Here is a 65,697-nt window from a genome sequence, read left to right as displayed (position 1 = left end):
CCTCCAGATATTTACAGGCTTCCAATTTTCTAATGGCTCATTATACATTCCCCACATAGTGTGTTTGCCATGGGATGGCTAAGAAGTAAGACATAGCATTACATCAGCCACTTAGAAAATCCTGTTACGATTCCATGCCAGTAAGGATATTCCTAAATCCCCAGTAAGAATATCACTATTTGCTCCCTGAGTTTCAGCACTCACCTCTCAAGGTGCTGTGTGCCTTCATCCTGCTTGAGTGGGAGATATGTGGTCCACTAGGGTAAAATTTAGACACATCACTGCACTGAAGGGAAACCTTGTAAAGTTAGGTCTGCACATTGAACTGACATTGTTCAATGGAAGGTGTCCTAAACCCACAAATGTTAATCCTATTATTCCATCAATATTACACAGGATCTCTTCAGCTGAAGTCTAAAACCCTTTTACCAAATAGGATTCTATGACCTATTTAAAAATTCCTAGATTTAAAAATCTAGGAAATATTTTCCATGTTTACCTAATTCAGATCTTTTTGTAAATGTCTACTGGTCACTTCTCACTTTACAATGGCAGAATCCAGAAGTGTTAAAAGAAATGGAGCTACTGAGTCATTCTGGATATTCAAAATGTAATTTGCATGCTTTCCCCCACTGATTTGAAGAAAAATTTCTGAAGAAATACTCAAGGTATGTATCTCTGGCATCACAAAGCAACAAGTAATGGGTGCTTATGAAGCCCCAGGTGATGGGATGCATAGCCCAGTGGCCACTGCATCTGGAGCTGACAATGCAGTACATTTGTCTCTGATCTTTAAACCATTTAGCACTTGCTTCCCTGGAGTGATTACTTCAGAACTGAAGATGATTCAGTGTTCCTTTTGATAAATGGTTCTTGAAAGCTCAAGACAGGCTCTGTCTGGAAGAATTCACAGCCATCTGCTGGGAAGTTAATGTATTCATCTCACACATACAAATGGCTTTGTAGATGATGTTTCACTGCTTTGCACTAATATGACTTTATTGGCATTGAAAACAACATGCACCACTGCAAAAATGGATTTATAATCTGACCCATGGATTCCATTTAATGACACAAACCCCTCAACTGCAGCAGCAGGAAAATGTGGAAAGAAGGAATTGTCATGTCTTCTTTTCCTTCTAATTTCTCCTTTACTAAAATGTGCATTTGTCTCACATTGAAGAAGAAACCTAAAACACTATGTTTCACTCTTTTTTTGGCTTCTGCCCTCTTCTCTCCCCCCTCCCCCCCAATTTAATCCAAATCCTTTGGTTATTCCTAACTTCATACATCATGTTGTAACTGAATATGAATAGTTTTGAAATAGGTTAGGAAATCCCTCATATATTTTCATACTGGCATTGGGATAAATGTTTCTGAGGGATATGTATTACTTTTGATTTGCATGATGGTGATGAATATAGTTTTCTTCAAGCTACAGAGATTGTACTATTTCACCAGTGTCATCTGTCAATGAGACTTGCCTTCTATGCTCAAGAAAACGTATGGAGAAAGCTGAGGCTCACACCTGCAAGACATTCTGCTGGGTATTTCCACCTTGAGAAAAATCTCATGTGATGGATTTCTTCCTGTAAATTAACCTTTTTTAAGTCACAGGAAAGAGCCTATTGACCTCAAAGGGTGCAACTTTGGATTTAAAACTGACTTAGAATTCAAATCTGTTACTTCCAGCCTTCACTTAGTAATAGTCATATGAATTATAAAGTCAACATTTTCAAAGCCAGTAAAGCAGAAATTATGCACTCCTATTCTGATGCCTCATCATATCAGAGCCTTGGTTTACAGCCACAGCAATTCCACTGAACTCGGGGAACACACCTTGGCTCTGGGATGACACAGGTGTAACTGGAAATAACTCTAAGTGAGACAATGCCTTTAACAATTGTAAACCAATTAACTTACAGCACAGCCAGGGACATATGTTTGGGCTTGTGAATCCATAAACATCAATGGGCAAAATAACTCTTTTTGCTTCAAGGAAATTAATTTAGACTCAGAGTCAATGGAGAATTTGGCGCCTCTCTTTGGAAATCCAATAACTATTCCATAATGTCTTTGCAGTTTAGGTAAATACAGCTTAATATCTAATTGGTGTTGTTTACACATCTTTTTGTGGTTCTCATAAATCTTAGTACCATTTTAATCATCAGTATTTCTGGATAATTTTCCAATTAATTCCCAGTAAGCAGGACTGAACAATTAATCCAATAGCCTTTAGCCACTCTCTAAATTTCTTATTATAATCAGGTGTTCTGTAAAGAGCTAGGTCCTGTTTTCCATAGATGTCCTTCTAACAGCTTTACTCATATATCAATAAAATGTGTTTCCAGGCATAATATTCTCTTGGCATAATCATCTGTTCATTCAGAATTACCATCTGTGCCTTGCTGGAGACCTCATTCTTTTATGAAACTGGCAGTGATGGCAAAGTTCATTTGAATTCCCAGGACATGCACCATCAAACAGTTTGAAATTCTCTTTTCCAAGCCAGTTTTCTACACTGGTAGAACTTTTAACAACAGAGAATTTTTATTTTTTTTTTGTTATTGCTGTTGTTGTTCCATGTTTCACAGAACGCTGTCCACCATCCTTCCCCTCCTCCCACCATTATTTTCTCTACCAACTTCTTCGCTAAGGCTTGATGGATGAGACTCCCTGTGAAGACCATCAACACTTGTATTTTAATCAGCAGTAAAGATTGCTGTTGACTTAAATGAAGCATGTTTCCCACCCAGGGACTGAGCACATTGCCTTCAAGCAGATCATATTTAAAAATAATCCTACAAAAAGATCCTGTATCATATAAGGCATGAGAAATAAAAAGAAAAAAACCCAGGAGCAAACATATTTTAAATACAAAGTTGCATATATTTTCCTTATCATATTTATGAGAGGGAAAGGTTTCTTTTTTATTCCTTCTTATGCTTTACAAGCCCTGAATTCATTGCTGGAGTCCTGTAGCTTTTGAACCTAGTGGTTAGAAGACCAAAAAAGATCATCTTTTCTTGCTGTTGATAGTTTCCATTAGATATTTTCAAAATTTCCACGTTTCAGTCACAGAATTCTGTAGCAATGACATGGTAGTTTACTTTTTTGCTTGTTTTTTTTTACAAGGAAGATAAATGTATGGCCTTGGTTCTTGGTACCGTGCAGGTCTTTCAGTCACAAATGGAAGAATTAAAATCCCTGAAAGCTCACTAGGAAATATAATGAAGATCCCTAGATCCTTGAGTTATGTCTGAGTCACATCCCCTTTTTGCAGAGCTTTTGGTAACTAATTTCTACAAGGTGATCATATACTATTCCCTGCACATTCTGTTGGCAACCTAGAAACCTGACTTGGAATGTGAATATTGAGATTTTGAAGTGCCCAAGGGGTCCTTCTCAGTGTGGAATTCTTTAGGCCAGCAGAGATAGTTATAGAGGAGCCTAGAATCTGGAACTGGCTTCAATCGCCCTCTGAAGGAGTCCATACCTCTACAGTGATTATATTTCCTAATGTTTTGCACAGAAGGACCTGAATTCCAGGTCACCACAATGGAGTGGAGCACTGTGATGTAGGTAACACGACTTGTAAAAGGCTCTCTGGCCTGAAGAAATAGTAAAAAATGTGGGACAAGTTCACACTGTGAAGCTGAACTAGAAGTTCAGTTTCACTGTCTGTAATGGGTGCATGCCAGGCTGGTTTGCTGTTGTTATTCAATAGAAATTTCTTTCCATCCTGTTTCCCTTTGGTTGTGTGAAACATCCTCAGAAAGCTATTTCTTGATGATCCAATTCAAATTCCAGAAAACAACTGCATGAGCAGACATGATGTGGGCATTTTCATTTGGCTCATATATAAAATAATTTTCTAGAAATACCTAGAATAAAACTGAATCACAAGCTGGTGTGCAGTGGGCAATGCATGATGTCAGGCAGAGATGAGCCACCCCCTGCTTCTCCAGTGCCACAAAGCAGAGTCCTGTGCAGTGGACTTCTCTCTGAAGTGGCATTATTAACTACTATCTCAAGGAACAGTCTTTTCACTATCTGATCTTAGACATTTTTTTCTAGAAAAATCAAGGTGTTTCAAACTGGTAATAATTAAATTATTAAAATACTTTAAGTATAAATTGAACTGTAAGATTTTCAAGATGTGCTCCAGAAAGTTAAAGGAGCTCCTGCCTTCCATTATCTTCCATGGAGGCTTTCTATAGCACTGTCACCTTCTTCAGATCCGAGGAGGCAGCCAGTACCACCAGGGTGCTGCAAGGGCTGGCTGCTGCTCCAGGAAAGCCAGGAGGGAGTGCAGACAGGCAGCAGGGCTGGCAGGCACCCAGACCTCAGCCAGGAGGGGCCAGGGTGCTGAGCAGCACGCTAGGGCTGGACTGGCTCTGGAGACACTGAGCAGCCCAGCGAGTCTGCAGGGCTCAGGGGGCACCAAGGCCAAGCCAGAAAGCCCTGGCTGGACCAGAGTAGGAACAAGAAGCTGCTCCAAGCTCCTGCTGCCTTGGGCTCATGACCCACACCTTCACCCTCCAGCTGCATCCCTGGGAGGGCAATGCCCTCAGGGCACTGGCAAGGTCTGGGGTAAATAGAAGCTGCAAGTTTTAAGTAAAAATGTTCATAATAACAAGCCAAAATAGGTGAAGTGTATTTAGAAAGAAATTTGTTAAGGAAGGCAGTACTACAAGTTTTTATTGATTCGCTCTCAGCTTCTAAATGCCAATGATTAATTTACACCCTGAATGTGACTTTTACCACAGCCATTAGTGGGAACATGGAAGATGTTGAACTCTCAGCAAAGTGATATAGGTTATATCACTATATAACCTGTCCTGTTTGGCATTACTATGAGGGGGTAAAAAAGTAGGAATAGTTGTAAAATGTCTAGTTTAATGACTTCTGTGATATCGCAGAAATTCCATAGTTTTTCTAACATTAACAGGGAGCTTTTATTTTTTATCCCTAAAACCTCATTTCCCTACTATGCTGTACAGATAAGTTTAGTCATATCCTAGCTATTAATTATCATTCAGCTGTGGGTTTAGGGGAATAATAAATATGCATTTCCAAGATCTACTAAAGCAAAGAGAGGGTTATTGTTCTGTATGCTAGATTTCTTGAATCACCAAAAACTGACACAAAAGCTCCCAGGCTTGATTAGGCCACTGGTTTATCTAATGCATTATCTTGTTCAAAGCTCACAGAACTCAAATAACAGCATGTTTCTGAATTTGAAACCTATGCATCATAGTGTTCTGCAAATTCACTTTATATGGCATAAATAATCCAAAGTGATCTCAATAGCTTGGAAAATCTGATTCATTTTGTAATCTTGCATAGCTTTGACTATTTACTGAGGCACTTGCCAATTGACAACAAAAAATGCTGAAAAGCACTTCAGAATTTTACTGCATTTTTCACCTGTAGCTTTGTGCTAAAGCCAGTGAAGTTTGGAACATTTCTGGATCCATGCCCACAGCTTACAGCGGTTAGTCAAAGATTTTTTAAGGCCTTCTGACTTGACTTTACAGAATACACTGCAAAAGCAGATCAAGATTGCTCAGTAATGCAGACAGAACTGCATTGTCATCTGAGGAAAACAGCCAGAGTCCAACTCTTAGTATGAGGAGAGAAAGGGCAGCAGGTAGAGCCAATGCTCTGCTGGAAGGAATGTATGACTTGAATGCCCCAGGTTAAGAACCGTTCCTCAGTAGATACACTAACTTTGGAAGTTAATACCTCACCATCTACCCTGAACAGAGGAAAATTAAGGTCTAAGCTTCAAAACTAGCAGAGGATTTTCAAAAATTGTTTGAAAATGACCAAAAGTGGTTCTGGCCAAAAGGCTCCATGAGAAACATTATTTAAAAACATAGAGGTGGCAGTCCAAAAATAATTTCTCAAAAACATCTAAGGAAAGGATCAGGTAGAACAATTGCTAACTTGCCTTGCAGCTTTCTTACAGATAAAATTATGCTTTGAAGATCTAGTGTAAGGCTCTTAAACTTTTTTTTTTTTTTTTTTTTTTGGTAGCAGTAGTAGTAGTAGTGAAGAAGCTTTGCAGGTAATGAGCCCATGGTGCTTTCACTAATATAATTGGTCTGTTTAGGTTTATACTTTATGCTGCTGGTAAGCTTTAATCCAGATCTGTGGCATTATAGAGACTGAGATGAATTAGGTCTTCCATCATAGACTGCTCCCCTTCAAAATAAGTTGCATCAGACTCTACAAAAGCCAGAATTACTTGTTTTGCTCAGGAAAATTTGTGCAAACATTTGTCAACTAAATAGACCTTATCACAATAAATTCACAGTATATGGAACTGGTGGTATAGCTATCCCTTCTTTTAGTATAGGAATTATCTCAGCCAAGACTGTCCATAGAAGATACTCCTTTGATACATAACACTTGATGATGTTCTTAAAAAAAAAAGGAAAAAAAGAAAGTAGCAATAACATCTTTCTAGCAGATTCCTTGTGGTATACAAGAACACACAGAGGTTACAAAATCTGCAGTCACACAGTGACTGTGTTACCTTTTTTTATTGCTGACAGTGAGTTTGAAGTTGGTGATGACAGACCCAACATATTAGAAACTTGCTTGGCATTTTATACCACATAGAGGTGGTGAGGGAAATACCCACAATGTCACCTTGACATGTCACTTGTGAAGTTTCATGAAAGCTGAAAAAGGCAGGAACTTGCTTTTCATGTACTGACCTAGTAATTTTAGAGGCCTTTTTTGTTTAGAAATGCAGTAGCAAACCAGTATGTTAAACACAATATTAAGTTAAAATGAAATCAAGATTTTTTTTGTGCTTAGAGAGGACACATGGTCCTGATTGTCATTGCTGTGCTCTGAGCACTACACAGCCAAGAGCAGACAAAGTAGTCACATTAGAGAAAGAATGTGAGCATAACCAACTGCTTGTTTGTTTCTGCTTGCACAAATCTGCCAGCAATGTTGGAGCCAATGCATTGTACCAGATTATTCACACTTAATTCCTTTATTTCACAGGTCTTTGTTTTGTGAAATGTTCTTTTAGTTTGGAAGAAGAGGGAATGCCTTACACTTCCTCATCCATACAACAAGTTATATATATTTATATGCATACTGCACACACACATATGCATATATAAACACAGAAACAAATGAAGAGCTTTGTCCTCTTTCTTCATCACTTTAAACATTCGGAAGGGTGACATTGCCTAAATTATTTTTATTCACAAGTAACATAATTATCTGATGCCACAGTTACCAGCTACTAGATGGATTGTGCATTGTTGATACCTGTGTGTTCCTATACATATTATTTTTGACAGCTTAAAGGAAACTTATATTTGAAATTTTTAAGGAAACATAATTCAGACAAAAATCAGTGACAAAGAAAAAATGTATTTGAAGAAGTGTGGGTTCACTTCTTTGTTGTAGAAATGGCTGATTTCCTTTTCTGCATAAAAATATTTTGTGATAATCACTATGAATGGAAAATGCATCTAGATTGACTTTAAAGTTTCTTATCCCAGATGCTAAAATGCTATTACTAATTTTGGTCATAAAATTGCTGTGAGTACACTGGTGAAGGTTGTGGCTTTACTTTTCATATGAATTGCCAATGGTGTCATGTCAAAGATGTGGTAACTGGGTAAAATAATACTGAGGTTTGCATAAAAATTCTTTCTTGTGAAACATTTGCCATCCATTCTAACGTTGTCAGTCATCTTCAGCAGAAATTAATGAATTCTAAGCTTTAAATCAAAAACTAGTGATAGCAGAGGAGTTCTCCTTTCAACTTAGCAGGAATAGACTTTAAGTGTATATTGGGTGCACCAGGTCTGATAATAGCTCATTTCCCTTTGTGAGAAGAGGATAAGAAGTCTCAATATATTGTTGCACCTGAAGCATGAAATTACTTACTTTTAAGACCCAAATTATAAACTTCTAAAACAAATAAACGGAAAATTTTCCTGGAAGAATAATTGTTATGACTGAAAATCTGTACCAGCAAAGTAGCTGACACCCTACACTCAAAAAATAAAGCAAATACAAAAGTTCATGTTTCTCTTTCATTATTGATGAACATGGTATAATTTCAGCAAGATCTTAAATTAATGAATTCTAATGGAGACAGCTGAATGGGAAATATTCCATGTGCATGTTGAATAATATGTATATTTTCTCTTTGTGTATATGCATTGCAAATCTGATTCCACATACTTGCAGCCATATGTTACAGCGCTTCACAAAATAATATCATATTTTACATTGTGATTTTACAAGCTTGCTAATTATTTAACCATCCTTAAGATTAAAATTACTTCCAATTATTTAACTGCAAGAACAAGCTAACTAGAGGATTTCTTTTACCAGGCTGCTGAACACCACCTTACACTGCCACTGCTTTTCATCCAACCACATCTATGATTCTATGATTGGTATAATTTCTCTGTCCTTAGCTAACTCAATTTTTAATTCTCAAAGCAATTCTTTCACTGTGAGGATGGATACAGTAATTTTTAAGAGAGTAAAAAATCCATTTTATATATATATATATATATATACAAGGAATAACACCACACACATTTCATTTTGATCCTTGCTTAACTCCCCAACAGCCTGGGGAAAGGAGGACAAGACATTTGGTGCAGGTGAATGACAGAGCTCAGGGAGGGCAGGGGCATGGATGTGCTTCCTCTCTCCTCCTGAGTTTCTGAGCCACATCTCAAAGACATGGAGTGCCCATTGACTACATGGAAATCAATACCATACAAGAGGACACTTGATTAGTTTCTAAATTAAGATGAATTAGTATTTTCTGTCTGTTTTGAGGGAACAGTCCCAGCTGCCAAGGCATGGCTTGTGATGAGTCTTGTTGGAGGAGCCTGCAGGGAGTGTGGGGAGATGCTCAAGCTTCCATGGATAAAATTTAAGTTTTCCCACTCCATCAATGTAACTCATGCACAGAAGATGAAAAAAGAAATAGTATATTAGTAGCTGATAATTAACTTTGAGGAGCATTCATAGGCTCAGTTAGTTACAGGTAGTTTAGAATAAATTATGCCTAACATTTCTTGCAGGTGAGAATTTCTGCCTCTGACCCCATGTATGAGTTCAAGTTCACCCAGGTAGGATCTTTGAATAATTTGTAGGGTTTTAAGTCATAGGCAGGATGTCCCTTCCATAGTTACAAGTGCGCTTGTCTACAGAATTAATTCATGACTGGGTCTGTGGAAACCTAACTTTTGTTAATAAGCACTTAGGACACTTCACACTTGACACCTTTGTACTAGTATGCCAGAGGTAATTAAAATTTATTATAATGCATATATTTGTTGTATTTTTTCATGTATTAATGGTAAAATGCTGAGAGAGAATACACATATTAACAGCAATATTTAGACAGTGTAAATTTTTCTTTGCTCTCCTCTACAACTAAATTTTATTCTTATCAATATAGCCTTCAACTTCTTTTGCATGACACAGCATCTTTCTGAAGCTGCAGTTTAGAAAAAGTTCTGTTTGAAATTTTGCTGGCATATGCAAACCTGCCATCTATGGAGAAATTGGAGGCATTTCAAGTGACTGATACACAATAACAGTGGCAGATTTGCAGCGATCTGAGCAAACTAACATTAAGTATGAGTCTTAAACTACATCAGGAAAAAGAAGAAATCAGAGGGATTTCTTCCAGAGTTTCTAGGAGTTAGACTCTCATGTATCTTACCTGCTAAATCATAAAACCAGGAGGACTTTTTAGAATGGATTTTCCAAAAGGTCTTTTTCTTTGCATTCAGTATAAAGTGACACAAAATTTCATTATGGGTCCTACAGGACATTAGGGAAGTGTGTTGTGATTACCAGTCCTCTGCAACATCCTGGCAGTATGAGAAACCAGGACTGTCACAGATCAGGATTACGAAGTTTTCCTCAAATTCAGAGCTGCATCCCAGGTACTTGCCAAGTCAGTATAGGTAGCAGTAAAGGAGCTGCAGCATAAAATCAAATGTTCTCATGTCACCGTAGAGGCAGTTCCCTGAATCTCCAGATGTGCATCACAAGTGAGCACATTGTAAGAATTCTGCCTGAGATTGTGTGGGTTTGCCATGATGTGTCGAAATTTGTCTTTATAGTTATGCAAGCTTAATTATTTCTTACTTGGTATGAGAAGGAGAATCTGATCTTGTAACAGCCCATAAAACTGCTGTGAGAACAAATGGGGAAAAAAAGTCAGTCACGTGGGCAGCTCAGGCTACTACTGAATTCTTTGCAGTAGTCTACACACAGTGCAATACACTCTGAAATAAATATGGTATCAGCTAAAGCTGCACAGTGTCCCTCGAGTGTAACTTTTGAGGGTATGTAGTATCCGGTTCCTATTTACTGTACTGTGTTTGTGTGGGAAAGTTTTGGTAGCTGGGGATTACAGGGTTGGCTTCCTAGAGAAGCTACTAGAAACTTCCCCCATGTCCAACAGATCCAAAACAGTTGTTCCACTGGCCAAGGCTAAGTCCATCTTCAATGGTGGTAGTGTCTCTGGAGCAATGTATTTAAAAAGGTAAAAAAACCACCTGCGCATCCAACTGCAATGAGAGAGGAGTGAGACTATGTGAGAGAAACAGCTCTGAGGCACTGAGGTCACTGAGGAAGTGGGAGGAAGAGGTATTCCCGATGCCGGAGCTGAGATTCCCTGTACCGTGTGGTGAAGACAGTGGTGAGGCAGGCTGTCCTGTGTCCATGCAGCCCGTGGAGGTCGGTGGTGGAGTAGATGGATGCCCAAAGGTTGTCACCCCATCAGAAGCTCAAACTGCAGCAGGCTTCTGGCCAGGTCTGTGGAGCTCACACTGGAGGTTTGCTGGAAGGACTTGTGATCCTGTGAGGGACCCACACTGCAGCTGCAGCAGAACTGTAGCCTGTGGGAAGGACTCACACTGGAGAAGTTTATGAGAACTGTCTCCTGTGAGAGGAACCCCACTCTGGAGCAGTTGAGAAGACCTCCCCCTGAAGGAAAAAGTAGCCCCCACCCCCATTGCCCTGCACCACTGGGGAGGAGAAGGTAGAAGAGAAAATCAGGAATAAAGTTAGGCTGAGGAAGAAAGTGGGAAAGGAGGTAAGATATTTTTAAGATTTGTGGAGTTTAATTATCCTACCTTTTTTTTTTTTCCTAAGTCTGTTTTGCTCATGATAACTGCTGAATGAACTCTTGCTGTCCTTACCTCAACTCACAAGCCTCTTTGCACACTTGTCTTCTATCAAGCTGAGGAGTGGTAGGATGGATTAGTGGGCATCTGGCATCCCATTAGGGTCAACCCATCACATGCAGCAAATTCTACTGAGCTTACTACACTGATAGAAATACTGATTATACACCAGCTGGTTTTATCTATTTTGTATTTGAATTTATGTACATGGTATTCTCTTCACAATTGTGCGAATATTTACAAACTTAGTAGTGCAAAAATCCTTCATAACTTTTCAAATAAGATGAGTCTGTCTTTAAAACTGGAGATGAAATGATGAGCTACACAAGTCTGTGACCCATCATTGCTATCTATTGTTATTGTCACCTCCACAGCTAGACCAATACCTTTTGAAAGCTGCTTATTTTTAAGGACTTACATAAGTGAAATGACCAGGGGTTTACAGCATGCTTTATCTCTCTTGGAAGAATTTTCCTGTTCTAGCACTGTAAACTTGTGATCTCCCCTCTGCCTATCTTTTTTCTTCTGGCTATGTAGTGCATCATATGTATTATTTGATATTTCTTTTAGATTTTTGATATCTAAATTTTATGTCATGTCCATTTGATTTGGTTCTCTACTTACTTCCTTCTCCTTCCTACAGATAGTGAGAACAGAGTTTCATTTTGTTTTGACAGACTACCTCTTCAGTGATAGAATAACAATGCTGGAGAAATTGTTAGGTTTGGGTTTTTTAATTTGTGCTAAAGAGACTGATGTGCAGAACAACTGTGAATGCATTCTAAATAGATCCTACTTCCATTTTGTTTCTCCCTTAATCGCTATCAACTTCTTTACTGAGTAGAAGTTCAGCATCAGTTTTGCAAGACTACATTTTCACTGCTTGCCTTCCATTTCTTTGATATATCTTGGTCCCCACGCTGTGTTTGAGGCCACAGATCCTGGATTCTCTCAATTATCTGATATTTTAATTTGCTCAGGACCTTATTTTGACAGCCTAATTTAAAATGAGCAGTCCTTTACTCCATTATTACTCACTCACATTGAAATCAATTGGCATCTTATAGGTCATCTTCAGCGCAAAGATTGCAAAAATTTGTTTTCCCATATCTGCAGAAAAGTAATAGTTTCTACTGGTTTTTATTAAATTATGAATTTCTGGTTACCTATTTGCCTGTATATTGTAACCATTGGACTGTATCCATGCATTGTACCCATTAAATGGCTATCCACTCCACAGTTCTCAACAGCAATCACTAGTACCATTTTCTCTGAAACAGGTTTATTACCAGATGGTGACATCTGTTTTCTTTTCAAAAATGTATTTCTTCTCTCTTTTTGTGTGTTTTTTCTTCATACTCATTTGCTTGCTCTTGATTTCCTCCTTGGTTTAATTTAATTTATTCTTTACTGTATTCAGCTAGTTGTGCAAGTTAACTTGTGAGAGTGAAACCTTGATTTATCTCACTGAATTTTAAAAATCTGAGGTTCCAAATTTAGGAATTTATGATAAATTAAGAAACACCTTCAGTGATTCAGGCTTTCTAAAATTTCAGTAGTGCCTTGCACATGATTATTCCTCTGTACTTACTATAAAAGTCCTGAAATAGGTACTTCAGTTATTGAGGTTGTAGGTGGAATGAATCTAAATGTTATTTCAAGCTTTCATGCATCAGATGAATGACTGTGTTTCTGGAGAAGTTATGTCAATTGATAATCATGTTTCTAATCTGGGTTTACTTGACTTTAACTCCCAGCAACTGCATCTTGCTGCTCCTTCGATAAAACGGAATGGGATTGTTAAGCAAATTATCCAGTCTCCAAATAAACTTCCTATCTGTCTCGAAAACCTCTTTTATTTTCCTACTGTTCATTCTGCAGTGCTGACAGTTTAGCCTTCCAACAGTGCCATGTGCTGCAGGAATGCACAAAGGTACTGTCCATGCCTCAGCTGTTTCATCTCCACATGTCCAACAGTTGCATTGGGTCTCTCAGGCACTGGGGGCATAGATCCTTCTGAGCTCCTGAATCTTTTTGTGTCAAATACCGCATTTTCTCATGCAATATAATGCCCAGTTGCTGCTCATGAACGCTTGATTCGTGCTTGGCTGTTTTCACCTGGGTGCTGTTGGCATGGGTGCCCCTGGGCAATGGGGCCACAGAGCTCTGCAGAGCTCTCCCCCCTCTGTAGAATTCTCTCAGATTATGACTCTAACACTTCTGTTCTGTTCCATTTTAAGAAAACAAAATATTTCAGTCCCAAACTATGCTTGATTCTGTTTGGGCAAATTATTTCTATGGAAGTGAGCCTTAAGAAATAAACCCTCAATGGCAGTCAATGCCTCACCTACAGAAAGCCATTCTCCAGAAATTCTAGGTGAGTTTAGTAGCAATGGAAGAGCTGATACAAAGAACAGTGTACATTATGTGAGAAAAACATTCTGTAGCAATAGCAATCCTAATATCAGAATCTCTTCCTGTGCACAATATTGTATTCCAGGACAAACTAATGTACATTTCTGGTTTCAGTATTGCTCCATATCCCTGTTTACAGAACCAGAAAATCTGTCTAATGTTCAAGTAATTTTTTTTTCTTTATAAATTATGCTGATCCAAATGTTACTTTCTAGCTACAGGGCTCTGATGCAGCTGGTGCTGTCTCACTTACACCAGTAAGTCTTTTTCCGGGACATTTCTGTCATCTGAAAACCATATGTACTTTTTAAACAATATATTTATACCCTCTAAGTGATTCATTGAACCAGCATGCTTTCCCCCCCTGTTTTTTCTGGTAAATTCAAATTAACTTGTGCTGCAGTGAAGAAATGAAAAACAAATGCATCATGTAATCCATTGTTTATACATAGAATCAATACATCTAATAGAAATGTAAGCTCTTACTGCATGTGAACTTTCTGTCTACCTTGTTCACTATTACAGAATATTAGAATTGAAGACACCAGCTTCTAACAGGCTAACTGTTTTCATGGGATTCATATAACATTTTCATTTCTGCAGGCAGACATCGATCATATCATAGTTTACCGCAGTGGGTAGATTTTAGTTTTCTCTACAGGTGAAGCATGGTAGATGTACCAAAGGTACCCACCCAGTCACCTCCAGAAATCCTATCTCTATTACACAGTGCACAGGTAAATATGCAGTATTTGTGTTAATAGTTGTCAGCAGTGTAAGTTCCCCGTAGCTGTTATCTCACATCAGCACCAGAAAAAATGTGGGTACTGACCAAAGCCTGGGTGCTCCCCTTTGCAGATGACAACCCAGGGTTCAGCTACCCAGGAGCAAGACTCACTTTGGTGAAGCTCAGTTCTTTAAACTTTAAACCAGTGTTTCAGAAGAAGAAAATATCCTTGAGCTGAAAATTAATTTCAGAGGCTAAAGACATGTGACAGAAAGAAATAAAAATACGTAGGTGCTTATTGAGATAGTATTAGTAAGCCAGAAACCTGGGAAAAAGCAGAGTGAAGAAAAGGTATAAAATCACGAAGAGGAGAAAAAAGCAGTGTTGGAGGTTTAGCTCAGGTTTTCAATATGAGCAATTTCCAATGAGTGATGGAATCCAACACTTCCCTGCTAACCTCTCTGCCATCAGTCACCAACAATCATTCCCCAAATGCCTCTGTTTGGGTCTTGAAGAAATTGATCCTTGGCCTTATATCATTTTAGTCTTGCCTTTCTACTGTGTAAATAAGTCTATAATAGTTAGTTATAAGTCTATAAGTCATTAATAGTTCATGAACTTGCTTTCAGAAGGTCTGTATGTAGAAGACGCTCAAACCAAATTGTTCAGGTATTATGCCTGTTTTAAAGGTAGGAAACAGCATATGTCAGCCCTATCTCTGTTGTGTTCCACAGACACTGGTCTTTACAGATTACAAATTGTTCAGGTATTATGCCTGTTTTAAAGGTAGGAAACAGCATATGTCAGCTCTATCTCTGTTGTGTTGCATAGAGATATATACAGACACTGGTCTTTACAGATTGTTTCTCATTAGTAATTCAGCAATGTGAATTATTTTACACTGATAGAAATAAGATGAGGTGATGAAAAGCAGTGATTCAGATGTCATTTAGATGCACCAGTTCCAGCAAATTAATTTCATACCTGTTTTCTCTAACATCCTTGAATGGGTTTCAATAATACCAGGTTCTGGGAAGATTTTTTTTAAAAAAAAAACCTCTTGTTATAGAGGAAAGAATTCCTTGAACATAGCTTTTCCAGTGGGATATTTTGCTAGTTTTATTGATAAACTCCAAATAATTGTTATTGTCATATCTACTGCTAACAAATGTAGAATTCATGTCTGTGTATCTGTGCATGTCTGTGAGTGTGTGCATGTAGAAAGGTAAAGGTAGCTGTGCTAGAAATTCTCACATTACTTCAGTCATTTGTCACCCACAGAATATATATTCCTATGCACACTGAAACATATTACAATTTCCAGTGGGAAAAGGGAGTCTTTCAAATGAACACTAACAGCCAAATGCTAGGATTATCTCTTGTCTTCTCTTTGTAATCGTAATGTAATTGACATCCTACATTATATTTCCATTTCAAAGAAACAAGGAGCCCTATTCAGCAGCTGTGCAATCACTCTCCAGTTACCACTCCCATTTAGTCTACACAGATACTCCTTGTGGCCTAGGTTTTGGATTTCACTTCTGTATTATAATAAAACAAATTCATTTTAAAGGTCAGCAATCTTGCAAGTGAAAGATAGTTTTAATGGCAGAAAAATTCGGATTCATTCTTGAAATTATGATAGCCAGTGCAGTGCACACTGTCCTATCAACATACGAATCTAATAATAGAGCTACTGTGGTGATTAGTTTTGGCTTGGATCTAAGCCACTGCTTATAGAAGTTTAATGCATGCAGTATCACTTACCAGCTTTATTAATGTAGTTATGGTCAACACATCTGTGAAAATAAAATATTCAATAGCATTACTTGTTTATCCAAAGGAGTAGGCCAAACTCTTCCACTTATATAATATCTACTTCTTCAGATAACAATCAGGTTTGCTTCTGGAAATTGACAAATTAATTGTTTGCTATTCAAGCAGTTTTCCTACTAAAAATGTGTGTCCTGAAGGACATCATCATAAGAATAGGAAGTCAAGTTCCTGAGTGAATTATAATTGTGGAAATTTTAGTTCTGTATTTAGAATACAATCTGAAGAGAGTGATTTTTATTGATTTGGAGAACAAATAATACAGTCTTGATGACTTAGAGAACTTAACAGAAATTGTGACCCCTGCAGGCTGCAAAAGACTGTGAAGACCCTGAAGCAGCACATATAGCCCAGCTCTCAAGCATATAAAGTTTCCATTAATACTAGGACAGAGCCTGTGTGGTCTTAAAGGAAAAAGACTAATAAAAATACAAAATACAGAATTATTGAGATACAAAATTTAGACTAAGAGGATATGATGTACTTAATAAAAGCTGCTGCAGGTCTGATTTTTTCTGAAGTAATTAAAAATATTTTTTACTACCTCAGAGCTAAGACACATGAAAAAATCCCTCCTTTACAATTGTGAAAGAAGAAAAAAAAAGTGGCCCACTTTTTTCATTCAAGTATTGTAGAAATGTTCTAATAAAATGCTTATTCTGTATATCCTTTATGTTAAACTCTTGCAATGGTTTTCTCTAGGCAGTTTTCTATTCAATATAACAGAGAATTTCTTTATTATCTTTTAAAGGATAGGTTACATATTTTCATTATTGGTGAAATGAGATTTGTCTCCTTCATTTGTGAAGACACTTTAACAGAAAGGCCCCATTTTTTGTTTGTCCTGCAATTCTAACACAAAACACTCTTTGAGAACTCACGCTGGTAATCTGGTGCAGTTTCAAAACCTGGCAAAATGAAGGTGAAAATATGCAGATCAGAAAGAAAAAGCAAATGCTGCTTGAAATGAAGTATCTCAGTAACAGAGAGGTAAGGGTTTAGATTTTCTCAAAATTATTAGTATTCCATATGGCATATAAATTGTATATTCCATATGCCATTTAAGAAGTATAGGGAATTCCCTAAGAAATATCAGAGTATCACCATCCATGCTGCTTTCTGATTTACTTTGCTTGGACAGTGAAAAAGTGCCTATCCAGGTGTTTTGAAGATAATTTGAGCCTTAACTCTTGTTTTGAATCTCTGTACAAGTATTCTGTAATTTAGACCTATTTTCTATCATGTTTGTTAGTTGTACGCTCCACATGGTTGCCTCACTGAAGGATCACAGACTCCAGTTCTTAAATTAGCTGTCACATGGACTGCACTGTGGAACTCATGAAATGAGCTTTATGAGTATAGAAACTCACTTTAGGTTCTTATTTGTGTTTTAAGCTCACCAATAAAATAATGTATTTGTCTATTTCCCAGACCTTTTCCTTTATAAGTCCAGGATTCCACAGTTATGAAATCATTCATTTATTTATTTTACTTCCAAGTGAAGAAATCTGATGAGTATAAATTCTGATGAATAAGTTAGACATCTTTAAATATTTCAGTCCTATATACAAGCTTTTTGTATTTGTTGATTTGGAGCTTCCCAGTGTTATGATTTAACTAAGCCCCACACATTTACTTACTCAATTTCCCTCCTCTCCCTGGTGGAGAATAAGAGGAGCAGAAGTGAAAAAAGTAATGAGTTAAGGACAATTTAACAGGTAAAGTAAAACAGTGGAATTCATTCACCATGCCCCACAGGCAGGCAGGTGCTCAGCCATCCTTGGGAAAGCAGGGCTCCTCCCTTAGGGTGCTTTGGGAAAACAAATGGCACCAGTGAGAACGTTCCCCACCCTTCTTCCTTCTTCCCCAGGTTTTTATGCTGAGCATGACACCGTGGTGTGGGATATCCCTTTGGGCAGATGGGGTCAGCTGTCCCAAATGTGTTCCCTCTCAGCCTCCTCACTGGTAGGGAGGGGTGAGAAGCAGGAAAGGCCCAGCAATAATGAAAACATCTCTGAATTAACAAGATTGTTCTCAACACAAATTCGAAACATAACCAAGTACCAGCTACTATTGAGGAAATTAACTCTACTCCAGACATAACCAGCATATGCAGTTTCACTACTTTTTTCTCTTATTGCGGCTAAAATAATTTAAATTGCATAATACTACATTTCCCATAAAATATACTGGATACATGATACTTACAAAACAACTATGGCATGGTTTACAGTATTAAGTATTAAAACATTTCTGCCCAGGCTGTTTCATCTGTATTTATTCTTTGAATATGTTTCTGGACAGACCTACATGCCAGAGAAACAGTGATGAAAAGACTGCTATCAAATACAGTCATGCTAAGAAAAACTGAAAAATCAGTTGCTTAATTTAATCCTGTAATGACCCTGATTTTATTAATTCTGGATTGGATGTAATTGCTTCTGAAGAGTCACAGTACTATTTCCTTCCTTGTACTGGAAAATTATGTTCCTAGATGAGTCAACTATGGGTTTGAAGCGTTGCTGCAGAGTTAACTCACATTATCCTAAACTGGGTTCAAATAAATGGTTTTCTCACACATGCCCCTCAAACAAACAAGCAAATATATATAAAAAGGAGAGAAAAAGATTGAGAGAAAAAAAAGAAAATGCATGTAAACTGCCCATTTACACTGCTAAATTGAACCTAGTCTTTGAATTTTTAAGCAGGAAGAAAATTTATAACACTTCTTTGATTGTTTAGTCTCTAAATTCAGTTCCTGTCACAGAGAAGGACAAGGTGATCACTAAGATACTGTCACCCACAGTCAGAAAAGGCCAGCTAGTTCCTACTGTGATAAAATCTCCCCTCCGGCAAACAAGGGTCACCAGCTAATCCACACACCTAGTTGAAAGGGTTCTAGGAAGGTTTGGATTAGCATCTCAGTTTCCCAATCTCTGTACCAGGGTCACACAACCAAACTTTCTGAATTACACAGTGGTTCCCCACATCCATATTGTCATCACCTATCAATAACCTGTGCTCAGAGGTCAGATCAAAACAAAGTAAGATTCTTTTTTTCAAATTTTGATAGCTGTAACAACAAACTAACTGGAAAGTTAGGAACAAGAAATTATTGATATGTAAAAGGAATAAAAACATTCACCCTTTGGTTAAAATTGCTCTGTCATAGTGAATGGCATTCTTTGCCTTGTGTAACATCATATAAATATTGATCAGTGAGTAATCTTTTAAATTCTTAAGCATGGTAAAATAGTTCCATTAATTTGTATTAAAAATGTGTATATGTTGCGCAAGCTTTTTTTTTTTGTCTTCAATGTTATTAGGTCTTTTCAAATTTATGGTAAAAATAAGCTCTACATATTATGACTTTCATGTAGAGAAGTACAGTTTAAGAATCAAGATATAATATTATCTTCTATATCATTCTTGTATCTGTTAATAGATTTTTCTCTTATAGTAACACCTTTTTTAGCTTGAAATATCTGATAAATTTTAATTTAAAATTTTGATCTCATTCAACTCTGAGTAACAAATTATTATAGTGACAAATTTAATGAGCATACTCTTGGAAATTTGCCTATGCAATATACTTTTCTTTCTTAAAATAAGTTTTGCATCTTCTGTCTGAAAAGAATCTGCAATGATGTGATTTTTTACTCCAATGACATCTAAAGCTAAGTACAATCAGGGGCATATTAGGTTTCTTGGAAAATGTCTTCAGGAATCAAAGGAATTAACACTCAATGTATCAAATTAAATATGATCCATCTGAAATAATGAGTGGTAGGTGTTCAGAGAATGGAACCACTTTGCTCATCTTAAAGTCAAATTGCTGTCACCATGTGGTTTTCTGACTGAATCATTCAACATCTTTTATCACACATACTTTGGCTGGTACAGTAATATTCCATTCTCATAGTGTTTCACATTAGTAAGCCTCCCATTGTTTCACATAGTGGCATTTCTAAGATGAGCGAACTGCTCACTGAGAGAAGATGCCTTTCCTTTTATCAGGCCATTAGGAATAAAATCTTGATCATTTGGATCAAACTTGTTGCTGTCTCAAAAAGTTTATGTAACATTGCAACCAAAGAAATTATGTTGCATAATTAAAATACATAAAACAGGGACTTTTGTTCAGAAATCTTAGAGGTGGATTGAAAAAAATAAAAATATATATACTAAAAATGAAAAAAATCCTCTTTTTTTCTGTTTTTTTAATATATCTAAATTGGCGGCTGGTTGTTCAGAAATCTTAGAGGTGGATTGAAAAAAATAAAAATATATATACTAAAAATGGAAAAAAAAACCTCTTTTTTTCTGTTTTTTAATATATCTAAATTGGCGGCTGGCTGGGCTGGTGAGAGAAACTCTGCTATCCAGTCAGAATGGATGAGAGGGTGAGAATTTGGCTTGTAATACAAATTGCTTTACCTTAGATTGTCAAACATGGCAGCAAAATTCTGATTTCACAGTAGGTCACTAGGAGACACTGACATTCCCATGAGTCATTGCAGGGGGGGATGGCAAACCTTTAAAATAGGAAAGGAGGCATAGCCCAAACTTTCTAAGAGCTGTGCTAGTTCCACTGGGAAGCTCTGCCATCTTGTGTTCAATTAGAAGATAAATCTGGTTTCCCCAGAGGACAGAAAAAATAACTTATTGCAAAAGTTCTATACTGTTGTCTCCTTATCACAAAGTTTCAAACCTTCTTGTTGTTTTCTCGTAGGCAGATCCTCAGAGCACTGACTTTCTCTTCCTAACAAAGTTACCAACTGGCTCCAGTTTCTTCTCAACTTATCTTTGGTAATTGGCCCAGCTGCAACTCGTGAAGGGTGAGATTACTTTCTGCACTATCTTTATTTTCTTATATTCTATCCCCCCACACTGTAGGGCTAGTAAGTTCTTACCTTTTCTAAAATAAGTGCAGGCATAAACTCATTGGCCTGTGACTACAGTGTAAGGGTAAGTTCCTAGACTGGCTTTTCTTTATGAGCATGGGTGGTACATTTAATGTCACACATGAGTTTGTGCTAGTTTATCAAACACCAGAGTGCCTAAACTGGGCAAGATTAATGCCTTTGTGACAAGTAACACAGCTAGCCACCTGAGCTGGTCCTCACATTTACAGGATTATGGCAGCACTAGAGAGTTCACTTCTGTAGATTCTTTCTAACAAGTCAGGAGAAAAAGTGCTTCTTTACTTGCTGAGATGTTAGTTGTAAATTGAATCAGATTATCGCTTGTTTGTGCTAAAAAAAAAAAAAAAATTGAATCATGTCAGTCATTAATGGATTAGCTGATAATGCTGTTAAGGTACAGACAGATATTGTGAGTGACTTCTGAAGCCTGTAGAAAGAAGCTTTGAAGTCCAGCTTCTGAAGAATCCTTCAGAAGTCTTTCTAGAGAAGGAAATTATGCCAAAGCATAGGATGTTATGTAGCAAAAAAAAGGGGGACAATGCTGACTTGTGAGAGATACAAGGCAGAAGGGGTGCTTTTCCAGAGTGGTATAAGATGTGTCTGTGAATCATGAGTTTGCTGGCTTTAACAGTTTGCTTCCATTTAGCTTATTTGTTTTAGGAAAAAATTTGCTTTATATGAGAAGCTTGAGAGCTGGAAAGTTGCCTGAAGACTGGAAGAGGACACAGCAGAACTACAGTAAAATATGGGTTTTTTATGGTAAATCTTAATTGCTGTATCATTGTTCTATGTAGCCCTGTGTTTGTTTATTGGTATGTCACAACTTGGCTTTTTAATATGTTTGGGATAATTATTGTATTTGTGGCAGTTCCTGGAAATTTTGTAAATTTCTAGGTTGTCCTAGTACTTTGTTGATTAAAGAGTTCAGGAAACAGATGTTGCTCAAGTAACCACAACCAAAGCAACAGCTTGACTGAGAGATCACAGCTACTGATTTTTTTGGAGGGTACCAACAAAGTTTTCAGACCTTCATTATCTGGATTATGTCTTAGCTGTACTCTTAGCAAATCAAACTTACTAATTTGAAAATCACTGAGAGTCCTCAATGACTACCCTGTACAAATACTCCTTAGTACCTTGCAAGAGGAGCTCCTGGGATTACATCCATGCAAACAAATCACCTTCTGTAGATATTGATTAGTTTCTCCTTGCAAAGAGATGATGCTCTTCTCTCTGTTCATGTGGATGCTTCTGCCCATGTTACTTTTTCAGGGTGGGTGGCCTTCACTGTGCCCAGGATATTGGACATGGCACATGTGGAAGTGCAGGGTGCTGTGCTGTGTGCACACGAGTCCTGCTCTCTTTAAATTATGGTCTTGCAGATTGGAGTAATGGTGGTTTTAGTCTAATGCTGATCAACAAATAAGCTGATTCTATGTCTGATTTTGCTTTCAGAAGCACATGGGTAGCAATGAGCACCTCTGCTTGCTAAGGCTCGAGACAGACTACATAGCAAAAGCAAGATAGAGAGCTAATTTGCTGAGGCTTAAGCACACACTTGTGTTAACTATGTTGAATGGAAACCTGAAACTCAATCTGTTGTTTAGGTTTTACAATTATTAGAGAAACAAACACAATGTTTTTCTGCTGATATAAACTAAAACAAAAATACCACAGGAAAATAATCATGAATGGAAAATAAAATAGATGCATAAAAATGTAACTGTAAAGGAATTTAATTTTGGCAACAAATTAAGGTGAAACTACTTGCTGCCTGAACATCTGTCTATGTCTCCAATGTCTAAGTGGAATAACAGCCTTTTACAGCTTTTTTACAAACTGGTACATTAGTTGGTACAACATGGCCTTTCAGTGTCAAGGAAGTGCATAATAATTTTTTCCTGGTCTCACTTTGAAGCCTGAATTGAAAGAGTGTGACTCATCAGTTTAACAAGCAAGAGATGGCTAATGTGATATTTGTAATACCCCTCTCTCACGCATTTTTGGCCGTAAAACTAAACTGCTTTAACCTCTCTAACCCTATGAGCCATTTTGGCTTGAAGTGTAGAGTAATTTGCAGTCTCCAGTGTTTTCTGCCCTGATTATCTGCTCACACTGCTGCTTTCTAGAATGTCTGCATTGCAGGTACTGCAGCTCACATTTAAGTTTTCCTGGATATAATGGCTCTGTATCACCTCTGTCACTGTTCTCTTTGAGAGGTTAAGTGTGGAGTCACTGGGAGTTACTGGAGTTTTTCAGCCCTTTTTTGATAAATGGCATTCTACTTTATGCTTTCCAGATGTTATATAATTTTGACATCAGTCAATATTTTTTCAGTGTTTAAGTCTTATCTAACATGTTACACAAAATTCTCATCTTCCAAATCCAGCAGACTGTCACCATGAAACTGAGCTTTCCTCTCTTTTGAAAATATATCATATCTGGATTACCACCCTATCTGATCTTAATTATCTCATTATTTCTGAGATCCACTTGTGTTTCCATGCCAAGAAGTGAGATCTAGTAGTAATTTAAATTAAAGGAAACTAGTAATTAGTTCCTGGCACTCATACTCATTCTATACATACATGCAGGCCAATATTTTGTAGAAGTGAAACAACAGATTAAGATAGATAAAATGCTGTTATCTGCATAATGACTGGAACAGTTTAAAGTATCATTTGTATATCACTGAAAAAATATAGGATGGTTCAATATTGAACTACTGAAACTGGAATAATATCATTATTATTATGATATCATAATAATAATATGATATTATGATATCATAATCATAATTCATCATTATGAATTTTACATGAAAACATCATGCCAGAGCACAAAGTACTCTTCTGCTTTCTTCACAGAGGCTGCAGAGGGCAGCAATATTTGCTGATTTTTCAAACAGGTGTGAGAGCAAATGTGCTGCTTTAAAGAAGCAAAGGGATGATATAGGTTATGCATTGCAATAAATGTGCATGGGAATATACTGATATATGATCAGAATTTAAAGGCCCATTTTCAAATGTTTTCCCTACCCAGAAGCTCCCATTGTCATATTTCAGGCTAATTAAACAGTTCATTAGATAAGGTATTAGACTCTTCTGAAAACTTGGCTACTGTTTTCAAAAAAGTGTGGAGGTGGGCTTCTGAAAATATGGATCACATAATGAGATTCTTCTGCTCCTTTAATCTGAGTGTAATCCGAAACCAATAAAAGTCACTGATCTCAGTAATCTCTGAGTCAAAATGTTCCCTTTTAATTTCTAGCTGGGTTGACATTATTCTGAAACATATGACCATATGTATGTATTAAAAAAGCAGAAGTGAAGACAGAAAAAAGGCCAGTACACTGGCCCATTGGAAAGGTTATTAGAGGGATGTTGTTTCCAGAGAATTGGCCAAGAGCAATTTTGCTCTTTTGCTGAAAATAAGCTTTTTTTTGTTCTAGAGCATGGGTTCAATGAGACAACTGTGTTTCATGAAAACACATAGGACAATAAACATATGATTAAGAGAAACAGGCTCTACTCATACCCTTGTGATTGTTTTTTCTATTGTATTTCATTCATCATATACAGTTCTCATGCAAAACCAACAAAAAACAGTCACTTGTTTTTCTTGACTAATGCTGAATCCATAATAATGCACAGAAGAAATTAATGGATATATTTTAATGACATCACAAATTGAGTTGACCTAGTGCTACAAAAATACAATACTCAGCTCTATGAACAATTCTGAGCATTTCCAGCCACAGACACCATCCCAAACATCTACTACCTGTCACTCTGGGATGTTTCATGGTTTATAGGCTTTTAAGGTTGGAAAAGAAGCCTTCATCCTGACAGTCTGCCCAGACTCTAAAATTGCTGGAGCAAAAGGAATGATTTCTACAGAAAGTACCTCAAAGAAATGGAGTTGGAATGACAACATTTCTTGGGAATTTTTAAGTTTCAGACTTTCTGTTTTATGGTCCTAGGAAGTAGACATTTGGATAAAATTTTACATTTGGATTAATGCCATCATAACATGTTACTCATTAACCTTTCCTCTGCTTTTATTTAAACTTCTGTGTATAGATTATTTGAGTGTTGTCCTGAGAAAAAGAAAGGTTCTCCTAAGCTGAAACAATTTTTTCCTATAAAGCAAACATGCAAACATATATTTCTAGCAAAATTCTCAACTTGTTCATCAAGCAAAGAGCTCCCGACTAAGTACATGCCTCACCAAAGATATATTTCAGTTTTAAATTATTATATTTTTGGCTATTTCCAGGGGAAGTAGCCAAACTTACATAATTTTCAAATGCAAATGTATTTTGGAGACTTTTTATCTTATTGTTTGCTAATGGGAAACCAAATTATATAAAACATACAAATTGCTTCAGTGTACTGCTGACTGAGATATATGAGAAGCCATTCTATGCAGACTAAATTTAATCAGAAGTGTGTTACCAATCTACTCCTGTATCTATTACTCTAAGTGTTTCTAGAGTAGAGAATGTGATTTCTCATAGACGTCAGAGATTGCTGTTTAATTATTCATCCTGAAATTTAATTTCAAAGCTTGTAATCACTTAACTGTTTAAGATGGAATTTGTCACTGAAACAAGCCAAGAGGAATTAGAGCATAATTTAACAGTGGCTCATTTCAGTTTCAGCATGTTTAGTAACTGGCTCATTTAATGCAAAATCTGTACAGGCCCCTGGAACAAGCCACATATGATATTGTTTTTTTTGCTTCCCATAGAGCAGATAATTTTCCCCATTTATGAATGGAAATATTTTGTACCTGAGGTGCACCATTGCTATTTTTCCTATTTTATTATTTATATATCAGGATGTCTCCTGTTAGTGAGATAGATAGATAGATAGATAGATAGATAGATAGATAGATAGATAGATAGATAGATGACAGGTCTTTCTTCTCTGCCACTAGTTCCAGACTACCAGGGTAGCTTTGCAGTACTTTGGTCAGTGAAGTCTTGCAAATGCAAACGAAAAGGTTTGTGACTTGAAACACAGGTTTCAAGGCAAATGAAGTAAATTTCACAGGTAAATGAAGTAAATTTTTTTTTGTTATTTTTAATGCTTCCAGATACACTTCAAAAATCAATACTTAGTACATTGCAGAAAGTTGTCTCTGTATGGTCAGTTTTTTCCTCCAGCACAGTCGGAGAAGCAGGAGATAAAGCAGAATGAGCTGTCCCTAAATGTCAGTACGTGGGGTCAGCATAAACTAGTGGCAAATAGCTGTTCTTTAAAGCATCTGTCTTGTCTCCTAAGATGGCTTACTGTAGGCTGGAGCTCTTTTTACAGAGATTTGCTAGGAAGCATGAGAGGCCATGATAAGACAGATATTGTGATAGATGCCACTATGAAATGCATTCAAACTTTGCTTCCAACAAAGCTTGCATAAGCAGGTGGCTTCTCCATCCTGCTTCTGAGGCTGACTGCAGCAGGCATAGCTGCTCTGCTCATTGCCATTACTGTTGTTGCCCACTGAGTTGGTGCAGTGCACCCCATGGCAAGGCAGCATGGGCCCAAAGCAGGCTTTGCTTTCTCTGTGGGGTGCAGAGCATTCACCCTGCAGAAGGCACCGACCCCACGGCGGGTACCCCACAGTGGGGCTTTCCACGCACGCCCAGCCTGTGAGCAGCTGAGGATGCTGAACTGCCTTGGACCCATGCCACGGTGTTGGGCACCCTCAGGGATCCCACCCTTCTTCTGCAGCTCCCTGGCAAGTTCTTGTGAGGCAGTCATTCCCCACACGTCTGTCGTGTCCCCATGGCTGCATGGCCCTGCAAACCCCTCACAGCTTTGGTACGAGAGGCTCTTGCACAGGGTTGTGAGAGGCAAAATCTGAAAACCCCAAAAGACGATTGTCAAAGAGGTGAATTGTGTATTCTTCCTCTGTCTTTGCTTCAGTGCCTCTTTGTGAGCATTTCTTAAGCATACACCTGTAAGGATGCAATGAATAGTCATCAGTTGTTCACAGACCCTTTCTCAGAACATCTCAGAATTCCCCAGGATGCTGGAGCAGCACAACATTGCTGCAGCCTCTCTGTGCACCATAATTAAGCCAATTTAACAAATTAAAAGTAACTCAAACTTATCCAAAACTTTGTTCAAAGTTATCAGAAATTATCACTGTAGAAAGTTGGAAATACACCATAAATTACAAAGCATCTGTGTGCTGTAAAGTGATCTGTGTGAAGGGATCTCCTCCAAAACTGAAATATCAGGAAGTTTATATATGTCTTGACTTTTGAATAATCACATTTCTCGTAAATCTAGAGTGATCTTAAATGAGGAAATTAATTAAAAGTTAACATTTAGATCTTACCTCGTCCTTTGTATAATTCCTACCAGGTATGAATTTCCTAGCAATTCAAAGTTATAATTCAATTAAAATTGAATACAAAAGCAAGCCTTGTTGGGCCTGCTTAGTCTTGAGAAGACTGAGAGGAGATATCATTAATGCACATAAATACCTCAAAGGTGGGTGCCAACGGGACAGTGTCAGACTCATCTTATAAAATAAAATATATAAATATATTTATAAATAAATCAATATCCTAACTTATTAATTATAAGACATAAGCCCAAAGACAGGACACAGCAATGTCTGTAAAGTAAAACACAAGAAGTTTCACTTCTACATGAAGGAGAAATTTACCCTGAGGATGGCAGAGCACTGGAACTGGCTGCCCAGGGTGTTGGTAGAGCCCCCCTCTCTGAAGACATTCCAAACCCACCTGGACACATTCCTGCATCACCTGCTCAAGGTGACCACCTTGGATGACTGATGGGTCCCTTCCAACCCTGACTATTCTATGATTTTGTGCTATATTATGATTCCTTTTGTGAACTCATTTGTGATATGTGAAAATATTTAATTACGAGATAAAGAGGTCCTTACCTTCCAGGGTTTTCTTTCTCTTGTGGCTAATTTCTTCATTTTTCTGTCCCAAATAAAAATTGTAATAAGACATCTTTAATTAAATACTTGAAGAACATCCTCCAGATCTCAAAACTAAGGAGTTAAATGTAGTCTTTAATGCAGATATTATGACAATATGATTGAACCCTTCAATTTTTTTTACATAACTGGAAAGCCAGAGCTTGAATTAGGTATGTACAACAGTGGAGAATTTCCTACACTGACTGTGGAAAGTAAAACAAAATGAGAAAACATAAAATATTAAATCTTTTTAGATCAATTTTTATGTATCTGTTTTGTGAAAGAAAGGATGGATCTTTCCATTTAGATAGTGAACATATTTGTTAAAGTAATCACATCCTGTAACATAAATACTGTTTTCACTTTCAGGAGAAATAGACAGGACTAACTATTTTCATAGTATATGCTGAAGCTAATTTTTGCACAAACACTAAGTAATTTTGCTCTGACACAAATACTTAAGAAAAGAATAAAATGCACCTTAAAATATTTGCCATTTTTGTTCACCTCATTTTAATGGTTGATATTTGTTACTTTATTTCTAAGTTTCCTTGGCAAGCCATTAGGGTTTAACAGAAAACTCATCAGGAATAAACACCAAGCAGAAAGAGAAAAACAACATTGTATTATTAGCTGTCCAGTTGATTTGTAAACACCATTCTGTAACTCCTTTGCTATTCTTATAGACAAGGTCATGAATATTCTGTATTTCCCATGTCAATATAAAGTTCACTGAGTCATAGATCAATTAGACCAAATGGATTCCTGTAGGGAGAAACCAGTGTATCCCAATTTAGAAGCTTATTTGAGGGAATTTGAGATAACAACCTGTCATCTCCTACTTTGAAATACAATAGTTGGTATAGAAAGCAAAACAAATTAAAGATAAGCTGCAAAATTTTGACTGGTTCAGGAGATTGTTCAATTGCATTTGTGTAATTACTTTCTTCTGGATGCACACATATATTTCTTACAGAATTATCCTATTTGATTCAGTCCAAATTTATATCACATTGGTTAATCAATTATTTTCAGATATATTTCATGATAGAAACAGGTGGAAAGTCCTCACTGGAGACAGAAATCCTTGCTCTGTTTTGGAAACAGTTTGCTTTTATATTTTTGCAGTATCTAAAATAGCTGAAAGAATATCACATATAGTTAGTTACTAAAACAACATGAAAATCAGAAGGTTTTGCACTGTTTTGGAAACAGTCTGCTTTTATATTTTTGATGGTTAGAATCACAGAATAACAGAAGCATGTCTTTGGTTGGAAGGGACCCTAAAGGCCATCTATTTCCACCCCCCTTGCCCTGGGCAGAGATGCTACCCACTAGACCTTAGAGCTCCATCCAGCCTGGCCTTGGGCACTTTCAGGGATGAGGCATACACAACTTCTCTGTTCCACCAATGTGTTTCAGTTCCTCACCACCCTCACAATAAAAATTTGTCCTAATATCTAATCTAAAGCAACTCTCTTTCAGTTTGAAGCCATTCCCATTTGTCGTCTCATTACAGGCCCTTGTAAAACATCTCTCTTCATCTTCCTGGTGAGTTCCCCTCAGATCCTGGAAGTTGTCAACAAGAACACCCCAAAACCTTCTTTTCCAGGATGAAAAACTCCAGTTCTCTCACCCTTTCCTCATAGGAGAGGTGTTTAATCCCTCTAATCAACTTGTTGTCCCTCCTCTGGACTCACTCCCAACACACCAATGTGCTTCCTGTGTTGGGGACCCCTGACCTGGCTGAAGCATTGTAGGTGGGGTCTCCAGCTGGGAGAATGGAGTAGAGGACTAGAATACCCTCCCTTGCCTGATCCCAAAGTTGCTTTTGATGCAGCCAAGGACATATTTGGCTTTCTGAGTTGCAAGCACACATTACTGGTCATGTCCAACCTCTCATCCACCAGCACTCCCAGTCCCACTCAGCAGGGCTGCTCTCAATCTGTTAATCCCCAATCCTGGATTGACACCAGTTGTTGCCCTAACCCATGTACAGCACCATCATTTATTAAACCTCATGAGATTCCCATGGGCTGCTTCTCAAATCCCTCTGGATGGATCCCATCCTTCAGGTTTGTCACCCACAGGTGTGGAAGCTTGTTGTCTTCTGCAAATTTTCTGAGGGTGCACTCCATCCTTTTGTCTGTGCCATTAATAAAGATATTAAATAGCACTGTCTCAATACTGACTGCTGAGGGACACCAGCTGTCACTGATATCCATTGGGACTCCAAGCTGTTGACCACTGCCCTCTGGATGTGGCTGTCCAACCAGTTCCTCATCCATCTAACAGTATCTAACACCCATCAAATCCCTCTTTCTCCTATTTAAAGGGCAGGATGTTGAGGGGGATTATAACAAAGGCTTTACAGAAGTACAGATAAATGACATCTGTAGCCCTGCTCTTGTCCACTGATGCAGTCACTCCATCATAGGAGGTGGCTGGGCTGGCCAGGCAAGGCTTGCCCTCGGTGAAGCTGTGCTGGCTCTCTCAAATCACCTCCCTGTCCTCTGTGCACCTTAGCAGAGCTGCTAGGAGGATCTTTTCCATGATTTTCCCAGGCACAGAGGTGAGGCTGACAGGTCAGCAGTTCCCAGGGTCCTCCTTTCTACCCTTTTTAAGATGGGTTAATGGTTCCCTTTTCCCAGTCACCTGAGATAATTGGTGATTAAAATTTCACTGTTTTCACCTAAACAAAGGAAATTAGAAACAGTTTCCCAAGAGTGGACATCATACTAGGAGCAAGAAATTGAATGACTACGCTGTCAAGTGAGCTTTTAAACAGTTCTGGTTTGCCTTGAGTTGGTTTATTAGGATGTTATACACAGAATTAAAAGTTGCCATTAAATTTTGTGTTAATTTACCTACTTGGTAGTTGTTTGGACAAAGGAACTAGTCCTGAAGAAAGTAAAATAAAGTGTAAAACTCCTGCATTTACTTAATCCCAAAAACAATGTTAATTAAGCAGTGCTATTTATCTTTTATAATATAGAAACAAGGAAATATACAAAGGCTACATATTTATTAGGCTGCATGTAAATAGTGCACATATCAACATATTCATATTCAGCTTGTGAAACTCACTGCTGTAGAACAAATGGAAACAGATTCTGTTAAAATTTTAAAAGAAATAAATCAATATTCTAACTTATTAATTATAAGACATAAGTTCTCAGCTACATTCAGCTATCACAGTGACTGTAACATTATGCCCATTCTCCAAATTCACTTACAAAGAGAATATCCTTAAATCCATGAAAAAATTACTTTCTAGTACAAAGTCCCTGCACACATCATTCTAGAGGTTTATCTCTGAAATAGCTGACAATGTCTGTTGTCAACTTAAATAAATGTTTAGATCACTTGATATACCAAATTCTTCACTGGCAAAGTAGCTATCTGTCAGAACAGTTATACTTCTTCATTTGTTCTTCCATGTTACACATAATGAGAGTAAATTACAGAGACAAATATAAACTTTTTAATGATGCAGCCTAGCATACAAGCCATATAGATTGCAATACTCAGCCATCTAGAGCAGATGATGTCTATAGAGTTCTTTGAGTACAGGCACACAGTGGAACTTGAATTCATGCTTGGTTAGGGTTGAACTTACTGGGCACAAATCTGTGCTCAGGTCAGGAGCCTGGAGAAGCAGGAGCTGCCTTTGCTGCCTAGCCTGATCTTAGCCTTAGATGCCCTTTATGCTGTAAGATAATATCATGCAAGTAACTTCAGGCAACAAGTAAGCCCAGAGCTTCTTTTCACTAAACTTATTATCTTGTGCAGGAAGGAATGGCTGCTGTGACAGAAATAAAGCAAAGGAAATGTATGGGGTATGCATAGACTACACTGATCAATGAACAAATGTTGGGACCACGCATGAAGAATATACAGAAATAAACTGAACCAGTGCAATCTGCAAGTGCTTTTAACAAACTCTTCATGACCCTAAATGCCAGTAATAAAAAAAAAAAAATCTAGAAAAATTATATAGAATGAATGATCATTAGACAATTAAATTAAAAAAAAGAAAACTTTCAATTTATCTTTGCTGGGTTTTTTCCCCAAATTCCAGTGCAGAATATTTTCATGCTGTAGGTTGTGTTTTCACTACCTAGAATCCTAGAATGTGTTGGAAGGAACTTTTAAAGTCATTTAATCCAAAGCCCTTGCAATGAGCAGGGACATCTTCAACTAGATTCAGGTTGGTCAGAGACCCAACTCATCTGATTGGAATATTCTCATATTTTACCACATCTCTGGGCAACCTATGCCAGTGCTTTACCACCTTCATTTTGAAAAAAAACCTCCACACTTCTTCCTTACAGATAATCTAAATCAACGCTCCTTCAGTTTAAACCATTATGCCTTGCCCTGACACAGCAGGTCCTGCTAAGTCTGTATCCCCATCTTTCTTAGGCTCCCTTTAAGACTGAAAGGCCACAATAAGGTTCTTCCACGCTTCCCTTGTTCAAGATGAACAACTCAAATTCTCTCAGCCCTTCCTCATAGGCAAGGTATTCCAGCCCTCTGATAATCTTCATGGCTCTCTTTTGGACCCACTCAAACAGGTCTGTCCTGTTTTGGAGTTCCCAGACCTGGTTGTAGCAGTCTGAGTGGGCTCTCACCAGAGCAGAGCAGAGGGGAAGAATCCCCTCCCTCACCCTGCTGCCCACACTGCTCTGGATGCAGCCCAGGACATGTTTGGCTCTCTGGGCTGTGAGTGACCATTGCTGCCTGGGCCATGTCCAGCCTCTCACCCACCAGCACCCCCAAATCCTTCTCAGCAGGGCTGCTCTCAATCTGTTTATCCATCAGTCTCTAACAATACCAGAGGCTGCCCCAACCCAGGTGCAGCACCTTGCACTTGGCTTTGTTGGACCTGAGGAGATTACCATGGGCCAAATTCCTGAGCTTGTCCAGGTTCCTCTGGATGGCATCCTGACCACCAGGCATACTGCTGTATGCCAGTATCAGTTGATATATATCAGCTTATGGTTTCCAATGGATGACCATCTTTCACTACCTTTGAAGGACATCCCCGGAAAGCCAACATACAGTAAATCATCCTGTATCAAACTCCAATTCCAGCTATTACTAGACATGAGTCACATATTAGCACACATTAACCAGGTTTTGTTGGCAGAAGGAATTCTAAGAAAGGAGAATTGAAAATGAAAAGGAATAAGAAAATAAATAATTTTCATCTTTCTTCTTTTTTCAGTTACTTCTCTTTGAATTAAGGCTCTTCTAAATTGTCAGGTATTGCAAGCCTTCAGGCTTTCATTCTCTATTATGTCCTGAGGTATTTCTGCCCACACTGCTGCAGCTGCTGAATTGAAGATGGCTGCATCTCCCGTCATGCAAGTGCAGTGCTTAGTCTGGCAAAAAATTCAACCCACTTGATAGTTTGGTTGAATCTTCATATCTGAAGTGTCAAATCTTTATGATTCCGATTTCATTTTGTAAAGACTCATGTTCTAATCTCTCTTGTGAAAAGCTGGATATTTCAGGTTGTATTTCAGGAAACTGAGGCAACATTTCCTTTCTGTGCTTGGAAGAAAATAAGATGAATTGCAAAGTTCTTCTTCTATTTTTTTTAATTTTTTTTTTCCAGAAATGGGCAATGCTGATGTTAAAGACAGTAACAGTCACTATAGGCAATTCTCATAACTTCACCCAGAGAGCTTTTTTCCAAGTATGGTTTACAGTATGACCTACAAAATGTAGCTTGTTATTGGAAAGGCAAGGACATAGATTTTTCAAGGGCATTTATAGCATAGTCTATGTTAAACTTGCTGCTTCCCATTTGCTTTCATGTTTATAATCCAATAAGTGTTTCCATTGCTTCCAGTAGTTCAGTCTTTAATATAATTAGATGTAGTCATTAAGCTGTTTGATATTATATAATGCAGCTGTTTTTCCTTTAAGCAATATCTTTATGCAGGCAAGGCAAATTCAGATTTTATTCAAACAAGCAGAATTCCCACAAGACAGTCCAAGTTATACTCAAATTAGAGATATGCTAGAGGCAAATTGATACTGTCCTTCATTAAAATCTTTTTTGTGGTTTTGGATGCTTGGCTAAGCATTACTTGTAATGTAAAGTACACATCCTGAGGTGTTAGATACATATGTCTGGATTGTCTCCATGTGAATTAGAGTCCACATAGTTGAAAAAAATTCTCCTGCTTCATGTTTTCCTACCCACTGGTGTGAGATTTATATTTGCTTTTTTGGACAGCATTGTTATGATGGCAATAGGAAGAAATAATGGCACAAAAAGAGCTTCATAGGAATATGATAATAAGGATTAATACTTTTGAAAACTAAACACATAGAATAGTCCATTTTTTCAGTATATTTTTAGCAGTTGTCCTCACAATTTAGCTGAATTAACTTCAGCATTTTTTATTTAAATAAATTGTTCAAGTGGTGTAAGAGGCAATACCTGGATTAGACAATTCTGGCTTTCAGTTCTGGTTTTGCTTGTTTTCCTTCAGATATTCTCTGTAGAAATATCTAAAGAAGAAAGTGGAAAAACCTCTCAAACTTCAGTTTACTGCTCTTCCATGATGAGATACATACATCTGTCCTGAAGTTCTTTTGCTCTTGATGTCACTGTCACACGTGCCTTCAGTCTCTTTTGTGTGGTGCTTTTATTGTTGCACTGCTACTGGCCAGCTGCAGCCAGAGGTTTCATTGAGCAGGGATTTCCATTGTTTGGAGATCATTGCCACTGGTCTGGTTCTGATTGCTGTGACTAGTGCCCTCTTTCAGGTGTTGGGAAGTGGATTTCATAGGCTCTGACAGCTGTCTGAACCATCCATCTCAGCTGATTGATGCCTAATTGCATGAGTGGTTTTATGTTTTTTTAGATTGCTTTATTCTAAGATTTTTAGTTTCAAGGCAGCAATACTTAGAAATAGGATTTAAAAGACAAAGCTACTAAGTCTCCAAGTACAAGGTTGGACATTACACATTGAGGGGTACCAAAACAATTCATCTTTAAAACTTAGTGATTTGGGGCTTGTGAAAGCTGAGTGCTTGACAGGTGTTTCAGGTATTCCCCCTCAGCAAGACAGCAAGAGTAAAGGTTTTAGTTTCACTGCTCTTTCAGTAGCTGTCAAAATTTGGAGAATTGATTACTGTGACTCCAGCTGCACTTACTGCACTGTTTTTCTGGAGCTCTGCTCTTACTGAAATGTGAACTGCAAAAGAAAGACTATGAAATTTACTTAAGAAAATGAAGTTTCTGCAACAAATTTATGTCTGTTCAAATTTATATCTCTCTTGAGACCATGTCCACTCCCCAGTAGCTGAAGTAATATAATATAGAAACAGAGCATGTATACAAATTTATTTTCCTGCAATTCCAAAGTAAGGAAGTATTCAGGTCAGTGTGACAGCAGTGAGAATTCATTTTTCCTGCCATCAGAGTCAAATGTCATAAAATAGTGACACATCATCATGGTAGGAAATCTTGTTCATGTGTTCCTACCACAGGGTTGGGTTTTTTTGCTACTACTTCCAAGAGTTTGAATATAATAAGAAGTCTTAAGCATGATAAATTTGTATAGAACTGTAGCTGCTTATACCTAGAGCTATACAAGATATGAAAAAGTATTGGCATGATTTTTTTCCACAACACGAAAGTCATGATCTGTGAAAGAATACCTGGGGGTTTGCTTATGAAATATGGAAGAAGGTAAATTTAATTATTAAAATCAAAACCTTCCTTCACTTTAAAATATTCCTTTCTTTCTTCATAAACATGATTTTGAGAGAAAAAAAATTCTGAAACCAGTTTTTACTAGTCGCTATAGTCAGGTTTTTACTAGTGCTTTTAGTTGGGTTTTTCTTTAAAGTCCCAGGTTCATGCAGAGAAAATTTCTTCCTATTTACATTGTGAATGCTGCAAAACCAAAGTAACTATTACAGAGTTTTCACATTTCCTTTGAAGTTTTATTTTTTACCAATATTGATTTTTTTATATTTCTTTCAGTCCAGTCTTCTGCAGCAAGTATAAATTATTCTACAGCCCTTAAATACATTATCTATGCTTTGAACCAAAGTTAGTGTTTTCTCAAACTTTTTTTTTTAATCTTGTGAAAAAAGTTCTAAAAAAACTTTAATGATTCCACTTGGTAGTTCCCCTCTGAACTTCTACTTGATATAGTTCAGCTAATTAGGGAATCGAGCATAGTGAGAAAGCTCAAACTAAGGAAATAAATGTGAATGGCTATCCTTAAGAAGAACATCTTATTGAGGCAGAAAAAGAGACAGAAACTTCTTTTCTACTACCTGAAGATTCACTTGAACATTCCTGCTGTTTTATTCATTCCTCCTCAGGGAGCTATTTTGGCCTTGAACCCCTGAGAAAGGAATGTGTTTTGAGCACTTCAGTGCTGCACCTCAGAGTGTACCTTGTGGTTCCTTTAGTATAGATGTGGAACAAATCTGTGCACCAAAGAAACCCTTGAAGAACACCAAGTAACTCACATAGCTCTACTGTCTGTGACTCACAGCAGCCATGACCTGGTTAAATGGGAAGGAAAAGGTTTCTTTGGGTAGTTATGCACCACTTTTTGCCTGCTTTTCTCCTTGCAAATGCACCCTTGACCCACATAGAGCAAATTTTTCCCCCTAGTAACTTGGGTAATTTCATACAATCCATTTGTCTGTGGCAATTTTGATTTATCAGTTCACCCAATAGAAGTTAGTGTTTCATATCAAGAGGTTCCAGTGTTAAAATCTATAAATAAATTGCTTAGAATACTATTATTCAGGAAGAAGCAATATGAAGTTAGAATTAAGAACTTTGCAATTTACCAAGGGTAAGAACCATAGATTTAATGTCAATTTATGCTTACTGTTTCACTTAGGTCTGCCCATGAATTCAGTTTTACTGATTTAATAATGCATACTTTTAGAAAGGGAAAATGCCATTGACTTAAAGAACCTTTGACTCATTCCCTGCATGAGAAATATTCTGAAAGCACGCTGTTATCTCAGCTGAGATGTGTTACATTCCATGAGCTAATGTGGTATCAATTCACAGGAGAGAGTGTGCCTTCAGTCAGACCACATTTCTTGGAAAGTTCTTGTTCCTTAAAACTGCATATAAGACTTTCACTGCACTAAGGTCAAACCATCAGCTTTATAATATTTTACCATCCCTAAAGCAATTTTCAGATAAAAAAAGTTTGCTTTGATTGCCCTTGTGGAATTATTCTGAACTGTATACTTTACCACTATTCTCTGATTTCTATTCCCATCTTGGTTCAGAAATACCTCTTGCAATAATCCCTGACTTTTCTGGGACTCAGTTCAGAACTTCTTAGACCCTGAAACAGATATAGACTAGCTAATTCAAGTACCAAAAAGCACACCAAAAAAGTGAAAATTAATCTGAGTTAAATTTTTACAGGTTATACTGTGGTGGTACCAAAGCAGCATAGGCAGTGCTTGCCCTACATCTGTCATTGCAGCCTAAATTCTGGGTCAGTCCATCAGACCTGGCAAATGGAAGAAGTTCCTGCCAAGACCTATAGGAAGACCTCAGAGAAAGGACCAGGGTTTTGCAGGTAATGGTGCAGTAGACACAATCACTGTTAACACTCTGAATACTAAACTCAGACAAATAATAGCAAGACTATTACATTTCTTGTGATATACTAGTGTCAACAGGACCAGGCTAGATCAGAGCTTTATTACAAACTATATAATTTTCACACAAACAGCAAGGAGCTATTTCCTTTCTTGAGAACTTGCAATTAGAAAGGGTGTAAGAATGAGAAGGGCTGAGGAAAGGCAGTACTGTCAGCCATGCTGTTTCAGAGGAAGAATTCAATACAGAGACAATAACTAACACTAAAGTTCAGCTCCAGTTTCCTGTGTTGCAGGTTGATGTATTAAACACAATATTGTCCTTCTGTATTCCTGTGCTTTAAAAAATTAAACAGCAATATCAACCACCTTGTATCTATTGTTTAACATTTCTAAAGAATGTTAAACTTCAATATCTTAAGCAAATCTCATAATAAATAATTGCATTAATACAATGTCAGGGCACTGCAGATTTTTTACCAAAAAAACCAGCTATGTATCCCATATAATGAAGACAGCAGTATTCTCAACATGAACTATATTTTCCAAGCTTGTGTAGTATTTAATATTACAGGTTTTTCTCAGAAATTGCTATTGCTTATCATAATGTCCTAGAAAAAGAGCAAGCTGATTAAGCAGTTTTTTAGATTTCCTCATTTTCTTTTAGATGCAAAATTTAAATCTCATTAATTAGTGACAGAAAATTGGACACAAAAAATAAAGCCTAGAAAAAAACACTCCATCTATTCCTTGAAACTATGGACAGTGTTATATATAACACATTTAAAGGATACTGCTGTTTACAGTTAAATACTAAGAAGTGCAGAAATGACAGAAAAATCACTGCTAAAACTAGGTACAGCCCACTCATTTGTGCCTTGTGACATGGGCATGCCCACTGCCACAAAAAAACCACAAACACAATTCACGTTTCTAGGGCCTTAGTCCAAGCAATTACCAAAAGAAATTTTTTTTCTCTCTCTGGTAGCTTGTCCAACACATGAAAAAGGAACACTGCAGAATAAATAACATGCAGTCTTTTCTTTATAGGCCATGACAACAGCAGCCAAAGTAAAGCTGTGAAGCTGAAGATGTTCTCAATTTGAGAACTGGACCCACACTTCCACCCTTCAACTCCATCATATTCTCTCATCATATTTTAGTGAGTTCTAGAAACTGATGAGTAGAAAGTAAGAGATTATAGCATACATCTGGGAGAAAAATAATCTCACTTTCCCTGGGTAGCTCAGCCCATAAACTGGTAGCTCTTGTTTAAGGTGACTTTGCTTGATGTTATGAATCCAAACTGCTTGTCGAGAGATGTCCAAATTCTTTTGCTCACTGCCCCCAGGTGGGTGAACAGGGCGGGTGTCGCTTGTCCCGGCTGGATGGTGACAGGGAAGGTGACAGACCTCGCTTTGAGCCCTGCTGAATCCTAGCTACCAGTGACAGTGCAGCATGGAAACAGAAGAGCAGCACCACTGGTCCTGTGGTAACTTTTTTTTGATGGCAAAACTTCCCCTCTTCAGAGTCCCAGGACCCCGAACTGTAGACTGTAGCTTACATACAGGGACAGGTCTTAAGGGAGGATACAATCTTTAACTAATCAGGAGAACTGGGAGTAAAAAACAAGGCGGGGAATACAATGTATAAACCAATAAAGAATTTCAAGGGAGGAGAAGAGTTTCAGTGAACTAATAGAGTTTGGAGAAATACAAAACTGACAAGGAAGTTTCTCAAGGGAAAGCAGGTTTGAGGAGAAACTGGCATTTAATGAAAGGAGGAGTGAGGAAAGTTCTGGGGAAAAGGCAGGAACAAAAAGTACAGCATAAGAAAATTACAAAATTACAAATGAAACAGTAAGCATAACAATAAAACAAAAAATAAAACAAATAACACACTACTACAGGTGGGTTCCTTCAATGTGTACCCTTCCACTTAGCACTATCAACACACCATTTCTGTCATTTCCCATGGAGAAATTATCTGCTCTTGGGGATGCTACACTAAAGAGATGTCTCATTGGTTGCTGTCACATGGATCATCTCCATTCCTCACTATAATTATTCACACCAGACCTTGCAAGTGCTCCACCTACAATTGCATCACTGTAAAGTTTTGGATGAGGAATGTGTATGAGAGTAATGCCTAAAATATTTAGATCTCAAGCAAGCAAGGCAGTTCTAGCTGACAGGCTCTTTACTGGGCAACCAAGGTAACATATTCCTGGATTCTACCATCCAGTATTAAAGATACTTCAAGGAAATTAAATTGAAATCCCACCTAATTTCTTCTCATAACAATGTATTTTAGTTTATTTTAACATTGTATTTATTCTCATTGCTATATATACCTTTCATTTATGCATAGTGGGGGTGGGAATGGGGAGAGTATTGTTTATGTGTTGTATGTTCTCTGGCCAGAGAAAGCAAGAGATGTGACGATGCAAACATACAAAGCATGTATTACCTCCACATCATCTACATTTCTCTGAGATTCACTGAAGTTTAGAAATAAAGATCCTCTGAACCACTCTTGAAGCATACTACTTTCATTTGAAGGCTTTTACAGAAAGTTGGAACCTTACAGGGTAATGTCTGACTCAGTTGCCAAGCTTCTAGCTCCAGCAAGAGCACAAGAGTATTCATTTACTCTTGACAGTGTATAAGTTCCTGGGGATATTTTTAATCTTGTACAAATATCCTGCAATAAAAAGTTCCTGCTAACTTTATTACCAAAGGACAAAGTAATTAAAGAGAAGGTCAATGTGAAAGATCTGCAAATCTTTGATGTTAAAATATGTATCACCATTCCTCTGGATTGTGTTTGCTGTAGTTTAATTACATAAATCTAATTGTAAAACTTTATTTCTGAAAAAAATTAACTTATATTTCTAGAGTACATGAACATATTCAGAATATAGTTATTTAGGTAAAAGAGCAGTATATGCTTTTTCATTTAAGGAACACAGTATGAAGAATTGTGTATAAAACAGTGCATATACTTTACCCTTGGGAAAAAAAAATTATTTTGCACTTCCAGGGCTTCCAGTCATCACCTCCAGAGCTACTGCAATTCCTTGACAGAACCTAGGGGTAGGAATAGCACAAGTTGGGTTTTGTTTGCCATTTCACTTTGGTTAGTTACAAACCTCATCACTGGCCTGGGCCCTTGCCTCAGGTGTTTCCTTCAGTGATTTAGGCACTCAGTGGAGCCCACATTTTTAATGTGAGTGAAAAGGAAAGTGGAATGACAGGGATTTGTCTAAGCCCAAGAAATACATCTGCCACAGCAGCTGGAAGCAGAACTCAAGAAAACTCCAGTGGATCAAACTGCACCGTCCTATAAAGAAGGGGGAAAAAAAAACCAAAACAACCCAACAAAACAACCAAGGCTGCTTTATGATTGAACAAGGATTTTTGTACATATAAGTCATTAGTTTAAACTATTGCTAGACTTCCAGACACAATGCCATGCAGGAGAGCAACTACAAATATCTCAGGTACATTTCTTGGTAAGCTGCCTCTTGTAAAATAGCTCTTTCTTCTGGGAAAAGAAAACCCTCAACAGAATAAAAAAGATAACTTGCAATAGTATGCATTGTAACTTATATCAGATGAAGCTGTTTTCACATAGATGTGGCTGCTCAAATTACATGTGCTCTGCCATTGACACTTGGACAAAAAACCTGAATGATGTTGTATCTAAAGCTTCTGAACTTGTGTCTTTTTTTTTTTTTTGAGTTAACCATGACATAGATTTTTCCAATATCTTATGAATATAATTGTAATTAAACTTAAGGAACAGTATTCATATACAACTAGTATCCCACTGAACAGTGGAAAACAAGACATAAGGATAAGAAATATGGTCATGCTGGGAAGTAGGGACATGCTCATGCTCCTGAAAGATAAGAGAATCCCTAAAGCTCTTGTCAGTTTGGAGTGAAAAAGGACAAAAATATAAACTTGATAACTCCCAGAAATATAAAAGAAAAAAGTATATTCTAGTTTTTGGATTAAAGCATTTGGCAGAAATGAAAACAAACAAAAAATACTATAGGTAAAATGGAGGCTGTGGAATGCAGCCTGACTGCTATGTATCCATGGAGAAAATATTAGATATGGAGGATATTTTAATAACAGTGTATTGTGTTAGTTTGGACCTTAAGTTGGCAGAATTTCATGCCATGAAATAAAAGACTTCCCTGCACATAACAGGGTAGTCATTGTTTATTGATCTTTTTGCAACACGAAATACCTAACACATGGAAGTAAGGAAAATCTGATGTTTTCAAAAGGTAAGTACAAGGAGCAGAGGTTAGCAGAGTCATTAGATCAAGTCCCCTGCTATTTCTAACAGCTGTCTCATAGATACTGCTCCATAAACCTAACTAGATCAAATTTAAATGGGTGACATCGGTAGCTCCCAATTGCTATTTCTGTGGAAAGTCTTGTTCATGAGTATAAGTGGTTAAGGAGCCTTCTTTATATTTTTAGCCTGAATTACTTTATTCATTGTATGCCAAGATGGTGTCTTAATTAAGACAGCCTAGGAGACTTGAACTCACAAAACAAATTATTATCCTCAAGCACAGCCTCCTTATGCTGAAGCCCAGTGTTTCATTTCTTTTATTTGATTTGCTCTTTCTTAAAAAAGGAACATACCCCTTCCTACATATCATTGCATGGCTTTGGTCTTTGGTAAGAAAGAATGCTTTTATTACTGCATAGAGAATCAGGTTTTATTGACTAGTCAGTAATCTTAAAGACACAGTTTAGTTTGTTAAAGCATACTTTTTCCATCAAGGTTTAAAAAAATTGATTAGTCTTGCATTAATTCCAGTAGAAATATTTACTGCAGCATTGGTAAAGCACTGAAACAAATACTAAGGGTGAACAGACTCTTAATTAACATGTGGCTGTTATTGCATTGTCAGTAGTTAAGGCAGTCACAAGCAATCTTAGCTGTTTTCCTTGTGATCATACAGATTTGTTCCTGGTTTGCATAGGATCAGTCAGGAAGATCAGCAAAAGATGACTAGAAACACATACAGATTTGAACAAATCTATTTGCAAAGAGATGTATTGAGAAGACCAATATTTTCAGTCACTTCAGTGAAAGTGAACATTGGACATTGTATAACCTCAGGGAGCCCTGAAGATCTGTGCTTCCTGTCAATCTAAAGTAACAGTAAATTGAACATTTACTATCTTTGCCACCAGATAGATAATTGAAACATGTGAAGAGAATGGTACTACTCTTTTTTTTTCAGAGCAGAAATACGTATTTGATGTTTAATACAGGGCTACTCTCAACTGGGAAATGTCTGTTCATTGAGTAAAAAGAAAAAAAAAATTTTGCCAGCAGGCTTTTTAAACCCATGATTTTGCTATCTATCTAAGGCTGCTTTATATTAAAGCAACAGGACTAAATGTTTAATGGGGACGTCTTAGCAGAAAAAACTGAAACAAGGAAAACCCCTTTTTTAAGAATATAATTTGCTGAGTATGCTATAATTTTAAAGTTAGGATTCATGGCAAATAAGTTTAGGTATCCAAAAGTTGAGTAGCTAATTGATAAAGCAAATCAACGGAGAGAACCAAATCCAAGGGCATTTATTTTAATTTAAAAAATTAATGAAATTAGTGACTGGCTTATCACAGAATTTCTGTAGGATGTCTCACCTTTGATTGTGGAAGAATCCTGAATGCCTACCTTGGACTGGAAGCTTAACTGTTAGATTGCTGAAGCTGGCTGAGAATAACATTTCAGGCTCTAATAACACTTTTTACATTAAAATTTCTGACAGTCAATTAATTATTAATGACCACTAAATCAATTAAGGTCTTTATGTGCTCTTACCATAAAGACCAGTTGTTCAATTTCTTTATAAACAACATATCTGCTTTTATTGAAAATGCTGAAAGATAAAAACTTACCACAGTGAGATTCAGGTTAATGAAAGCTTGAAATGCTCATGGGCAGAGATGTACAAAACATACATATATGATGCTCTCAGCTGGAAATATTTGGAAAAGGAAGGGGAAAATCACATATTCATATTTCCATCCTTGCAGTATCTATGTGCAGCATAGATATGTGGCACCCAGCACATCGTGTTATGTAACAGAACTAAACTAGGAACAAGGTTCCTGCAGATTTTTTCTGGGAAAGAATACTTCAAATACTATGCTGCTTTGAAGCAGTTGGTTGCTCAAGTCACGACTCAGTGGTGCCTGAGCATCTGCAAGAAGTCACAGAGATCTATAGTGGCTGACTCATTTCCAGTTTTGTACGGAGATATGTGCGTCACATCTTTGATTAATGGCACTGGTGGTGAGAAAGACAGCATCTGGGAGAAGCTGAGGAGGTCACTGCAGTCACACTCATTTGTCAGGCAGAGTCTGGTGATGAACATAATTTTTGTAATTGCTTTAAAATTTCCTGACTTGAAATATCATTCTTGCAAAGAAAATTGTACCAAGTTCTCAAATGCAAAGGGAAGAACATGAAGTTTCAGTCTAAGTCGAGGATTTTTCAGTATTTGATGAAGCTTATACTCTCCCAGTTCTGTAGAAGTGCTAAGCACAAGATTTCTTAACACAGGAATGTGGTGTCAAAGATCAGTTCAGCAAGTGAGCTTCTCTCTGCCCAAAGTAAAATCTTTGCAGATGTTCTTATACAAGCAGCAAGATTATGTTTAACAGAAAAGATATTCTGCATGGCACTTTCTATTTTGGAAAAAAACAAAGTAGTTTTTCCAGTATTTTTTTCAGCTCAACTATTTTTCTACTGTCTAGCATTACCAGGGTTTTCCTTCTGGATATTTGTACAATACTGAATACCAGTTTGGTATCTTCCATTCAGCAGCTGTTAGCTACAAGATATAAAAAGGCTTCTCAATCTTCCCCCTACTCTGGAGTGAGAGGGGTGGGCAGAGGCATCTTGGCAGTAGGACCACATGTGGATTTTCAGGCATTGTGAAGGTGAGTCCATGGCCAAATGCCAGAAGATTCCTGCTGTTTGAAATATGACAGAGCCTCTTTCAGCAATACTCCTGAGTCTGCCAATGGCAGGTGCAGAATCAGTGACAGATGGAAGACACTGAATGGGCTCCTCTGTCTCTTCTTTAATCAAGTCTGGGGTTTTACACACCAAACAACATTGCTTAGATTTTTTTCCTTAATTCTGTTATTTAAAAATATATCCAATTATCTCATGGCAGGATATATTTTTCAAAACAAACATTAAAACAGAAATTAAGGTTAGCAAATTATATTAGTCTCTTATTCAAAAGTATAATCATGGAAATGAAATAAAAATGTGTCAGAACATCTTACAGAATTTGCTGGCATCTACTAAATTTAAAACAAATTTTTGTACAGTTAGAGTTCAACGTCTGAACTCTCTTGTAATTGCACAAATTTTAATAGTAAATTATTGTTTTCATTATTGTTTTCAATCACTTTTATGTGATTTCATCCTAAAATCTGAAATTTTAGATGTGAAAATTATCTAATACCCTGAAAAAAGTTGGTGGCAGTAAACGTAGAGAAATTAATCTCTGTAAAAGTTTTTATATTCAGCATTGGCCACATAATTTGGGAGCAATCACAGCATTAAAAAAGGAAAAAAAAATCACATTACTTGTAGTATTTGCTCTGGGGATGTTTTTAAACAACACTTTAATACCGAATAGTCCACATCATCTGTGCTGGCTCATCGACTTAAAAGTTATTGCTGCTTCTCATGTGCAATGGAGCAGGAAATCAGACAGTAAACACTGCAAGAGTTATCAACAATCTTAGGCAGTACCTAATGTTAACTGAATAAATATGGGTTTTGTGAACATAATTTGCACTCAGGGAAAATGAGGGGAGCAGCCTGAAGGAATGAAAACAATGGTACATGCTGGATTTGTTGCAATAAACAGTCTTGTTCATTTGCAAATGAGGAATGAATGAAAGCAACGGTTTTTCAAGAAATATCATTGCAAGGTTTTGTGTGAACCCAAAATTTTGGTAATTTTCAAGAAGCTTTCAGATACACACACACACACACAAACACACACACAAACCTTAAAAAAATTCCTTACTTTTGCTTCCAGTCTTGATCTAAGGATAATTCTTCAGCATTTTAATCTACCACCTCTAAAGGCTAGTGCTTTTTCTCTCCTCCTGTGCTTTAGCAGGAGTGCATGAGAGGAATGCCAAGAATAACAACTGAATGCTATTGCAGGTATTTTATTTTAATTACATTCTGAATACTAATTTATATTCATGAAGATAATTAATAAAAAAGTTTTCAATAGAGACAAATCCCTCCCCTGCTACTTCCTCATTTTTTTCTGTGCAGAGCCAAAGCCTATTTTAAGTTCAGTCTGTTTTTCCCCACATTTTTAGAATAAATATATTCAGTACTTAAGATGAAGCTATCTCATCTACCTCTATAAGAAGGAAATTTTCAATGTATCCTTAATGAATATATATTAAAAGATGCATTCTACTGAGCATGTCAACATAAAATTAGCTTGACATAATCTACATTAGTTTGTAGAGTGAAAACTCAGAAAAAACCACAGACCTTTTGAAAAAGCAAAACATTTTCAAATAGGTTCTTTGGAAGTGTGTGGTTAAACTGCTCTCTATATTCTTTCCTTCCCTAAGATGAAGATTTTGTTCTCACAGATTGCATAACTTGAAAAATCACATTCTTGAGTCACCAGTGCTGAAATGTAATAAAATAATGAGGTCCCTAGTGCACTTAAATTTTATGAAGCCCAGACATGGCCAGGGAGCTCATATATCAAAAAGGAAAGGTCAGCAATATTCTCTTTTTTAAAGAAAGTTAAGTAGCCACTAAATTGCCTTAAAATTGGAAGAATATTACTTATTCAACAGAATCATCCAGTAATCTATAGGCAATTTTTAATTTTTTTTCTTCCAGTGGAGAGGCCACTTTTGGGTATCTTCTGCTGGACTGTGAAGGGAGCAGTGCAGAGCCACTCTGACCAGACTGTCCTGGCTGCAGTCTGGGCTGGAGATGGTGCCTGACAGAGAGCATCCAACCCCCACAGCACATCATGCTGCTCCTGCACAGTCTTCCTATGCCCAGCCCTCTGCATCTGAGGCACTGTGTCCTCAGTAAAAAACAATTTTTACTGTTAGCAGTACCTCACAGCAGCAAACCATGTGTGATTTCTGCAGGCTGGGCAAGGCAGGCTGCTTCCCAACATTTATTTCTTCTCCAGCTCTTACCTGAACCACGTGTGAGGTAGCTATCCTGTTACATGAAATACAAACACATGTAGAGAAAATCCCTAAAAAGTCCAATGTATACCCTAAGTACACCTTAGACTATTTAGACTCATTATTTGTCCAGATGTAGGGCTGCACATGCCATGACTCTGTGTGGTAAGCAGTCAGCCTTCTAGGGGAAATCACTCTGAATTACACATCAGACTTTGTCTTGTCGAACAAACTTGGCTCATTTTTTTCAGTGTCCTTCATAATCTTGTTGTCTCATTTGTCTTTGTCTGTGGCTCTTCTGACCTCACTTCTAAACAATGTGCAAAGAAGGAACTAATTACTAATAGAAGGTACTAATTACTTCATCAACTCTATTACCGTTGTTCTCTTTTAAAAGTGTCTTTAATATAGTTCTTTTTTGAGAATACTGATTTTCAAGGTTAGAATGTAAATATGCTTTCTCAGGATTTGAGAGAAGCAGTCATGAGTCTCAAAATCATAACTCATGATTAAATCATAACTCATTACTTAAAATCCATAACTCATGCAATGACTTTACAGGTTTTATATTTGCTTAAGAAAATAAGTTGCTACAAACAGAAGAAATCCTAGAAGTGCATGGAAGATGACAGTTGGGCAGCTTTGCTGATAGATCTTGAATACATCAAAAGATTAGTGAGATGCACAAGATAATCACCTTAATAGGAAATAATGACATTTTATGGAAAGCATAAAATTTCAAGTGTGTTTGAACCAATAACTATCAGTCATAGTATCTGGAACAAAGACCAGTATGGAAGGAATGCATTAAGAGCAAAACAAGATTTTTTTCTGTGAGTATGGCTGACTTTAATTAAATATCACCTAATATAACAAACCTGAACCTAAACCAGCTACTTCTATTGTCAGACAGAAGCATGTTTAAAGCTCAAATTCTGGTGCTCTGTAGGGACCTCCAGAAGAACTTGGTCTTTTGGGGTTTTTTCCAGGTATTAAAAGAGGATTACTACTTCTGCAAAAGCATGATAACCGTGTCTTTAGTTTTCTAGGTTTTCCCCTTAAAATTAATAATCTTTCAAACATGGTAGACTCAGTGACAAAAATCTAATTTCCTAATGTAAAAAGGATGCCCCAAAGCCCTCAAAAGTGTTTCAGATTTACTAGTGTATTGTGAAAAAGAAGAAGCTGATTTTTATTATTTTTCAAGTCAGGCTTGAAAAAGATTTCTATCATTATTCTCAGTGGGAGTAAATTCTAACTGGGAGCTGCAAGCTGGCCAAAGGCAGTCAGAAAAGTGACTTTTGTGCCAGATTTTGTTAAATGTGGGGTTTTTCCTGTGTTCAAAACACAGGTTTGTATTTATTGTGGATATCAAAGGTGATGTTATTCAATAAAAATGACAGCTTGTGAGAATAAAATAAAAACAGGTATTTCTGGTAGTGGTGGAAGATATCAAATTGTAGGAAAGGATCACTGAGTCCTGTAAGGAAGATTGTTCCCCAGCTGGAGTGGTTGTGAAAAATGGCAAAGGAAGAAAGAGAAAAGTGACTTCAAATATCATATAGAAATGACACTTCTTTCAAGAAATAGTTCTGCTGATTGAAATCAACTAGTTAACTCAGATTAGTGGGTTGAGGTGATTTACTGAAGCTGAGGCACTATGCCCGAGTTTCCTTCTGGAAGGCAAAGATAAGCAGATAGTAACAACTATGTAATAGTAATAGTGACAACTATGTCATTCAGTGTTTCTCACAATGATTAAGACTTTATTAGAAAAGTTAGAAAACAGACTGCATTGCTGAAACAAGGGATTTGCATCATTTGCACTTATTTGAACATTTTAAACAGTCAGTCCTCCATAAAGATAAAACTACAAGGTTTTATCTAGATAAACCTAGAATAAAATTTCCAAAAGTAGAACACCTGTGATTATGTTGACATCAACATATGAAAGTTTCATGTGTAAGTCTTCAGTGAAAGGACAGATTTGGTATTGGAGTTCCAGTGCCTGCAATTAGGCACAGCTATAATCCTTAGGATTAGTATAAGCACTCAACCAGAAGCCTGTCAAAAGTTACTCTAAAAGCTACCCAAGATAATTGTCATGTTTGGGGTTTCAATGAGGAACAGCATGAAGTTACCTAAAATGTAGTCCTTAAGAACTTTCAGAGGTTTAAAAAGTAGAGTGATATAAATAAAAGGAAATAAAAAGTGCAATCAGTAACAGAAGGAAAGAAAGGGGGTTTATCTTTCTCATTCAAAACAAAATCCAGTATTCTCAATATTTCATTAAGTAGAGTGCACTCTTCTGACAGTAGAATGAAAGGATGAGGAAAAATAAGGCTATACAAAAAGCCATCAAAATCTTCAACCTTGTGTCCATGAATGCTATAGAATTTTAGAGTTGAATTTGCTAAAAAAAAAAGAAGAATTTAAAGAATGCTGCTAAGATAGACAAAATAAGTAAATATAAAATTGTAGTTAAAGCTAAGTAACTGAACTGGAATATGGGAATGAGGAGTTAGAGGTAGCTGAATCCAATATTCCTGATCCCAGTCTCTCCAGGAGATGGCACTCCAAGCTCTTGTCCTATTAGCCCCCTAACCCAGCTTGAAGTTCACTAGCAAGTCACACAAGTAGTCTCAGAACAAACACACACACGCACTGAGGATAATTAGAAATAGCATTTAATAAGAATACAGGATTGACCACAGCAATCATGCACAGGACTCAGTGAGACAAGGGTGCTGTGAAGCAGCTGACTTAACATGCCCCTGGTACACCCCTCTTCCATTTTGCTTTGCCTGCTCCTGCCTGGTCCATCTTGATTCCTTCTTTCCCCTGCCATTGAGCCATCCCTTGGAGATCCCATCATAAGTTTTGTACCATCTCCAAATTTTCTCTCTTCCAAAAAAATATTGTCATTAAATATACAATGGATCCCATAGTGAATCCTATATTTTTGCATAAAAGTTCCTCTTAGTCAGCATAGCACTCTTGGTAGATGGTTTCTTTTCCTGACCTGGTTTTACATTTTTACATATTTTACATATACATACATATATATATATACATATATATAAAAACAAACACATAAACAAACATATATATATATATATATATATATGAAACATGTAGCCATGGTCTTGATCCTTCATTTTTGGTGATGATTTGATGTGCTACCTGATCAGTTTACTTGAGTGACTTTTTCTGTCACTGTTCCTCTGGTCATCACCAATATCTGTGGTTCATTTGTTATGATAACCTAATGCATAGGATTGGAAAAATATCCCCAAGGACACAAGTCTATTCTTCTTCTATCACTAGCAACATCCTCACATAATTTTCTTGACAAACTCTTTAAGCTCCACCTTAAAAGTAAGGCTTTTTCAATTATTGCAGTGATTGAAAAGTTATTTCATGCCCCTGATGCTTTGAGTTGAGAAATTTTCTTCTGATTACCTTCTTAGTCATAAAATACATTTGTTATTCTGCCAACTTTGTCTATTACATTAAATTGTTCTCTTTCCCTATCTGCACTTCCTATATAGAAACAGTGATGATATCTCACTGTAATACCAATTTACCAACCAAAATATTCCAATTTTGATCAGTTTTTCCTCATATGAAGTATTTCCCATTCTCCTGATCAGATTTTAGGGCCTTACATCTAAACAAAAGGAATAGAAATTACAATGATGCTGCCAAACACACGAATGGGCTGAAAGAGCCTTAATGATACTGTCTCCAGTCTAAGAAATAATAGCATAAAACTTCAGCATTTTGACTGTATAAGATATTAAGGTTTATGATGTAGCTATTTCATAGAGTTATAAATGATCATGTTTATATGACATAATTTAACTTGACAACTTTAATGAAAAGGGAGAGGATGGGTTCACAGCACTCTTTGTTAAGCAGCTTTCATATAATTAAAACAGAAATTAATAAATTTTGAGCATTACCTTATGGATAAGTTGCATCTTAATACAATGATATAATTAATAGCAATGAAAATAATTTTGCAAGATACTTTCTAACTAATTAGCTAAATCAACATGATGTAAGAGCCTGACTCAACTGGGATCTTCACAAACAAATCTTGACCAGAGCAAGAATATCTACAACATTTTAGTTGTCATCCTAACATCAGTTTGAAAAACTACAGTTACAGGTAAAATGTTACTGAAAATCTGAAATTAAAGAAACATGAATTAGTCTAGAAACTGGAAGAAGCCATCCAGTTGACAGAATCAGAGGCAAGAATAACCTTTCAGTATGAGATATGAGGCAAAAGCCCAGGCAGTTTGGCTTAGACACCAGGCAAAGCTGGTTTGACACCTTATTGCTACCCAGCCGTGGCATGTCTGCATGTGACACCAGGGGACTTGATGACACCAGCTCAGCTGGACTCCAGGTCTCAAAGGACACAGTCAGCTGTCATCCAGCTGTGTGAGAGACCAGCTGCCACGGGCCCTGCTGCTAGGGAGGGCATGCTAGAAGTCAACATGGCAACAAAGGCTGAGGTGTGAGCAGTGTCTGTTCCTCTTGGATGTCACAGGGTATGACACCCTCTGATTCAAGAGCATGTATTCTAGAATGGTGTGAACAGAGCCAACCTGTCAAATACTGACACATTGGCCCTCTTGTGCTGCGTATCCCTGTGGGTGGAGGTATCCAAGGGTAGTCCCTGCAGCTTCTGTTTGAACTATTATATCAAGAAAAAAAATTGTTACAATTCTGGTGCAACTTGCTGGCTGGCCGAAGTGAAACCTACAGGAGGATACAATACAGAAATGGGGTTTATGCATAGAATAGGCAAAGCTTGAGAGCATCACACTTCTACAGGCCTCTGGGGAGATACCTGCCTTGGGCACAGGAACAGAAATGGCAGATGCAAACCAAGATTAGGGCCGGCCCAAGATTTAATCCTCCAGTAGATTTTACCACATGGTCAGTGGAGCAGAAATTTGGAAAGGCAGTTTTAAATGGTGTCTGGACCAATGTCAGCAACATGGCAGTCCAATGAATGAACAAGTTACTGAGTTTTGTGTCTTACTCTTTTGTTTAACCCCAGTTGTCAACTCAGCCCCACAAAGCTGTTTGCTCACTTTTCTCTAGTGGGATAGGAAGTGAGAAAACACATGGATTGAGATAAAGATTATTTAACAGGCAAAGCAAAAGTCACACAGGCAAGCAAAACAAAGAAAGAAATTCACTCACCACTCTTCATGGACAGGCAGGTTCAAACAACCCCAGGAAAATGGACCCTATCATACATAATCGTGACATGGGAAGACAAGCACCCTCATCCTGAATGTTCCCCCTTCCTGCTTTGCCCAGGTTTATAGGCTGAACGTAACAGTATATGGTATGGGATATCCCCTGGATCAGTTGTTGCCAGCTGTCCTGGCTGTGTCCCTTCCCAAATTCTTATGCATCCCAGCCAGCTAATTCGATGATGAGGTGAGAAGCAGGAAAGCCTTGACTCTGTTTTAATGCCGCTCAGCAATAACAAAAGCATCCCTCTGTTATCAACACTATTTTCATGACAAATCCAAAACAGCTCTTCATTTACTATGAAGAACTTTAACTAAATCCCAGGCAAAACAATATCCTGCATGATCAACCTTTCATAAATGCTGCTGGAGCAAAAGACCCCGCTGATTAGCACATGATGTGTAGCACAAGGGAAGTCTGGAGGTTCAGAGACCAAGAACCAGTGTGACTGTGATATTAGTAAGGAAACTGGAGACCTCAAGTAGCAGTGATATTGAGCTTGTAAAACTGGCCTTGTACCTAACAGATGAGCTGCGCAATTTTCTCATTGGCAGGGTCTTGCTGCAAACATCAACATACTGCATGGCTGAAGAGACAAAAAGGAGGACAAAATCTCTGCTTATGTCACTTAAATGAAAACATATTCACATAGGAGTTTTAATTACTCTCAGGCTAACACATTTTTTAGAATGGTCTCGTGCACTGTGTAGGCATTGCAGGAAAAGCCTCTGCCCTGTGTGTCTACCCTGCAGCAGCTCTATGTATGCTGTCTGCTGAACTGGATTTTACAGTCTCATGTGTGAAGTGCTGCATCCTGATTATCTGATACTACTGGAAGCCTTCCAGGTTGATTTCCTAATCCCTTTCATAATATCAGTGTTACATCAGTTTTATCACTGACAGACTTTATTCCTGCACAAAGCTAGGACTCCAATATGTAAATAGGACAGAGAGGAAATACTGGAAAGAATTAGAATGCCCCTTTTTTCTGTCAATAATCTTTAAGTATCTCCTCCAGATTCAAGTAGAAAAATTAATCCCAGTCTGTAGATTTTCCTGATTCCTACCTCCTTCAAGGCATTTGTATCAGAGAAAAGATCAAAGGAATCTTTAAGCAAGTGTGAAATTTTATAGATTTCATGGGCTCCATGTCTTGTTCACAGCTGCGAAACATCCCTGTAGACTTTCAAATTTATTCAAAATTTACTAATTACTAAGTAGCATTTTGGGATGCAGATAGTGAAATATTTAAAATGCATGCAACCATTTTTACATGTAAAATAGGTGGCATACATGCCAAAGACCTTTCCTAAGATCAATTGACACTTTTCTGGACCTAGAAGATGAATTTAGAAGAAAAGTGGTTAAATAAATCTGGTTTTATTCTGACTTTCAAACAATTCATTACACAGAAAGGCTCATTTTATCAGTAAATTAAATATTCATGACTCCCACTTTCCCTGAGGCTATGGGATTTGGTAGTCATAAATAACCTCTGTTGGTGGGAATAATTTCTCAACTACTGTTGTGTGAATGAAATTCTGATTTGAGAGATGGTTAGAAAGGTAAAATTCTATACAGATGGGGAGGTAAAAAACCATTAGTGACAAGATTCAGCATAGACAAGAGCTGAATAATGAATAGGAAGTCCTAACTTGTCTAGCAGAAATGAGGAGGGAAAAAAAAAGCTGAATCATCAGACACTTAGGGCAGATTTTGAATCAAGCTTCTGGGACTGGGATAGTAGTCAAATTTTGTTATTCTGGATGGTTAAACAGACATTTAGATTTTGTAGTATTTTATACTCAGTATCTCTGGTGTGTAGAAGATGAAGTTTGTCTTGATTTTTAGCATTTGCCCATTTACCATGGATGAAACCCAGTAGATTACATGAATGTTCCCCCCAGTGTTCTTTACCATATAAAATCTGCTAAAATCTAATCACAATAGCTATCAGTTTTGCATGCCAGTGAGATCAGTTTCAGCACAGCTGACCTTTACTGTGAATCAGGGATAACTCTGCAGATAACTTTGTTGGAGAGTTGTTTTGTTGAGATGGTCTGTGCTGCCTACACAGAGAAGTTGAAAATGCTACAGAGAGTGTCTTCTATTAGATATTTTTGCATTTTCCTATGTAGCTGTAAACCAGAGCAAAATGAATTCTGAAGACTCACTTAATACTGTTGCAATTATTTAGCTTCTATTTCCCTCAAACACAATAAAACCTAAATTCAATTGAAATAGACAAGATGCTTAAATAATCTTGTTCATGGATTTTACTCTTTAGTTTTAAAAGTCTGTTTTCCCAAGTGATGTTTTTGGTAATTTTTTGTGCTTTTATTGAAATTTGTTGAATAATTCAGAGATAAATTCTTGGATAAAGATTTCCTAGCTATAAAACTTTATGATTTATTTTTAACAGTCTATCAGATATTAACTGATCTGTCATATACTAAATATTGTCACTTATTAATAGCACAGAAAGCAGTAGATCCTTGTTTGGTAAAACAACTCATGCCCTGAATCCAAATAGGACAACAACTAATTCCAAGTATCATCCTTTCAGTGATAGGGTGATAGGGTCCAAAAGATCCCTTACTTTTACTGGAGAATAGCTTTGATTTATTTGGACTGGGGAGTCTGGGTGAAACTCAGTCTGGCAGAGAGGAGTACTGAGGCTTTTACAGTACCATAACTCTTGTTCTGCACACTCCTAAAGGGAGGGCTTTGGTGAGGTTGTAACACAGAACTTCTCACTGCTTTCTGTGGTCTTTTCTCTATTGTAATTTCTATGACTTTTTAAGTAGCCATGAGCCAATCTGAGCATAGTGTTAGTCTGGTACAGCTCCTTGTGTTCAACTTTCTGTGGAGAACACTTGTGCAGGAAAGCAAGGACAAAGACAAGAAATTCTGCTATTGTCTGCAGTGTACATGGAAGAAAGAAATTAAGATCTACAGAAGCCAGTGAATTTTAAACTGAATCATAAGGGAAAGCTGCTCTGCACATCATACACAAAGTCCCAGTTAATGTACAAGTACATAAATCCATTCAGATCAGTGGATTCACAGAGATTTCTGTAGCTGTAAAATTTTAAGTCAGCTTATCTCTAGGTCATAAGAAACCTTATGATAAAGGCTGAGAAAATGGCTCCAGAAGAACTCATCTTTATATCAGTTCCTACCTGGACCCTCTCAAGAATATACAGTGGAGTAATGAAATAATAAGCTTTATACTCTCCATGTTTTTGAGGAGAATATTGCTTCCATTTTAAGTGGGCACTGACAGAAAAACTAAAAAATAATCATAAGAGCCTGAAGGGATAATTATTATTGATGGACAACAAATACAACAATTCAGGTCAGGCAAGACCCATTGCTTACGTATGTAAGACCAACATATGGAGCATGGGGCACTTTCCATTGCATAGTCACAGTGGTGATGAAGACCAGGTTTCCTCATCTTTATCACCTACTAAATTGAGTGGGAATAGTGCCCCATTCTTCTCAAGACCTTTTGGAAAAGTCAGAACAAATGCTGTGAAGTCATCCTTGTGGTGACATCGTAAATACATCTACCACTGCTGAGCTTGAGGCAAACATTCTGTGAGACAAAACACATACAACTGACAGATGAGGTCATTTCTTTCCTTTTGGACAGCAAGTTGCCTAAAATTGAAAAGGTCTTTCACATAATGTGCATTAAAGAATGAGAAACATGTCTCAGCCATCTTTCCAGATCCATGATTCAAAGACACCTGCCAAGAAAACAAACTCTTATAGTTAATTCTGACAGCCATGAGTCAAGAATGATTAATTAAAACAAGCATTATTTTGGCCACAGATATTAGGAGACAAATGAAGGAGAATGTAAGGAAAGACCTAGTATTTTGTTAAGATTTGAATCAAAAATTGCTGCTGCTCTTCAGCAAAGTTATCATAATCACACTTTCTTGTAATTTGTCAAAGAATATAATGGTGTACCACAAAATCTGCATATATTTATGTGTCTAAAAGAATGTCACTCAATCTGTTTGGACAGGGTACTGTCAGGAAAGTTAGGCCTGCCTTCTCTTCAATATGGTGAACATATAGATCAAAACACAAGGATATTTCACAGAAACTTATGTATTGCTACAAATAAAGGCAAAGGAGGAGCTACAGTGGAACTGCATGTTCTTCTTTCACTCTCCTCTGCTTATCATGACTTTCTTCTAAAAATCTTAAGTGCAAGTGGAGCTTTACCACAACAAACCCTTCATTACATATAAAGATTGGTCCGTGTGTTGTGAGTAGACAGTGAGCCCTCATGTGCTTGTTTTAACCTCTTTGTAAAAGAAAATGAAATTTTAAGAAGAGTTATTATGAATTAAAGTGAAAAATTTCCCACTGTATGATAGCTCTGCTCAAGTACTGTGAAGCCAGAATTTACTTGTATATATTTAAAAATAACTAGAAGAAGACTTAATATTTGAATGTCTTTAGATACTGCCTGAAGAAGACAAATGAGTTACCTCTCAGGTTAATATTCTTATAAAGGTTGCTCCTTTCAGACTTCTCTTTTATCAGTCTCTCTACCTTTTCACAGGATAAGTTTTCTGACCTCCTAAATACTTTCTCTGCCTTTGGTTGCTTTGAAAAAGAAGGTACTGTGAACTTGGGGAAAAGATTATTAAAGTTCAGACTGAATTATACAGGTATTTGTGTTCTATTTTACCAGAAATTTTTATTCTTTTCAGCTTGTAGAATAACCAATAATATCTAATTTTACCTCAAGTGCTACTTTGCACACTGGTAAATATTCAAGAGCAAACAATACAGAAAAAAAGTTATGCATACTCCAAGAACAAGTGCCATGCTGAAACCACTTAAATAAAAGTTTTTTCTATGTTAATCAAGTTTCTACATTTCTGTACAACAAAGGTAGCAAAGTATATCCTCACTATATATATACTCAGGCAAACTGACCTCTCAGCTTCTGTACATGGGCACACATGGGATATTAGAGGAAGATGAAATTTCTTCTGTATGCAGAGTTAAATTGTGAAAAGAAGGATTCTTTACCTGCCCTATATTAATAGTTTTCTCTAGGGCTCATTTATGTAGACAAGAGAAGGCTTGAAGGTTGTAAATGTTGCTTTATACATTTTTAAGGGTACAGAGAATAAACTGACTTAGCTATACAATTTACTGGTTTTTTTCCTCAGCTGTCGCAATGAATATGAATGCCACTATCAAGTATATATAGACTTAAGTTTCTGAATGACAAAGCAAGATAAGAGGTAGCCAGAGATTGATGGGAGACTGAGAAAATTTGAAAAGGTTTCTTTCTGGGAAAAGAACACAATAACAAACCAATCATTTTCTTATTGAACGTAGAGCTACATTCTCCTTGATGCAAATACTGAAGGGAATTAAGCAGTAATGTCTAAGCTAGCTATAAATATTTACCATCTTATTTTAAAGCATGTTGAATCATAATATCTAAGGGGTTTTGCTGCAGAGTTTTGGGTTTGGGCATTTTTTTTGTTTTGGTTTGGAGATTTTCTGGTTCTCTTTTTTATAAATAGAAAGTATAGGTGAAGAAATTGTGCAGCTGCAAGAAAGCAAAGTACTGACAGTGCCAGGTGTGGGGGTGGGATAGAATGAAGATTCAAAACTTAAAAATAAGTATGCCAGGATAAATGGCTCTTATTTAACCTTGGCTTTACTTTCACTTTATATTTCCAAGTTATATAAATTCTGGAAAACCAGACTCTGGAATGGAAACCAACTAATTCTTAAAAGCCAGCAGCATCACTGCTACAGGACTTAGCATAAAGACAACACTGCAACTATTTTATTGGTGCATTTCCATATGGAAGATTCAGGTATAAAAGATTGGCTCAGCTCCTGAAAAAAGTAACTGAATAATTTCAGGCAACATTCACATGTACTTAGTTCTGTTTGTGATAAAAACATGAGCAACAATAATGGATTTCTTTCTCCAGGCTTATGTTGTTTCTTCCATTGATTGATCCCAGTATGTAATTTGCCTCTTCCATGACAGAAATGAAGCCAGTTTCTAATCCACTTCTAGCTCCAGATCCTTCCCCGTTATGCTAAAGGCCAACCATTCAGTCTCCATTTTGTATTTACTAACATTCTGTTCCTTCTTTAGATGTAGAGCTTTTCTTTTGCCTCTCTCTCTCCTTGCCTCTCCCTCCCTCTCCTTTCCTCCCCCCTGTCTAACCTCCTCCCATCCAGTGCATCAAGATAATTTTGAATTCTGATCCCATCCCACATACCACCTGCCATCCGTCCTGCCTTGGAGCTGTCAGCAAATTTCATAAGCATACGTTCCCTTCCATCATCCAGGTGGCTAATGGAAATATCAAATAGAACCAGCTCTGGAGACATTCTCCTGGGAGTCCACTCGAGACACCTTTTTGACAGCAAACCTCTGAGAGCAGCTTTCCAACTGACTGTGCGTCCCAGCTGGCTGTGCTTCTACCCAGATAACAGGTCCCTGCCTTAGGGAAGGATTGCCAAGCAGGGTGGTGTAGAATGTTTTGTTCAAGTTGAATTCTGCTCCCCCCTTGTCCTTCAGAGCAGTCCTTGACACATAAAGAAATATTTTGATTTAAACATTACTTTTTCTTGATCACTTTTAGGAGTTTTTAAATAGATTTTGTAATATTTTTTGTATAAATAAAATGTATTAGTAAATGTAGTAGATGACCAGTTTGTCTTGACTTACCCATTTGCTCATTTATCATGGACAACACCCAGCAGATTACATAAATGTTCCCCCCCCCATGTTCTTTACCCTATAAAATCTGCTAAAATCTTGTCACAGTACCTACCAGTTTTGCATGCCAGTGAGATCTGTTTCAGCACAGCTGACCTTTACTGTGAGTCAGCACTTTTCTACATGTAAATCAACACATGCTGGCATGGTTCATGAGTGAAATACAGAGAAAGATTATGAGTAAAATCAAAATCAGAATCAAACATTGTCAACATTTTTAGAGCTTGAATATGACTCACCTCAAAAAATGGATTTTCTCTGGAATTCAGTCTTTTCAATTAAGCTTTTATCAAGAAAAAATCTCAGCTGCAGGATGAAATATATACTCAGAACAAAAATGAGAGTGAAGAAAAAGTCTGTTTCACCTTTGAGATTTAAAAAGCAGATTGATTTTCAGTAGAGAATATTGCTCTTTTTTGTTTTTTCCATACAGAAAAAATACTTTTTTTTTTTTCACTTAGTTGGAAATTTAAACTGCTGGGCTACAGCTACAATACCATCTTGGCCCTGAAAAAGTATTAATGCTATAATAAATTGGAAATAAGAAGAGCTATGAGAAATAATTATGTTCCGAGTTGTTTTCACTTTTTGTTCAGCTCAAGATAAAATCATGTTAACTACAAAACCCTATCCATATCTATCTATCTGAAGCAGAACCAAGCAGCAGTAAAATCTGGTGCAGTCCATATGCAAAAAAATTAATAAATCTCTGTGCTACCTGCTAGTTTTGTAGCTAAATGGTAAAATGCCCTAAACAGAGCACATAAGACAAACACTGTCACACGTTTCTTTCTTGGGGAAGAGAGCAGAAAGCTGCAACCACATTTTCTCTGAAGTGTGCATTTGATTGAGTTTGTGCTTTAATTAGTATCACGATGGGGCATTCAGTGCAGATCTGGTTTCCTACTTCTCTGTGCTGTCTCACCCTTCTGCTGGTAAAACATGAAACGTCTTCCACCTCCGTGTCCAGTTAGGCAGCGTCCCTTAACACACCAATGAAGACACATCACAGGGGGATTCTGGGTTTGTGTTTGGAGACAGTTAGACTTCAAAAAAGCCAATAAAACTATTTTCTGTTCTTTTAAAATACAGATGCTCATGTGTCTACAATGGTGCCTGCTGGTGAGTTGGGAAGTGTCGAATCACCCACATTTCACCTGTTGATGACCACATTTAGAGGCTTATAAATGTTTCCAAAAGTTACTTCCTCTTCCAATAACTGCATTAGCAGACCCAACTGCAAAACTGAAGACCCTTTTCAGAGGCTTCATCTTGCTTATGACAGAGAGAGGACAAATGATGCCATTCCTCTCTTAGCTTTCTCTCTGCAAGGAAGGACATTCAGCAGGCACCATTGCTCATAAGGGGAGCAGAGCCTTCTGGACCCCTGAGTACTGAATATGAGCAAGAGTTCTTTCCATTTCCTGAGTCTTCCTGCCCCTTGGAGACACACTTGCTTTATCCAGAGGTGAGCTACTTGGAAAAAGAAAGAAACCAAAATTCTTAGTAGGAATATTCCTTTGAAAAATTGGGAAAAATAGCCTTCACAGTAGTAAGTCTCTTTTGTGATTTAGTGAGAAGGCCACAGGCTCTGTTTTAATCCATTTCCAATAGAGTAGAGTTTATATGATACTTCACTTTTTCATTCAAGTAATGCAGCTTGCTGTCTGCTTACTGCTGAGCTCTTATGAGAGGATGCTGCTTACTGCAGACTGATAAATCTTTTAACTTGGGGCCTTAAATAAAGCAATACAATTTTAGAACTGCTTTGAAACTGCAGTAAAAATACTGGTTGCACCTACTTTTATCTGTCAGTCTCCCTGTAAAGGTTTTTTTAAGGACTTAGGATATCCAACAACACTGTAATTGGAAAATGTTTTGCAAAAAATCAGATCTCAGCATTACAGATTTTGAAAACAGATTTGTGGGCTTAATGCTTTTCTGGTCAGAGCCAGGAGCCAACGCCAGGTTTCTGAAAGGAACAAAGAGCTCAATCAGATTATACTATTCAAGATACTTCTTCAGTGTATACTGATGTGTAAATCCAGGTTGGAGGGTGAAACTTTCATTTGCCCAGAAGAAGCCAGTCCATGGTGCATTACATTGGTTCTACATCAAAGCACAGCTCCAACAAAGAAGCATGGCTTTGGAGTAAAAAAAGCATGGTACTGCAGCAGGTGGAAGCTCCTCATCACAAACAGGCATTCACCTATGAAGTAAAATTATGACACAATAGTATAGCAATCAGTGAGAAGAGCCATCCAGTATGTGCTAAAGCTCTTCAGACTACCAACTGTGAAAAAACCCCTTCAGTCCTTCCCTTGCTAGCATAAGTAGGCTGGTGGCTATTTAGTTTAATGTGTTACAGAGGCATGGAGGTACTCTATCAGACCATATGCAATCCAACATCCTTTCCCTGGCAATAAAGAGATAGGGAATAAACTGTACTAAGGCATGAGGACTTCTCAACCTCGATATTAAGTATGTCACCCTGATGAACAACGACCTGCTTTCTTTCATGTTTTATTAGCCTTTACAGCAGACAGTACAGTGTTAAATCAGGTCGTCAACCAACCCTTTGCAACCTTCCTGATCAGCATTTCACTGCCTGTCCCTAAGGTATAGCTGGGAACATTTGGAACCACAAGCATGCAAGATGGATGAGAAGAACTTGTTAGGTGAAGGGTGCCCTGCCCAATCCAGAACCAATTGGGAATAAATTACACATTAGATACTCTCATCTAAGAACAAAGCATACAAATATGGAGTGAGCATCTCAGTTCTTCTCAGTTGTAGGGCTGATCCAGAGCTTTCTCACATGCAAAACTTCTTCCCATATGCAAGATACAGGTCCAGATTAAATCACAGAATTAACTGACCAGTTTACATAGCACAAAATTGAGTTTCATAGAACCATCCTACATGGTGAATTCCCCCCAGGGCATTGCTCTTACTCTGGTGGCACTGACATTTGGAAACATTGCTTTGCTTAGAAGTTTATCAAAGGAAAACCTGAATCACATTGACACTAGAGCTTATTTTAACTAAAATTTACAGGAAAATTATATTATTCTGTAATCCAATTATTATGGATCATAAAGCACACAACAAAGTTAATGTGGATGTGCATTATTGGTTAAACCTGGAACAGCGGGTTGACAGAGAGAATATAAAATGTAGTATTACTCTCTATTAGAAAAATACTAATGTCCAGGATGCAAGAGGAAATTCGGAAGGCCATAAGGACCACTCAACTGTCAAAAGGTATGGAACACAGACTGTGAAGAAAGGTTGTGAGTAAAGCTAACTGAAAGGGAATTATCAACACACAGGGGAATTAAGAGATTCACCATCATTTCAGAGTCTCTCAGAGTAGGGCAGCTTTTTCCCTTCCACTGAGTTCATCCTTTCCAGGTTATTTTTTTTCACGTTGTATTGGTTTACATCCCCTTCTCCCAGATAAGATTTCACATTAACCATCAACTAGCATGAACTTCAATCATAGTTTTGAGAACAGTTATGCCTAGAGGCCAGTCTAAGCTGACTGTGTCTGTCAGCCTTCCTCCAAGGTTCTGTCTTCAAAGACAACCAGGCCAAGGACTATATGCAGAGGTAGATTTTCTACTTCTGTTTTGAAGTGATGCCTTTTCAAAGCCAATTCAAGATTATTTTTTTGGGTTTTGCACTGTATGTTATTTACATTACTCAGTCCTGTCAGGAATAGTTTTGAGGAACTGCCTTTCAGGTTCTTCTTTTCAGGAAAGCATTCATCTTTGTGTCCTTTGTTATTCCTAGTCAATTCCACTCTTTTAGATTAATAAACTTGATTGTAATTTATGATAAATCAGTCTAAGCTCCATATATTTCCATGCATATATTTCCTTTATAGCATTTCCCTGTCAGTTCATTTGTGAACTTGATAAATACATAATCCTGCATTCCATGTGTTCAGTTTTTCCCTCTGTCAAGAGGAAAGTGAAAGATGGAACTTGTACTGGAAGTTATAGTCTCACTCTATGCACTACCCCTTCCTCATAACTACAGTCCTTAATTTAGGACCAGTGTACCAGGAAGAAAAAAACACCACCACCACAAAACCTCAACAACAAAACCTACCTAATGAGCATGTTAATAAATTTAACATGAAACACAGATAGACAGAACAACTTTTAATTAGGACAAACTACATTTCAATTGCTGTCAGAAGTATTTTAATATCTTATTTTAAAAAGTTTGGGAGCTATTATCTAATCCATTGAGATAGATTTTCCTGTAACTTCATGCAATAGAGAATTATAATTTTCTCTTTCATTCTTTAACACTGTATCACCTCACATACAGCTAACAATGAATTTTTCATTTCTTCTTTTTTCATAATAATGAAAAATGTATTGTGATTTTGCCAGTAGAATATTACAAAGTGCTATCCAGCTACTGAATTTTACAACAAGGCCCTTTCAGTGTTTTACTACTGAAGTATTAAATCTTTGCAGAAAATGAAGACCATCATCAATATTTCGGTTTTGTGAAACCTGGCATTAGAAGCCAAAACCTTCATATTTATAGGGTGGTAGTTGTACTTCTCACAGGAATTATCTGCTTTGATACAGTTATCAGAATATACTCTTTAGCAGGAAGAGGTTTCTTGGGCCAAATCATCTGAGTGAAAATTTGCTGGTCTCACAGTGATGATCCTTATTAATAAAGAATGGTATTCTTTGTAGAAGTGGATGTAAATCAAAAAACATGTGTGGCTTATGTCAATCTGTAACAACTGTGCCAAACTGGGAAATTCAAAGGAATTTAAATATCTTGTGGATAATTTAAATGGACTTCAGGGGACAGCAGCTGCACCACAGCTGCACCATATCCCTGTTAGAACTCCTCAAATCCCACTGTACTGGAGTGGATAACTCCTGCTTGGAGTTATCTCTGGCCATTTGTGTATGTACCTGGGCCTGCACATTTCATTTCTCTAGCACTGTTACAGCACCTGCAGGAAGGCAGCTTTCAATTAATATAGATTTAAGTTTGTAAACTTATTCTTTAAGTTTTTGTGCTTGAAATTGCTTATTTAAATTTTGTGCCCTGATAAACACGGCATAAGATTTACAAATAATTAATCTCAGTTGTTCCAGAAATATGGCTTCTTAGCACGATTATAATCTTTACTGCATCTTACCTTCTTCTCAGATTTTCATCCATTTTTCTAAAATATTGCTCATTTGACAAATCTGACTGCAAAGGGTCAAGAATTACATGGAAATGAAAGATGAAAACCAAGCACTAAAATATTCTGAAGATATTATATCATTTGTCATTTGAGTCTAAAATTTTATTCATTCTATTTAGGCCTATGGTACCTTAGGCACAAAATATATCTTGGACTTGGGAACTTATCCAATTCCCTTGCCATCCTAAAGGATCAAAAAATTTATAGCAGAAAAGCTTATTGCACTACCAGGCTCTAGATGGTTGAAGGTACATTCTGACAATACAGAAAACATTAAATGTAATACTGATGCTTACTTGTATTTAGCCAAAAAAATACATTCAATTTATGAGTCAAAATAGTACAAGACTGAAAAGAATTTTAACTCTACTTCATGACTGCCTGTGATTAATGATATATACCAAAAGACAAATCACCAAATTCAAAATAATAATTAAATTATTCAACATAAAAATTCCATTAAATTGGTTTTTTCAGTACTTTAGTTTAATTTATCTTCTGTTATCTTCTTTTTGTTGGTCTCTAAACAGTGTAGGAGATGATTCAGAGAAGATAAAGGATAACGAAGGCTCTAAGCAAAAACTGGCCATCTGGATTTATCTTGTCTCCCCTAAGATGCTGTGGCCCAGCTATAGTTATAATTAGTGTGCTGCCCAGCACTTCCTTGACTTGTTGAATACAAGAGATTGTATGTAGGTTCATTATGGGTTCGTTTTGGGTTCATTGTGGGTTCATTTGTAATCCATCCTGCTGAGAGTGGCCCAGCATTGGACATTTGGCAGTTCCAGGTGTGGAAGAGTGAGAGTGATTCAAATGTAACTGGTGATCCCTGGTTTCACAGGCTCAAATTCCTGTGCATCTAAAAAGGGATTGAAATCACAAATTGTTTGATGTAGCCTGATGAGCACAAATTAGGTGCTAAAAGGATTTCATTTGCTCTGGCACCTGCACCACTGCCACTACCTAGCCCCTGACAGACAGACAGACAGACAGCCTGAGCTGTGACCACCATCATGGCCAGAGTCAGCATCTTGGCAGCACAAGTCCTTCAGATGAATTAGTTTTCTGGGTTTTGGATTTTCCTCTTTTCCATTTTTTCCAGGCTGGGAGGGAAGAACTTGAGCTGTGGGATACTCTCCAGCATGCTGCCTGTGTGCTCCTGGGTACCAACTACAGTGATGAATTATTATTGAGAAAATAATTAAAATTTCACATTTAATAGCCTAGGAAATAATTAAAAAACCCATCAGTGCTAGGTCTTGCTACTATTGAAATTATGAAACTACTACTGTAACAGAATAAATAGCAGTAAAGGCTGCTCTAATACTGAGAGTTTTTAAGATCCTCAATCTTCATGTAATAAAGATAGCACTACTGACTTTATCCTGAACCATGTCCTTGGGTCCTTGTAACCTGCAAAGTCCATCCAGCAAACAGTGCTGGAGGGCAGAGCAGCTG

At 37.3% G+C, this 65,697-nt stretch overlaps 1 long non-coding RNA gene across 1 annotated transcript; it reads right to left on the bottom strand.

The window, feature by feature from the left end:
* Window positions 1-28,045: 28,045 nt before the first annotated feature.
* On the bottom strand, window positions 28,046-43,772 carry LOC120500859. Its single transcript, XR_005627193.1, has 3 exons — window positions 43,631-43,772; window positions 40,698-40,777; window positions 28,046-28,074 (listed from the first exon to the last, which is right to left on the bottom strand). It is a non-coding gene; the product is annotated as an uncharacterized LOC120500859 (long non-coding RNA).
* Between the last annotated feature and the right edge of the window lie 21,925 nt (window positions 43,773-65,697).

Source organism: Passer montanus, unplaced genomic scaffold (genome assembly GCF_014805655.1).
Source record: "Passer montanus isolate IOZ18808 unplaced genomic scaffold, ASM1480565v1 scaffold19, whole genome shotgun sequence".
In the NCBI taxonomy this organism is placed as follows: domain Eukaryota; kingdom Metazoa; phylum Chordata; class Aves; order Passeriformes; family Passeridae; genus Passer; species Passer montanus.
This window is presented reverse-complemented; position numbering and strand designations above follow the sequence as displayed.